The sequence below is a fragment of a genome, unplaced genomic scaffold (genome assembly GCF_019419815.1).
Source record: "Pyrus x bretschneideri cultivar Hongxiangsu unplaced genomic scaffold, Pyrus_bretschneideri_v1 Contig68, whole genome shotgun sequence".
NCBI classification, from domain to species: Eukaryota; Viridiplantae; Streptophyta; class Magnoliopsida; order Rosales; family Rosaceae; genus Pyrus; species Pyrus x bretschneideri.
Window position 1 is genome coordinate 1,954,080 of NW_025999807.1, and position 72,089 is coordinate 2,026,168.

Here is a 72,089-nt window from a genome sequence, read left to right on the forward strand (position 1 = left end):
ACCTCAACTGCCTTACGCCTACCCCCACAAAACAGAGGCGAAAACCCAGCAGCCTTGCCTCCAAGGGTGCCTAGGCACGCCTCGTGGCCAGTTTTTTAAAACACTGCTTTTGAGTGACAAAGAACCTCGAGTTTTTTTTTTTTTTTTTTTTGTTGTTTTTGTTGTTGTCACAAACTCACGAATCTCCCAAATGGTGTTTTTTTTTTATTGCAGGTTTCAACATGCTCAATCTTATGAACACTCAGAAGTTGAATGGGAATAATTTTAAACATAGAAGCAAAAAAATGAAATGCATCTTGGTATGCTGGAATTCAACATTGCATTCTCACAGAGTTAGCTAACTGCCTTAGCTAAGAGTAGCATAGCTGCAGAGAAAGAAGCATTTTCCAAATGGGAGGGGGAATCAAATTTCATTGTTGATTATGCAAAATGAAATGGAAAAGCATATTAGGGGTGGCATCCCAAAATGTGATTTGGCACAACAGTGACCTAAATTGAGAAGTTTAAGAGGTCTGCAGTTAATCAATGCTAAATATGTTGGTGTTGGGAGTATTAGAGATCATCTCCTCAAGCTTGTCAATCTCTCTAACAAACTCAATGCCATGGACATAGCCATAGCTGGTCAGTTCCTTGTTCATTTGGCTTTGTTCTCACTTCCAAGTGATTATGAACAAATTAAGGTCAGCTATAATTCCCAAAAGAAAACATGGAAATCAATGAATTGATGTCCGTTTGCTGCCAATAAAAAGAAAGAATGAACAAGAGTAAGAATGAGACAATGAATCTAGTGCAAGCTGGGAAAGGAAAGGGCAAAGCTTATGTGTCAAACAAGCATGGGACTCACAAAATTAGCAGGACAGCAAGTAAACTCAGTTCGTCTAATTCTGGTTCTAAGAAACATGCCTCCAATTCTGTGATACCTTTTAAGAATGATCTTGCCTCCTCGAGCACTGGTTTTAAAGTTAACAAAAACAATTTCAAATAATGCTTCACTGTGGTTCTTCTGAGCACTTGAGAAAAGAGTGTACTATGTTTAAAGCTTGGCATGTTTAGAAAGGTATTGAAAATATAAATGTTTTTGTTACAGTAGAGTCAAACATGGTTTTTATTCCTCAACACTTATGGTGGTTTGACATTGGCTGTTTTGTGCACATAACTAATTCATTGCAAGGATTTTAAAACCATAAGGGCCACAGTAAGGAGCATTACAATGTCTATGTTGAAAATGGAAATAAAGTTAATGTAGAATATGTTGGTTAAGTCATGTTAAAGCTTTCTTGACACACCCCGACCCCAATAACCACATCGTGAGATGACTTCACAAGCCAACTTAATGACGAAGCCATCGTAAGATATTTATGATGTGCAAGAATTTGCACAAAACGTTCATTAATAATAAATCCAAAGTTGCTACAAGGTTCACTTATCAACCTCTTCACTTGGGGACACAAATTATCTTAGGATTAAATCCCATTATTATCACATCACACCATAGCAGCTAGTGTTTCACACAATAGTAAACACATAAAACTACAGTGTTGTGCATAATCAAAAGTGCGATCATGCAATTGTTACAATAAAGATAAAATTGTAGTAAATGAACCATCACTCTAAATCCAAAGGATGAAAGCCTCACTACCAAGCCCACTTGTCACCACCGATGTTCTCCTTGTTCTCATTACGTCTTGAAGGGGTTGACAAAACAAAATGTGAGTGGACCAATTTTATCACATAAAAAATCATTCAAACATAATAACCTCGTTTTGAAATCATAAATAGTGAAAACTACATACATAGTAATACTGCAATAGTAGTAGTTAGGATCAACTCAATCTTGCTTGTCATATCAAAGAAACTAAATCAATCACAAATAAAGTAATGTATAGTAAGCAGGTGAAGTGGCATCTACCTTATCCGTATCTAGCGTCTACTAGCAAATTCTAGCATATGCTAGAATAAAATGTATCTGCAATAAATCATACGACCGTAGCTAACTATACGATATGTATGATAACCATGTAGTGAAAATAAATCACTAGTGATCTTAAGATAGCATCTAATTATTAATTTCAGTATAAATCTCTTCAAAGACTAACATAAATAATATGCATCTGCATATAAAGGCATAAATATGTGTGTGTGCGCGCGCGCGCGTGCATTAAAAATGTTTAAGTTTTCAAAGGGGTCCACTCAAAGGTAAGCAGAACGTCCCTCGACGATAGGCTCCTTGCCTACACTCTTTTTATCCTCTAATAAACATGTAATAATCATATAAAGCTAAGTTAAGCACTAATCGACATTTTATGGAAATTCGTCCAAAACTACCATTTAGGTAATGAAGTTGCACAAACTGAGGACACTACGTGATTCAGAACATCGAAAAGGCTAGGAATTTACCCATACACATTTTAGGAGGAAGGGAAGTCGAATCCACCTCGGATTCAACAGCTCTTGCTCGGAAAACCCCGCCAGAGTCTGCACAGAAACATAGGGAGCATACATGCATTAAAACAGAGGTTCTCATCATAAAATACACCTCAAAACCCCACAAGTTAACTTAGGAACTCACCCAAGTGCCCTGCAGCAGGGTTTGGAGGCGAATGGACTTCGAACTCGTCGGAGTTTGTCCTCCTTCTCTTGCCGGAAACTGGAAACAGAAAAGTGAATGCATGCATGGATTAGAGTCAGATTAATGAACCCAAAACCCTCACATTTTATCAATGTTGAAATACAGAGATATTACAGGTACTGCAGACTTTTGTCGACTTCGACCCCAACGGCAATTACCGAAATTCGATGCCGGAGATGAACATGCAAGCATAGATGATTCACCGAGGTTAAAATCCTCGAATTTCACCACAAACCAACCCTAGATTAACACCAAACAAGATTTAACCCAAGAATTTAGAGATTAAACGAGAAATCACCTGGTATTAAAAAATGGAGCTCGATGCTCTCTACTTCAATGTTGGATCACCCTACGGTGCTCCGATGATAAATGCAAGTACATATCCAGGTTCTATTAGTCTTAGGGATTCCAAATATTTAGTTTTTATTGAAAGTTAAGAGTGGGTATCTGGAGCTATTGGTTAGGTTGATGATTATGGTGTAGTTGTCACCTTACTTCTAGTTATATCTTGTAAAAATCTTGTATCTTCTTTCCCATACTTCTAGGATGGTTATATCTTTTTAGCCTTTTCCCTTACCTTACTTTCTGCTCCTTATTTTACGAAGCTGCCGTGTAGGAGTGATTCAAGGGTGATTAGTGTGTTGATCACTATTTGCCCTATATATCTTGTATCCTTGTGTTGTTGTTTCCTTATGAAATATAATACAAACAAACACTTAAAACTCAACATGGTATCAGAGCAAGAATAACATGTCTTTGTGATACTTGTTGCTTTGTTCTTCAAGCATCCTTTCATGGCTGACAAAAACCCTATCCTTGAGTCCGAGGCTGATAGCCCACTTGGAGCTAGTTACCAAAATCAATCGAAGATCGATGTAAATCCAAATCAAAGGTTGAGAGTTCTGTGCATCTAAATGAGTTCAACTACTTACCATGGTCAAGGGTAATGTCACTTGCTCTAGGAGGAAGATCAAAGCTAGGGTTCATAAATGGAAGTATTGAAGCTCCTGATGCTTCCTCTTCCACTTATGAATCTTGGCTCAGCAAAGATCAGTTGGTTATGTCCTGGCTCCTCAATTCCATGGAGCGGAAGATAGCTGAGATATTCAGCTACTCTGAGTCATTTTTCCAGCTATGGAAGTCTGAGCAAGAGATGTATAGAAATCAAAATAATGCAACTCATGTGTTTCAGCTTAAAAGAGATATCATGAGCATGCAACAAGATGGGAAATGTTTTGTTCAACTTCTTGGAAGTCTAAAATGTATGTGGAATGAGTTGGAGGTATACCATCCACATACAACGAACTCAAACCTACTTCTTAAAAGAGCTGAAGAAGATAAAATCTTCCAGCTTCTCTTTAGTTTGGGGGGGGGGGTCTGAATATGAGGATCTACATAGCCACATTCTCATGAATCCAGAGCTTCCCACCTTTGCAACTGTTTGTGCAACAATTCAGAGGGAAGAAGAGAGTAAAAAGGTTATGAACGCTGGTACCATGATGACTGCCTCGAAAGCTAGGGCTTACTTTTCCAATGATAAGAAATACTTCTCCAATGATAAGAAGTACAAGGGAAGAAATCTTCATCTCAAATGCAAACATTGTGATGCCATCGGACATGTAAGGGAACATTGCTGAATTCTTCACCCTGAGCTTAAACCATACTTCATGAAAAATGAAAGGTTTATTTAGAACAAGCCTTAGTTCCCCAGTTACAAAGCTAATCATGCCTCATCCCTGTCAACTAGAGGCTCAGAAGATCTTCTGAATTTTACCTCCAATTCCACTACACTTATAAATGAGTTTGATGCGTACCTTCAAATGAAGAAGGAAGTCTCTAGGAGTGATGAAGCTGGTACCTCTGGAAATGGCAACTCAATTGCTTTGCTAGGAAAGTTTGCAAGTTTTCTGGCTGACTCGAAAAAGCTCAATGAGGACAACATGCAAGGTATATTGACAGCTTTCAAAACTGCTCTAAATATAAATCAATTGCATGATTTGTGGGTCATAAATTCCGGTGCCATAGACCACATGACAAACCAATTTTATAAGCTCCATGATTTTAAAAAACTTCCTACACCTTCACATGTTTCAGTCGCTAATAGGGAGGGAGCTAAAGTGTTAAGAATGGGAAAAATACATCTAGTGTATGACAATATAGAGTCTAAAGCCTTGTATGTTCCTTCATTATCTTTTCAACTTCTCTCAGTTGGACAAATCACACATGCCTTAAACTATTCAGTTACTTTCTCCCCTTACACTGTCATTTTTCAGGACTATATCACCAAGAAGAAGATTGGTGAAGGTTTTTTCTTATGGTCTTTATTACCTATCCAAGGACACTTCATTTCTCATGGGATTTCAAGTCAAGTCTAACCTAAGTCAAGACCAAACCTTGTGGCATCAAAGATTAGCTCATCCATCTGAGCCTATTTTGTCAAGATTATTCCCAAATCTGTGTAAAGAAGTGATCTAGTGTCATACTTGTCATTTTTGTAAAGCCACTAGGTTACTTTTTGGTTCATCCTCAAATAAGACCAAACAAGTTTTTGAAGATGTACAGGGGCCATTTTTTGAATCTTTTGATGGGTATAAGTATTTTGTAACTTTCATAGATGATTTCACGAGAGTTACTTGGTTATACCTTTTGAAATCTAGGAGCGAAGTTGTTGAAGCATTCATAGACTTTCATAATCTTTTCAAAAATAATTTCAATTCCCAAATCCAAACTTTGAGATCTGATAATGGCTCGGAATATATGTCACACATCAAGAAACAATATTTAAGCAGTAATGGAATTTTGCATCAAACCAGTTATGTTGGTATTCCACAACAAAATGGCATAGCCAAGAGAAAGAATCATGATCTACTTGAAAAAACAAGAGCTCTAATGTTGCACATGAAGGTACCAAAAAGATTTTGGTCCTAATGGGTCATGACAACTGCATATTTCATAAACATATTACCAAGTCGAGTCTTGGAGTTCAAATCTCCAATGGAAGTGTTAAAAGGAAGGGATGTTAGTCTGTCACATCTTAAAGTCTTTGGATGCACATGCTATGTTCATATTCAATCACAGCATAGGGATAAACTGGACCCTAAGGCTAACAAATGCATGTTTCTTGGTTACTCATCTACTCAAAAAGGTTACAAGTGCTATAGTCCCGAGTTAAAGAGAGTTGTAGTTTCAAGGGATGTATGGTTTGATGAAACTAACTCCTTTTACTACCAGCTGTTTGATGATCAGTCACAGGGGGAGTCATATTTTGAGTTTTTTTCCTTACCAAGGGCTGAGGAACTATCTTTCGAGATACAACCTCTTAATGCTCCTACTGCAGCTGATGCAACTCAAGTTAGTGATCACAATTCTGACCAATAGATGCACAATGAAAAATCTCCTCATGAAAAGCCAGAAAGCTCGACAGAAGAAACACAACAGGTTCAAGGTAAAAGAAATCCAATGTGTGCTAGGCACCTTCCTACAAGGCTTCAAGATTATGTGACTTATTCAGCAAGGCATCTAATCAGTGGTTTCATGTCCAACCAGAAAGTTTCAAAATCTTATGTTGCCTATTTGAACACCATCACCAGTCACTGTGAGCCTCAAACATTTCAAGAAGCAAGCCACCAAGAAGTGTGGAGAAATTCTATGGAAGAAAAGCTTCGTGCTCTCACTAATCACAACACCTAGAGTGTAGTTAGACTTCTACTAGAAAAAATGGCAGTTGGTAGTAAGTGGATCCACAAGATCAAATTCCCTCAGATCGATCGATTGAAAGGCACAAAGCTAGGTTGGTGGCTAGAGGATTCACTCAAACATATGTCATGGACTACAAGGAAACATTCACTCCAGTTGCCAAGATGAACATTGTTACGGTGTTACTGTTTGTTGCTGTGAATAAAGCATGGTCTCTATACTAAACAGATGTGAAAAATGCATTCTTACATGGTGACCTTGAAGAGGAAGTCTACATGAAACTACCACTGGGACATCCTCAATACAATGAGCCTCTGTAGGTTGTATAAATCCATTTCTGGAATAAAACAATCCCCAAGAGCTTGGTATGCCAAAATCAGTTTGGTTTTTGAAGAAGCTGGTTTTCAAAGAAATCATGCAGACTCATCCATGTTTGTTCGAATATGAGTGGTTGGCAAACTTGTAGTGTTGATCTATGTTGATGACTTAATAATCACAGGGGACAATGCTGATGAAATCATAAACCTCAAGGTCTCCCTACAACAAAAGTTCTCCATCAAAGATCTGGATAGAAATGGCCTCATCAAGTAAAGGGTTATTTCTTAACCAAAGGAAATACATCCTCGATCTTCTCACGAAATCAAACATGAAGGATGCCAAGCCAGTTCAAACTCATCTCAACAGCAAGCTTAAGCTTAGCTTGGAAGGCAAACCTCTGCCTAATATTGGTTACTATCAACATCTTGTTGGTAAGTTAATTTATTTAACTATCAAGACCAGGTATTACATTTGCAGTGATCTTAGCTAGTCAATTCATGCATGCACCTACAATAGAACACTTCAACCTCGTTAAGAGAATACTTCGTTATCTCAAAAGATCGATTGGAAAAGGAATTCTCATGAAGTAGAATAATGACACTCAAGTTATTGGTTATTGTGATGCTGACTGGGTAGGAAACAAAATAGATCGAAAGTTTACCACATGTTATTACACGTTTGTGGGAGGAAATTTGGTAACATGGAAGAGTAAAGAGCAAAGTGTCATTGCAAGATCGAGTGCAGAAGTTGAGTATAGATCGATGGCATCCACATTATGTGAATTAATATGGCTTATGGGTTTGTTGAGTGATTTGGGCTTTCAAACAAAGCAACCTATGTCAATGTATTGTGATAATCAAGCTGCAATGCACATAGCGTCCAATCCAATTTTCCACGAATGAACAAAACATATTGAGGTTGATTGCCACTATGTCCGTGCTCAGGTGCAAACTTAAGTTATTCAAACTCTCTACACAAGGAGTGCTGATCAGTTTGTTGACATTTTCACCAAATCATTACCTCTATATCAGTTTAAGCGTCTTCTATCCAAGCTCGATTCCATCAACATTCTGGACCCAGCTTGAGGGGGGGTATTGATAGTCAAGAGTGGGTATCCAGAGTTATTGGTTAGGTTGATGATTAGGGTGTGGTTGTCACCTTACTTCTAGTTATATCTTGTAAAGATCTTGAATCTTCTTTCCCATACTTCTAGGGTTGTTATAGCTTTTTAGCCTTTTCCCTTACCTTACTTTCTACTCCATGTTTTATGGAGCTACCGTGTAGGAGTGATTCAAGGGTGATTAGTGTGTTGATCACTCCTTGCCCTATATATCTTGTATCTTTGTATTGTTGTTTCCTTATGAAATATAATACAAACAAACACTTAAAACTCAACAGTTTTAAGGTTTGATTTGTGAAGGAATTGAAGTGAGAGCAAGGGTGGAAGCTCTTGAAGCTTAGAGAGAGAGTATTCGAGAGTTAGAGAGAGAGAGTGTGTGTGTGTGTCTGTGCGCGCGCGCGCGCATGCGTGCTGAAATAGAAAGAAGAGAGAGGACTAGAGTGAGTTATAATCCCACTTACAATTCTTTTCTAGTGAAATTACAAATTTTCCTCTCCATTATTTATAATTTACAATTAGGTCCTCGCAACTTCAATTCGAATTTCATTTTTGATATTAATCTAATGTACGAGGATAAAGTTATGAAACTTAAGAAAGTTTAAGGATTCTGAACTCAAGTCGAGGCTAAAAAATTGACTAAGACACCCACTTAGGGGTAAAATTGTAACGACACGTCCCCAAATATTACAGTTTTTATAATTTTAAAACGTAAATTTACGAAAATTACCCGAGGTAAAAAATGTTGACTTTTGTTGACCGCCTGGTCGTATCGTGTAAGGCTCTTTTCCATGGCATATCCTTGTAGTACTTGTCATTATGAACGTGTGGGTGCAAGCATAATTGAATTTAGAGCTAGAATGTGAATTTTACGGAATTCGATGCATTAGGGATATTTTGGTAATTTTGCATCCGTGAGATAATTTTGCGTTTCATCTTTTCTTTCCTTGTTTGGTGAGCTTGTGGGGCCCACCCCTGGTTTTTGGTCCCCAGTTCTTTCCCTCCCTTTTTTTTTTTTTTTTTACCCTCTCTTTTCTCTTCTTTTTCTCTTCGGTGAACTCTCTCGAACCCTTTCCCTCATCTCACTTCCCTCAAACTCTCTGTCATCACTCTCTCCCTCCTTTGTAAAATATCTACCCTTCTTTAGCTTATGAGATAGATCCCGAACCTGTGAGTATAAAGTAAAACAAGCTAGCCTTTTCTCTTTTTGGCAGAGGCATAGAGTTGACTCATTGGTTGTAGTTCTACCAATTATCTTTTTTTATTCAATTGAAGAACCACTAGTTTTTTTCACCACTTGCAATCCGTGTAGCAGATCAAAATGTTTAGCTTTACTCTAGTAGTCGCTAGAGTCACTATAGTAGTCCATCCGGCTACTCTTGTTGAAATCATTACTATTCAATCTCCCGTGCTTTAGCAATTGCGCTCCCTATACCACTACCATGTAGTTAGGTAAGGACAATCAATTCATAGTGACAGGAAGTGATTGAATTCGAGTCCTACAGAGCGAGCGTACCATCAAGTATCAAGTAAAGATAGGTTTGAGAAAGAACTCTATATTAAATAATCAGTGGTGCATTGTATCCGCTCTCAAGCTGTAGCTAATTGATGTAGTTGCTAGTAGTTTTCTTTTATTATCAAGATTTTGTTGGTGTTCAGCTCCGTGGGTACAAGATCGAAAAGAATTAAATTTCCAAGTGAGATGCCCAAGATAAAAGGAACGAGGGGAAGAATCGACGAGGACATAAAATCGTGAATGAAAAAGTGATGACATAGTTATTCGATGTTGTACTCCGACTTAAGCCACTATAATGGCAGAAGATTTAAGAAGATCTTTGTAGCATCAAGGGGATTCTGTCTAAGGTCTAAGAAGATTGGATTTATTTGCCATGTTGAGGGCTCAGAAGAATTGCCACTGGTCAAAGAATGGACAAGAGAAGAATCAAGACAAGAGGGGTGGCTAATTTTGGGCATAGGAAATATCCCATACCCTTCTTGGACTATTCAACCTACTCTTCGAAGCAAAGAAGGGAATGAAGATGGCATAGAATGCCTTGTTAGCAAAAAAGCAATGGTAGGGCCAACAAGTACAAATTCTACCCGAGATTTTGAGCGCCAGAGCTAGAAATGGCAACCATTAAGCTGAGAATTTCCATCTATTTGATTTCTCGTTCGCTACCATAGGTCATAATTATGCAATCATCCCAGCTGGAGTTCTTACTATAGCAACAACCTATCTCATATGGGGGATAACCTTCGATCACACTATAAAGTTCATAAGAGAAGAAAGATCATTTCCGGTGGCCTCATATCTCCTACCCAATTTGAAGGTAGGTCATTGGGCATTAAATACGTGATAACACTTGTGGTTTCAGTGAATCATCTTCACTTTTGGGGTTCAGTACCGGCCTTTTGGTGTCCAATACCCAGTGATGGGAGAAGGAGTGAGAGACGAAGAGAGAGAAGGTGGTTGCTTAGCACCAGAGAGAGTGCTTAGGCTTTAAAACTTGACTTGAAGAGTTGAGATAACTAACAGAAGAAAGGACAAAGTTACCAGTAACTAGAAGAGGACATTCTGCTTGCCGAGAGGGAAACACTCTTATTTTAAGTTCTTTCAAAGATTGTTCCTTCTGGACCTACAAGCCCTAGAAATGGGTGTAAATAAGTATCATTCGAAATAGGTTGTTCTGGCTCGTTAGTCCTAAGACAAAAGACGCTACAGACTCATCCACATGGTACTTCATCATGCGAAATCCTAGAATAGCACTTAGTTAGTTACTAAGGCGTCATCCTGTTGAGTCTACCAAACCCATAAGAACAACGTGTAGCAACTGAACTCAATGGCCACCTCTGAGAGTGAGACATTGTATTGTGTCTATGTAGCAATTGGACAAAAACGCTCAACTGTGGCATAATTGGTTCAAATTCTTTCAAAAGTGAATGCTTTGGAATATTCCACTCTTGTAGTAGCCACTGCTTCGGATCCAACTCCTCTGCAATTTCTGGCCCCATATTCTGGATGTGCCAATACTTCTTCTTGAATCTCCGCTATTTGAATATGGAACCTAGAAAACTAGGTGACTCTGTGGAACTAAAACCAAGTCGATGCCCCTAGCCCTTTCTTTTCCCCCATGTCACTTGCTTTCTCTAGTCTTTCTCAACCCTGCAACATCACCATCGCGGCAGAGCCACCTTCTCCGAATGATTTTGTGTCGTCTCAGACCAAGGTAAGTCCTTCTAGAACCCCTGGATCATGTGTTAGTGTATGATTAAGGTAGTGTTAGGTGTTAATCATTTGAGAATGTAGGGAAACCCCTAGGAGAGAGCACTGTGCATTTTCTTGATTAGGGCACCGTGGCCATTTGGCCACTTTCAGACACCTTTTTTGGACAACTTTGGCCGTGCCACGACTTCCAATGGGTATGTATCATTTTCTGGATTTCGGAACCGTGGCCATTTAGGTTCTTAAATCACTGAAATTGGTTAAGAATCAAGCTCGAAATGAGCTTTGGAAGTTGGCCCTTCCACCTGCAAAATTTGTAGGTTTCGTGGAAAAGGCGAGTACGCAAGTACTCGCGGCGCATGGGCTGTTTGTACGATTATGTTTTACGAATTTCTATATTTATGGTTTACGGAGAATTTATGATTGATTTAAATTGTTTTTATGAAATATTTATGGCTTACCCATTTACGGTTGATAAAATGGCATGTTTATAGAAATCACGTTTATGGAATTTCTTATGATTTCGGATGACGAGATTTTAAATGCTAGGCTTACATTCATGAAAAGCATGATTTTATGTTTTATGCATGATTTATGATTTATCAAATTATGTTTTACGAAACGTTATGAATTATTGGATTTACGTGTATGATATATTACAGATTTATGAATATGATTTATTATGGTTTATGAATTGACGCTTTGAGCTTTTAAGCTCTGGTGATTTGACACATTTGAGAATATTTATGTAGACGTCTATGGCCATAGGACACATTTGAGAATATTAATGACATACTCCCAGCTTCACTGGCGAAACTAGTGTTGAACAGCTTCACTAGCCATGGCTAGTGTCGGTGTGTTATGTTATGTACATGTTTCTTCTCTGGCGTAACCCAGAGTGGTACAGCTTCACCTTCGGGTGATTGGACCTACCATATTTCTTCATTGGTGTAACCCAGTGTCGTACAGCTTCACCTTCGGGTGATGGTTATGCCTTCGAGCAACTATGATGCCCTTAGTTGAGTACATCATTGATGTGATTTATGGATGTTTTACGGATTTTCCTTCGAATGACTGTACTACCATTACTGAGCACTGGTTTACACATACATGGTTTACGAATGTTTTTCATGGCATGCTAGAGTTCTCAGAAAACGTACTTTGTAGTACTATATGAGTTTTCAAAATAGGAGGTTAGTATGTTCAGAAAGAAAATGGTTTTCGTATTATTAGTATTATTATTATAAACTTTGGTCCACTCACCCTTTGTTTTGCGCCCCATTCAGGATTTAGAATCGAGGCATACAATCCCAGTGTCAAGGCACTCCCGTATTGGTATCTTCGAGACCCACTTTCTTTGTAATCTCATTTATTTCATAATATGTCTTCCGCACTATTCTTGATTAGTTGTATGCTTTGAACACGCTCCCACATTTACATATTCATTACAGTTAAATTCACGTATTTTATTTACGTTCGTTCTTTCTTCATAACTTACATGCATGTTAAAATGGTTGCGTTACCCTCGGGTGTCGGCCAGCACATGCCCATCTTGGTGTTTGGTGGATATCGGGATCGGGGCGTGTCAAAAATAGCCATTTCACAGGTCTCAGGAATAAGATACAATATTTGAAGTAATCAGTTGTAACATTTCTTCTGGTTATGTTTTAGTGTTGAACAATGTTCTTTATGTACTTTCTAGGAGAAGGAATTTACCTTCCGCAACTAAGTTTGTAAAAGACGGCTTTTCTTTCATTGGCGGTGACAATTGTATTTAGTTTTATTTGTAGAATCAATACGATAATTTACTTGGTTTTACATCACTCAATGGAGATCTTTGGCAAGTCCAATGCACTTATTTTCATGAGTGTTTGGATGTTGATACTTCAGCTCCTAAGAGATTGATCACTAATGATGGTTCTTCTATGTTATGGCATAGAAGATTAGGGCACATCTCAAAACAAAGGATGATGAGACTAATGAAAACTGGAGTGCTGCCAACCTTAGATTTCAATGATTTTGAGACTTGTGTTAGACTGTTTTAAGGGTGAAACAACTATTTCCACTAAAAAGAGCAGTTCAACTAGAAGTAATAATCTTTTGGAAGTAATTCACACTTGTTTATGGTCCATTTCCAAAAAGGACGACCTGTGGCAACTTTTACTTTGTACTCTTCATTGATCACTTCTCTAGATGCACTTACTTTTATTTGATTTCTAAAAAAGCTCAAGTGCTCAATTGTTTTAAAGTTTATGAGTTAGAAGTTGAAAAACAACTAGGGAAACAAATAGAAGTTGTAAGATCAAATAAAGGAGGTGAGTACTTTGGAAAATATACAGAACTACGGCGTCAAAAGAGAGTTTTTGCATTGTACTTACAACAAGAGGGAATCATTGCTCAGTATACAACTCCAAGGACACCATTTCAAAATGGTGTTACAGAAAGAAGGAATAGGAACCTGTAAGACATGGTTCGAAGAATGTTTTCAGAATCACAACTTCTAGATTTCTTATGGGGAGAGGCAATTAAAACAGCAAACTACTTAATTGAGTGCTAAGTAAGGCAGTCTCCTCTAAACCTTTTAAACTTTGGACAGGAAGAAAACCAAGCCTTGCACACCTACATAGTTGGGGATGTAAATGTGAAGCAAGACTATATAATCTACATCAGAAGAAACTAGACATGAGAACAAGCTGTTAATTTGTTGGATATCCAGAGAGATACAAAGGATTTCATTTTTACTGCCCTAATTCTCAAACAAGCTTGGTTGAAAGCAATAATGTCAACTTGCAAATTTGTTGAAGAGTATGAGTCATTATATTCTCATTCAAAGAATAGTTATGTATTTGGAGAAAAGGAAATAAATGCTGACAGCAGTAGTTTTGTCATTGCCTGCACCTGTTATATCCAATAATTCCATTCACACAACCTCAAGTAAAGCGTCCTCAACCTAATGATCAGCATGTTCCCTCACTGAATACTGAACCAGTTTCAATTACTAAGGAACTTTCAGTACAACAAATAGTTTCAAGACCATATGATAATGTAGTACCATCAAATACTGCAGGACCATCCAATATTATAGCACTTACAAAATAAAAAAGAACTAGAAGGTCTGCATTGTCAAGTAACTATGTGACTTATCTCAGTGAGGTTGGTTATGATTTTGGTGATGATGATGATCTAACTAGCTACAAAGAGGCCATGGAAAGTACACAAGCATCACTGTGGTATGCTACCATGCAGGAAGAATTGAACTCAATGGAAAAGAATGGAGTTTGGAGTTTAGTTGAAGGATGCAATGATATGGAGCCTATAAGGAATGAATGGGTTTTCAAAACTAAACCATACTCAAATTGTAATATTAAGAGACACAAGGCTAGATTAATGGCTAAAGGTGTTACACAGGAGGGTTTGGATTACACAAAAACATTTTCTCCATTGTCTACCAATGACTATTTCAGAATCATCATTATCCTTGCAGCTCACTTTGATCTTCAATTACATCAAATGGACGTCAAAAATGCCTTTTTAAATGACAATCTTGATGAAACCATTTACATGAAATCGCCACAAGGATCCATTGAAAAGGAGAAGGAAAGTTTTGTGTGCAAACTTAACAAGCCTATACATGGACTTAAGCAAGCTTCCAGACAATGGTACAAGAAATTTGATGAGGTAGTGAATTCATTTTGCTTCATTGAGAACAAAATCGATAACTATTTGAAGGTGGTAAAATCAGGTTTCATTTTCATGGTACTGTATGTTGGTGACATACTTTTGGCAAGTTCAAATGTTCAAAAGCATGTTGTCAAACAGTTTTGACATGAAGGATTTGGGTGAATTACACTTTGTCTTAGGCATTGAAATTGTAAGAAATAGATCAAAAGGAACCATTGGTCTTTCACAAAATAATAATATTGACAATGTCCTTAAGAGGTTCAACATGGCAGACTGCAGCAATGGTAATGTACCTATTGCAAAGGGTGACAAGCTTTCTCTAGCTCAGTGTCCAGTTACAAATTTTGTAAGTTGAGGCTATGAAGAGTAAACCTTATGCTTCACTTGTGGGAAGTGTGATGTAGGCACAAGTGTGCACTAGACCAAATTTGGCTTTCGCATTAAGTGGCCTTGGGAGATTTCAATCGAATCCTGGTGTGGCACACTGGAATGCAGGAAAGAAATTTCTAAGGTACCTGAAGAAGACCAGAGATTATCTTTTGGGGTTCCATCGAGTAGAAAATCTGGAAGTTGTATGTTATACTGATGCTTGATTAAGGTGGTTGTGTGGATGATAGGATGTCAACAAGTGGCTATGTTTTTATTATGTGTGGATGAGCAATCGCATGGAGGAGTACGAAACAAACTACAAGAACTGTATCCATGATGGAATCAAAATACGTTGGTTGTTTTGAGGCAATGAAACAAAGCAATTGGCTGAGTAACTTAATTAGAGAAATGCAGGTGGTAAAAATCATTGAAAGGCCTTTGAAAATTTATTGTGATAATGCAGCAGCTATTTTCTTTGCCAATAACAACAGAAGATCAGAAGCATCTAGGCTCAAGGACATCAAATATCTTAAAGTTCAGGACAAAGTTAAAAAGAAAGTCATTGAGATAGAATAGACCTTATGGCAAAGGTCATACATGTCACGGCCTTCCAAAGACATGTTACAAGCAATGGTTTGCAGGCATGTGTTGATCATGTTTCAATGTGGGAGTGAGTTAGATATCCATATTCATATTAAATTATGCAGTAATTTTTTTTTTTGGTGTAGCTTCAAAATCATTGTTGATATGTATTTTTGTTATTTCATGATTTTAATGAAATGTTTGCAAATGCAGAAACTATAACGGATGCAGAAATGATTAAAGGAGACCAACTATACGTGGGAGGATTGCTGGTACCACTGAAGCTCCCTACTGAAGTTCCCTAAATTACAATGTCAGCACTTACCTTGATCAGTTTGTAATTCTAGAGTACTTATACAACATTCTATGTATAATGTTTTCTTGAGTTCAACTGATAAGTCTGTGATTGATTGTAAAAGTCATTATGATTAACATGAGGCAGTGATCACCCTTTTGTATCCGGACACATATTTTTTGCAAATGATTTAAATATACTCGTGTGGGAGAATGTAAGATTTTCAAATAATGTGAGTTATAATAAAACATAATTTTCGAATATGTTATGAGAATCAATTGGACTTGTATTAATATTAGAGTTACAAGTGTTTTAATCATGTAAAATACAAAGAAGGGAAAGAACTCAAAATAATGGAATAAGAGTTGGTTACAAACTCTTGAAACTGCAACATAACTGCTGCCACAATAAGTGAAGCAGTTATGATTTTATGTTCATATAAAACTGCAGCATGGTCTCTCTCTATGGACGTGTGTTCATCAAGTACTAGACCTATCGAGAGTGAACAATTTCGAGTTCTAGATAAGAGAAGATCACTGCTAAGATCCCATTTTACGTTCAATAAAGAAGGTTGATTTCTGCAAGCTTATTTGCCGCTAGGGTTCGTGTTTACTACTAGGGTTTCATGTCAAATTTTGCAAGTAAGTTTTCTATCTTATACATTCATCATTTATTAACACATACTGACAATGTAAGAGCATGGTAATGTAGTCTAATGATTTGGCTAATCAACTTCTTTCGAAATACTAAATGTCTACACATTCTCAATGGAATGCCTTTAACATAGTCAAAGATTAAGTACTTAACCACTAGACAACTATATTGCCTCAAGTAAAAGGACCTTGCATTATTGCAGCTTATAAATTCTTAAATTCTTATATGACATGTATATTAGACCTTTATGCTGATCGTTGTTCAGTGTACTTAATACCCTTTCGAGCACCTATGCGTTTGTCTTAGTGTCTAATACTCAATGCATGTTGACAATCCTATGACTATGAACATTTTAGGAATGAACATAAGAGAAATGTCTCGTTGATCTAACTTACTTAGATAATTTACATTCCTTGAACTATTTTGCCCTTTCATTAAACAAATAAGAGTTTGACATGATAAGTATTCCAAAAGCTTACATCAAATGAGTGTCTTTAAGAGCATACTTCCAACAATCTCCCATTTGCACTCAAAGCCACCTTCCCTATATCTAAATACCAAGGCTGGTCTTGAGATTTTTTATGCCCGGGGTGACTCCAAAAAATGTGCCCTAACTTCATATAAGAAAAATTATTTGTTTTCACACGTAAAACTTCATAAAATTATACTTAGAAAAGCACTTCAAACTCAATAATTTAGAAATACAAAAAACTAATTTACTTTGTATTGAGAGAAGGAAACAAAAAAACTCCGGGGTTACAAGTAGGTAGATGACAAGTTTTGTTTCCCATCTGTGTGAACTTTTAAAGTGTTTTTATTTAACTCATGAGGTTATTTTTCTTATTTACTAACCTTGTCAATATGGGACTTAAAAATAATCATATTTTAGAGTTTTTAATTGATATGCATAAGGAATGAATGAGTCCTAAATTAAACCTAGTATTGGTAAAAACATACATAGATTAATTTCTTGAAGGCTAATGCTAGGGATACCAAATTTTTAAACCAAATTTTGTAAGCCATATGATGTGATTGTAGATGATTGGAATATTACTTGAGTGTTAATTAACGTGCTTATTTCCTAATGGTGACACGTAATATGCTTTGAAAATTCGGTCTAAAATTTTGGTTCACATAGTACTCTTTATTGAAGCCTAGACTTGAATTGAAATTAAGTCTAAAAATTGCAACCCACACAGCTAATAGCGAGTAATTAAAAAGAAATTAACAACAGAACAGATTTTCGTAAAAAATTGGAAAGAATAAAAAAACACATAGCATTTCGAACTCATAATGTTTTGTTAATTTTAAACAACATAGACCATTGCTTCAAATCACACTTCTTGATCATCTAACCAAATTTTATAAATTTATACACATATGAAAAGAAATTCATAAAAATTGAATAGTAAAAAAACCGTACATAGCTTTTTGAGGTCAGGACCTCCACATTAATTTTAAACAGCATAAACCACCACGTTTGGTTAAACTTCTTAAATTTGACCAAATTTTGTAAAATTACCCTTAAGAAAAGAAATTCATAAAAATTGGAAAGTAAATACACATAAAGTGTTTCAAACCTAGGAACTTCTTGTTAATTTTAAACAACAAAAACTATTAGTTCTGGTTAAATTTCCTGGTTATTCAACCAAAATCTATAAGTTTATATTTTTATGAAAACATATATGAATATATCACCTTTGTAATTTTGGTGCCCCCAATTTTTTTGGACCCTGAACGGTCACCCAGCCCACACTAGGCCTCAACCGGCCCTGTCTAATACCCATTTTTTCATATGGCGGTCAAGCTAGACTTGAGACATTTGGCTTCGTCAGTGGATTGCAACGTTATCTGAGAAAATGTGAACTGTATATTTGATATGGATATTGATACACAAGGGAATAATTTATACGGAAGCTACGACCCATTTCAAGTAAACATAAGCTACTATCAAGCTAATTCTGTTTACATCTACAATTGCTCTAGCCCAAGAGTTGACTCATCACAAGATTCTAGAATCGCTCACAATCAGATTGTGCGATTTTCTTTCCCTTGACACTCCCCCTTAAGTTGGAGTGTGGATCTCGATGACCCAACTTGCCTAGATGCGAATGGAAAATAGGTGCGCTTAGTAGCTTAGTAAACAAGTCTGCGATTTGTTCCCCTGTTCAAATATGAGAAGTCTTTATTTCTCCCCTTTGGATTCGCTCACGGATAGTGTGGCAATCGATCTAAATTGCTTTGTACACTTGTGGTACACGAGATTTGCAGAAATATATAAGACCGCTTGGTTGTCACAAAATAATCTTGCCGGTATGCTTAACATGTAAATACTTCAACAAGTATTGCAACCAGCTTAATTCACAAGTGGCTACAGCCATGGATCGACACTTTACTTCTGCGGATGAACGAGCTGATGCGACTTGTTTCTTACTCTTCTAGGACACAAGTGATTTGGCAAGGAAGATACAATAACTGGTCACTGATTGATGTGTAACAGGGCAACGAACCCAAGCTGCATCGCAATAACCAGTTAAGTGTAGGTCGCTTTGGAAAGAAAACATCAAACCCTGCAGAAGAGCTTCTTTGAGATATCGAAGAAGTCGATATGCTGCATCAAGATGGTGTCGTTGACGATTCTGCATAAACTAACTTAAGGTGTTGACTATATATGCAATTCATGGCCTCGTGGTCGCCAGATAAATCAATTTCCCAACTAAGCGTTTATATAGCAGGTTCGTGAAGTACTATTTATGGGCGTTAATACCAACTCAGCCTCCATTGGGACCTTCGAGGGCTTAGCACCAAGCAATCCACCCTCCTCCAATACGTCCAGTGTATATTTTCGCTGGCACATTGTGACTCCAGCTTTTGAACATGCGACCTCGACGTCAAGGAAATATTTCAAAGGTCCGAGATCTTTACTTCAAAATCGAAAGCTGAGGAATGCTTTGAGGTTGTTGATTTCGACCTCATTATTTCCTATAATGACCATATCATCGGCGTATGACAATACAAAAGTGAGAGAGGCACCCTTGACTTGAGTGAATAGAGATTAATCTGCCTTAGATTGACAGAAACCAATGTCACTAATTGCGGAAGAGAACTCTCAAAACCAACTTCTTGACGCCTGTTTGAGACCATACAACGATTTGTGGAGTTGACACACGACATTTTTCCCCTGTTGACTGCAACCCGGAGGTGGCTACATGTACACTTCTTCCTAAAGTTTTCCATGGAGAAATGTGTTTTGGACGTCCATTTGGTGTAAAGGCCAATGTCGGACAGCAACCACAGTCAACAAGCATCGCACAGTGATAAGTTTGGCCACCGGTTCAAAAGTCTCTTTGTAGTTGATGCCTTCACGTTGGGTGAATCCCTCGGTAACATGCCGCACTTTGTTGTGCTCAAGAGTGTCATCAAGGTGGTACTTAAGCTTGAAAACCCATTTTCAACTGATGGATCGTTGTCCGGGTTGAAGAGGGACAAAACTCCACGTTTTATTTTCCTCGAGAGCAGTAATTTCAGCCTGCATCATTGCAACCCATTGAGGATCTTAACAAGCTTGTTCATACATGGTTCGCTCCACCGTATGTGAAATTTGGGAAACAAAGTATCGATATCTAGGAGATAAACATGAATAAGAGACATACCGATGCAAGGGATACCATGTGCTAGACATGGATCCAGAAGGAGCCAAAGGCGTGAGCAAGACGGAGTGATGAGCCACATAGTCTTTGAAGTGAACGGGTGGTTTTGTGAGGCGAGTGGAGTGACGGGATGGTGGCCACAGGGGTGAGAAGGTGCGGGAATGCGTTCGATAGAATGTACAAGTTTAATGGATAGCTCGACATCGGCAATTGCAGAGGTTAAATCCGCGGGATTGCTGGAAGTCTAGCTGCGTGTTTACGTAACCGTAATCGGAATCAAACGACGAAGTTAAATTCCGATTACGAGTTACCTTTGTGTTTACTAAATATTAGATAACAAAAAAAATATGGAGTCTACACAAATTTAGGAATTCAATTCCTCCGAAGTGGGGGAATTAGACTCCGTAGATGGAGATAGTATTTCAATTCCAGATGAAGCCCGAAACAGGGAATCAACTTGTCTTGCCCATTATGCCGTTCAATAATTTCTAAAGTTTCAGTTTCCCCGCCCACACCTTCCCGCTACCCACTACCATTCCGTTTTTCAAATTTTATAAATGTTCCAACAAAATCAAGTCTATTAAAAATCAATATTGTCATGGTCTTGATGTCATGTTCTTGGTCATAATAATATAATTAATTTACTTTAAAAAATAATCCAATTAATTTTTTTTTTATATAAATAAGAGCATTATAGTAATCATAGCGGTATTCTTTCAGATTTATGTAAGCTAGTAAATAGCACAAATGAAATCAATACTATTTTTATTCCGATTTCAGAACATTCAAGCAAACATCTTCAACAGGAATCTAATTTTGATTCATCCTCATTCCAACTCATTTTCAATTCAATTCCTCGTATTTCAATTACAGTTATGTAAACGAGTCCTAGGTTAAGGGTGTGGGGAATTCTGGGCGGTGAGGGTCTCGTGTACATTGGTGGGATTTGTAGTGTCAGGTGGGCCATGGTTTGTATTTGGGTTGTTGGTTACAGGTGGGCTGGATGGAGGATGGGGGTAATTGGAAAGTCATTTTGGTCTGCAGGTGGCGAAGAACTACAAGGAAAAATTTGTTCTCGAATGACGACGTCACTGGATGTGAAAATTTTCCATGTGGCTAGATGATATACTTTATAACCCTTTTGGCCAAAAGGGTAACCGAGGAAAACACGTCGTCTAGCACGAATGTCATATTTGTGTGTGGATGTGAGATTGGTGGCGTAACGAAGGCATCCAAAAACACGTAGGTGGTCATAAGTGGGTGGTGTGCCATGTAAATTTTCGGAGGGAGACTTAAGAGAGAGCAAGGGCGTAGTTAGGTGATTTATGAAATAACAAGTAGTTTGGATGCTATCCCCACCCCCCCTAAAAAAAAAAAAATTTTAAAGGTAAGTTGGCCTGAAACTTGAGAGCACGGCCGACTTCTAAAAGGTGTACATGTTTATGTTTGACTACCCTGTTTTGTTGTGGTGTGTAAGGACAAGAATGTTATAGTGCCACATAAGTCTAGGTAAGAACGCATGGAAAGAAATTTGCTACCATTATCCGCACTAAAAGCCTTAATGGCACGGTAGAATTGAGTTTTTACCCAAGAAAAGAATGATTTCAATAATGTTTATGTGTCTGACTTAAAATTCATAAGATATACCCATGTAAAACCAGTGAAATTGTCCACAATAGTAAGGAAATATTGAGATCTAGAATGTGTTTGAATTTTTTTTTTTTTTGGGGGGAGGGGGGTGAGGGGGGGGCCAAATGTTGCGGTGAATTAAATCAAATGGTGTGGTAGATTTAATGCACTAGTAGTAAAAGGTAATCGAATTTGGTTTTCTAAAGGACATATTTCAAAAATGTGTTTGGAATCAAACATTATTTCAACATTATTCTTAGCTAACGAAAGTAAAGGTGCAGATGATGGATGCCTAAGGTGCCGTTGTCAAATACTAGTGTTGTGGTTAATATGGTTGGCAAGGTGAGGATTTTGACTTGGTGTAAGGTAGTATAGCCCATGAAAATGCTTGCCCAGGCCAATTACCGTCTTCGTAGCCATGTCTAGCATAACACAAAAATTGAATAGAATGTCATCATAGATCGCAAAGCTCTTGTCAACTTATTAACGAACAACAAATTGACGTCAAACTTTGGTATATAAAGGACATTATCATGACATAATTCATGAGACAATTTTATGGAGCCAATATTTTTCATTTCTGCTTGATCTTTATTGGGTAAACCAACAAAGTCATGCTGAGTATCAACGATGTTATGTGTTTAGTGGCCAATGAGATATGATCAGTTGCTCCACTATCTACAATCCAATATAAAGTCGAGTGTGGATCCTTTTGTGCTATATTGCATTTAGGTGAGAAAATACCTATCACATTTGCAAATGATTGATCATTCCGTTGCGGAGTATGGCAATGATCTGATTGTATTCCTCGGTAGTGAAAATTGGACGGTAATAAGTGGTTGCCTTGGTGGTCGTAGCAGGTTTGGTGATCTTGGAATCGTTGGCTGTTGGTTTCACATTCTTGCAATGCCACTTATGGCCCACTAGAAACCCAATGATGTAAAAACAACGGTCCACCAAGTGTCCATCTCCATCACAGTAAATGCACTTAAGTGATTTACATGGGGATGGACTTGAAAGACTGGAAAAACCTGTTGTTAGATAATGATGATGTTGAAGGGTGCTAAACCTGCATCGCATGAGAACTCATCCCCAATTTGCAGTGACTTGCCACGTCCATCTGTCGTTCGTGTTGGAGAATTAAGCCATGGACTCGACATGTATCTGAAAGTGGGCTCATCATTAAAATTGAGCCTCATACGGTTGAGGAAGAGCCAATCAATTCCATCTGGAATTGCATAACCCTTTCTTTCTCTTCTCGCTCGTCAAATCCTTTCAAACCCTCCCAAGTGTAAGCAAGTGGATCATGACAGGATGCTAACTCATCCCATAAGGCCTTCATCTTGGTGTAATAGGCAGAAAAAGAGAGCTGCCCTTGGTGGTTCTTGACAATTTCTTGTCGAATTTGATAGATCCTAGAGTCGCTGCTTTTGTGAAAATCTGACTCTGAAATCGTTCCAAACTGCAGCCGCTGTTTCGGTTTACATGATGCTGCTAGCTATGTCTGAGTTTACAATCCACGGTGTGGCCATGTCATTGCATCTCTTCCAGGCTACAATTTCATGTCCAATGGTGGTGGAGCCTTAATGGTCTCATCGATAAACCTAATATTGTTCTTTGCACTGAGAACCCTGCGCATAGCACGACTCTATTGCCTATAATTGTATCCATCAAATGTTTTAGGATGAGTCCCGTAAGATCCGAGTGGTGCAAGGCATATGGGTCTGAGAACTCCATGAAATTCTCAGCTGGTTTGGTTTCGTTGTTAGGATAAGGTTGAGAATTTGACAAAAAAATGACTTTGAGGCACGTTAATATGTTTTCTTTAAGTGATATTTGCCCCCACTCTAATATGAGTTTTCTAACGGGTCTAAAGCAAATCACTTCCAGGATACAACCAAGTTTGGAATTTTAGATTAGCAAGAACTGAAATTCCCTTAAAATCTTCTAAAAAAGGAAGCTGTATGATTCAGTTGGAGAGAAAAAGGATAATAAACTGTTGTTTTTAAATGTATATTCAAATATGCAGCCAACGTGGGCTATATATGGATTATATGGTACCTGTTGAACTTATTTCAAAGTGTGCATAGAAAAGTCACATCCTTCAACTAAAAGTGTGTGAAGATCAAATAGATCTTTCCAGCATCCTTTCATTTCCACCGAATGGATGCAAGCCTGCTGCCTTTTCATATATGTGCCTCTTAAAGGCATAACCTTCTGATTCAATAATCAAGGGACATATCCCTTAGTGTGCTTATAGACATGGCACTTAGGTTTGCTCATAAACTTTGAAACATCTAACAATTCTCCTCTATCTCAAAATATATCAAACTAGAAATATTATAATGAATCCATATTTCTTTCATTAACTTTAATCATGCACATATGTTCATGCATACAAAAAGGTATCTTTCGATTTTAACCTTCAATTAGTGTAAGTATCTCAAGGTTCTTACAAATACAATAGTGGCGTTTCCATACCTTAAATAATGTATTTATCAGTCAAAACCGAAAAATATTACACACATGATCATATTATAGCTTCCTTGGAGAAAACTTTGTCTCTAGTTAGCACTATTATGGCCATGTGCTATATCCTGGTTTCATAAACATTTACAAGAGAAAACCCAAAAAACTCTTCGTAGAAGCAGTACCACTCCTTATGTTTTTATATAGGTGAGGTTACTTGTATATGTTACTGCTATTTGAACATCTTATATTATTATGCCTCATTAAGAATTTAAATTTCATCCTCTCTATCATAGCAGTATGCACTAACATTCTGGAATATAAATAATTCAGTGCTTATTCAAACCACTTATCAGTAACTTGTTATTGCCCATTGAACTTTGGTCTAATGATGTTCTAGGCAATGTTGGGTTATAGTAAAGGGCTTCAGCTCCATTCCACTAGATGTATTTTGTACCATATCTCTTGAGAGTCCCTTGGTAAAATGATCTGCCAAATTTTTATTTGACCTTACATAAGTTATGTTAACAACTCCTTGTGTTACGAACTATTTGACAAATTCATATCTAAAGCTAATATCTAGATTTGCCATTATATACTTTGTTATAAGCTCTAGACAATGTAGTTTCACTATCGCAATACAAAGAAATAGATGGCATTGGTTTTGGCCACAACTTTATGTCGAACAATAAATCTCTCAACCAGTCTGCTTCTTTGCATGTGGTTGCTAATGATATAAACTCATATTCCATGGTGGAGTGTGATATAACAATTTGTTTCTTTGTTACCCAAGAAACAACACCTCCCCCAATAGTGAATATCCATCCTGTTGTGGATTTATTATCGCTTGCACTAGTAATCCAACTAGCATCTGAGTACCCCTTCTAGTACCACTAGAAATCTTGAATAAAATAGACCCAAATTAGTAGTCTTTTTAAGATAACCAAAAACTCTACAAATTGCTTTCCAACGTAAAGTGCTAAGGTTGCTAGTGTATCTTGAAAGTTTACAAATAGCAAATGCTATATCTGGCCTTGTGCTATGCGAAGCATACATCAATCCTCCAATTGCACTAGCATACTCAAGTTGTGCAATTGATCTGCTAGAATTTACTAGCACATTGGTCTTAGAGTCATAAAGGGTGCTTCTTTTATTTGCAAATGATTATGCTTCTGCAATATTTTTTCAATATAGTGTGGCTGGCACAATGCAAAACCCCCATTATATCTCTTTACTTTTATTCCTAAGATAGTATCCACTTCATTTAAATCTTTCATTGAATTTAGATACTTCTTAGTTTCGGATATAGCTTTCATATTGGTCCCAAATATTAGTAAATCATCTACATATAAACATATGACAACATCATATTCATCAGTGAATTTAGAATAAATACACTTATCGGCATTGTTGTGTCTAAAACCATTTGACAAAATGACTAAGTCAAATTTTCATGACATTGTTTTGGCGCTTGTTTTAGACCATATAGTGATTTCCCCAATTTAGAAACCTTCTTTTCATTACTAGGAAGAACAAATCCTTCCGGCTACTCCACAAAGGTGTTTTCATGTCCATTTCATGTACATATAGATTATATATAGATGCCAAAGCAAACAACACTCTAATGGAGGTGATTCTTGCAACTAGTGCATAGGTGTCAAAGTACTCAACTTCCTTTTTCTGTTTAAAACCTTTGACTACCAATCTAGCTTTGAAGGTTTGTAGAGAACCATCAGTATTATATTTCCTTCTAAACACCAACTTACAACCTGTTGGTTTAGATTCATGTGGTAAGTCAACCAAAGTCCATGTTTGGTTGGACAACAATGAGTTCATCTCGTCATCTATAGCTTCTTTCCAGAAAGCAGTATCTTTAGAAGTCATTGGTTCTTTTAAAGTTATAGGATCTCCTTCTACATTTAAATGAAGGGTATTTTATGTAGAACCTTTTCTCTATTTCCTTCCACCAAAAATAATATGGCTTCTGAAGATATAAAATCCGAACCTACATTCTTTTCTTTTCTGACCCTCTGACTTTTCCTACATTCTAGAACCTCTTCCAGTTCCTTTCTCTTTTTTATGCTGGAAACTGAACTGGAATTTTCTTTTGACACTGATTGTTGATTATGTTCTTCAATTGAACTAGGACCAGGGTCATTATAGAACTTGTCCTCAAAGAACTCTACATCTCTTGACTCAACAATGACATTTGATTTCACATCAAGCAATCTGTATGCTTTAGACTTCTGGGCATATCCTACAAAAAGACTTTTTATGCCTCTAAAGCCTAATTTGGATCTTTTAGGGTTGTGAGACCTATAAAAACACAAACACCTCCAAATTTGGTTTTCTGCCCTTCCATACTTCATATGGTGACACATGAGTTTTCTTAGAAGTAATTTTGTTTTGTATATGGCATGCTACAAGAAGAGCTTCACCTTATAAATTTGTAGGAACATTTGCACTTATGATCATTGAATTAATCATATCAATGAGTGTCCTATTCTTTCTTTCTACTAAGCCATTATGTTGTGAAGTGTAAGGTGCAGTTTTCTTATGATCATTGAACAAATACATCATTCTTTGATAGTATAAATTTGTCGGCTTCCAACACTACTTTAATACCATTTTTACATAGTAGATTTGCAGATGAAGATTTTTCTTAATGTCTGGGACATGAAAAGCATTTCTTAGAGTCATTGTTTTTCCATAAGTGAATTGTAGTTCAACAGTCCCTTTTCCAAGAACCTTAGCCCCATTATGATTGCCCATTAGTACTTCTTGACCATCCTCTTCGGTTTTGTAGATCTTGAATTGTACTTTATCATTGCAAACATGTATGGTAGCACCAGAATCAAGCCACCAGTCAGAAGATTTAATTGGTGCAGTCATGTTCAATTCAGTGATCATGCCAATTTGCATTTCAGACACCATAGCAATTATATCTTCAGTATGAGTTCCTTTACCATATTTGCTTTCTTTAATTCGGCGTCCTCATTTTTCTTGAACCTACAATCACAAATAAAGTGGCCTTTCTTTCCACAATGGTGGCAAGTTGCATTTTTCTTGCCACTATTGGTGCCAAAACATGTCTTTTTGAACTTTCCTAGGTTATTCGCTTTCAAGTTCTTTTTTAACTTAATATTGCTCCCTTCAAAATAATTAATCTTAGTGATGTGGTAAATAATAGCACTCAAATTAAACCCTCTTTTTGACAATTCTAGTAAAGATATAAGTAGGGATCGTTCTAAGCTGGGGATTAGAAGGGATTGCTAATTTAATGAAAACTGACTCAAAGATATAAAAATATGCTTAAAAACACTTAAACAAACTCAAAAGACTCTTAACTAAACTTGTATGACTCAAAACAAACTTAAAAGACTCAAAACAACACAAAACAATAAAAAAAGACTCAATCTAGACTCTAGGACTCAATTTGGACGAAAATAGAGTTGGTTTTGACTCAAAATACTCAAAAACACTCAAAGTGACAGATTTGAAACAAGTAAGTAAAGGGGATTGGCTTTTTGACGAATTTAGAATAAAAACAAGTAACTAAAAGACTTAAATAGGATTTGGACGAATTTAGGAAAAAACTATGGATGATTAACTAGCTAGAGGATACTTTTCCACACATGATACATTCAAACACAAATTGATTTCCAGTTGCTTTTTCGATAAACCATGAATGTCAACACCCCAGATTAATCGTGACATCACTAATTAACCCTCAGATTTTCCTTTATGTTATTGGATTGGATGACATCATACAACAACCCAAAGCATTCTTCAAAAGTTCCCTACATGACATCATAATAAAGATACAATCAAAGATCATTACGTTCTATGAAAATCATAAGTATTGACAAAGCACTTGTAACTATGACATCATGATGCTCATGCTAGGAATTTATTTAACATGATTGTGAAAACAACCTTAACTACTTGTGAATATAAGTTTGTATCAATTATGTGAAACTCCCTTAATGTCTCGGTTGGCAAACTTAACAATGATTAAAGGGGGCACTGTTTGGGTTAATATTTAAACATTGGGCTTTGTGATAAGGAGGCCCAAGGATACTAAAGCAAATGGGAACTTGCTCGAAGCCCAGTCGATAAGCCTAAAGCTAAGTGAAGCTGCTTCAGCCGCATCATAGGCTATGTACCTATGATTGAAGTGATGGGTAACAGAGACCAACTCACCACCAGCCAAAAGCACATTTTCAATGGCAAGAAAAGTAAATAAAGCAATGACTCACTGCCCTCTAAGTAATCTAAGTTAAAGGCAAGGCAAGAAGGGTCGGCCCAAATTGCCTATAATAGGAGAAAGAGACACCAGAGATAAGGACACTTAACCAACCAATCAAAAGACATACAAACTCTGGTCTCAAGCCAGTTCGTACCCAAAAAGTTGAAACTTGTCCAGATTAAGTCCTTTTAGCTATAATTCCCTTAGAAAAGCCATCTTTTTTTCTAGTGTAAAAGCTCTGCTACCTTCCCTTAGTGTTGTAGTATCGATTCCCTCATGTAAAACCTATTTACTTTCCATCCATTTCAACATACAATCTTCTGTAAACCTAAAGAGAAGTGGTTGCAAAAAGTTCAACCTTGCTCGACAAGGTGATATCTTGCCCGAGTCTCTTTGTTTGTACTTTCGTTTAGTAGATCTGTTGCTTAATGTACTTTGCAACATGTATTCAAGTTATTTTATACTGTTTTCTACTTAAGAGTCCCATTTGCATTCGAATCTGGTTAAGTTAATAAACCTGGTTTCATTAAAAGCAAATTATGATCATGAAACTAGTTGAAAGGGGCTCGAACTCCCTTTGTTTTGGACATACAAGATTGTGAACTAAAAGTCCTTGTTTACAAGACAAGAAAAGAACTTAATACAAACTTAACCCATCTGTGGAAATCCTTTGATAAACAAGAAGTTGGAGAAACTTGGGGCACAAGTAATCAACTTAACTCACACTTATTCGATAGTCAGTTATACTAAGATAATAGTGGCATGCTCAAATCCTTGTTAGTATTGATTTTGAGCCTCAAGGCCTAAACCAAAGGCCCTACAAAGGCACATTTCAAACTAACTACAAACTCTTCTTGCAGTGCACCAAGCAACAAGAACTCACCCAACAACCAACAAAGTGCCACCTCCTCGGGGAGCTGTGCGAGGGGAAATCTTGCCCAAACAGAAGTATTTGTTTTTGTAAATAAACCTATAGTAGTTCGGCACACGTTGAGAAATCTATATTTTTTCCTAGTACCTGGTTCAAAGATTTGGGGAAATTTTGTTCCAAAGATCCACAATTTGTATGATTGAACATGTAACGTTCTTGAAAGAAGAAAAATGTGTCAATTTTTGAATGGGTTTAAATAAGAAATGATTTCTTACGTGTAAAATGTAAAGAACCAAATATTTTGTATATGTTGTAAGGAATCTTAACTTTTGCGCAAGCGGTTGAAATTCCTAACTCATTTTGCCCTTAGGGTTGCCCGCATGTCAATTTTTTTTCAAGAACAATACTTAATCCCAACTGATTAATTTACCTAAATGTTCTATTTCGTCTAGTGGAATAAAAAAGAGCCAAACATTTTGCCATGTCACCAAAACAACACGAAAAGTGAGTTCTCTAAAACATTAATCATGGATAAGAAATGATTTTTTTTGTCATGAGAAATGACATTTCTAGCTGTTACACTTGAAAAAAATGCGACTAGAGTGATGAGAACGTCCTTTTGTAAATTTTATGTTTTTAAAAACGAGTAGGAGCGCTAACCTCCACCAAAAATATTTATCACTATTAAGGAAAAATAAGAAGTTAATTCACTTAGAAAAAAAACTAAGAAGCATTTTCTTTGTGGCCATGGTACTCATAATAATTACAGGAGGGCAAATCACACCAGAGGTTGAAGTACCACCCACTGCAACTGTTCTTCAAGCGAAGGAGAGGATCGAGGAGTGTTTGAATATCGAAGTTCATAGGCAGAGCCTTTGGGCTGATAACATTGAGCTGCAGAATCATGAGACTGTTGAAAATCACGTTGGCGAACGATATGGTATGCTGAGGCTCAGTGTCACACCCTCTGGTCTGCCAAAATGCAATATTTTGCTCAAGTTTCCAAACCAAAGTATCGGCTATGTACGAATAAATGAAACATGTACTGTGGACGATTTGAGAAGCAAAATCGGTAGGCGCTGGGGGATTGTGACGAGTGATCGCATTACTCTTTTCCATCGTTCTACAGAAATGCTTAGCGACCGTCCTCTTTCTGCATACTATATAACCGATGATTCTGAAGTTGTGGTTAAGATTGAGACTGAAGCTCGTTAGTTGGTTGTTATGACGATAGTTTAAAAAGGAAGTTTGATCATGTATTATCTTGTTTTCGTGATTACACCATCGAGTCTACCCGCCGAGTCTTATTAATTAAGAGTATAATTAAGCTTTTGTTTCCTGATTTGTACGTTTGGGTTATGAATCATCAACTAATAAACTCTACCTAAATAATGGGTGATCATCTAATGGTAGAATATATTCAGTGTTGTCAATTGTAATGGACTTATATGCAACCAAAAAAAAAAATGGAGACTTTATATGAATGACTTTTATTGACACTCCTCACTTAATTCTAGTGTTATGTGATGTACTCAACTTAACTCGAGTCTTTCATGTTTTGGGATTAGAGTCTTTCATGGTGAAGTGAAAAAAAAAGTTTAGGATTCATTTGATAATCATTTCAGTTTTTAATTTTTTTTTTTTAATTGAAAACTAAATCTTAAAGACACAAGCCCATTTGGTAACTACTTTTACTTTTCACTTTGGATGCTTAAGAAATGAGGAAAGTACATGGGAGAAAGATGGTAAAGAAAATTGGTCAAAGAGGAAGAAATAAGGATGAATGAATAATAACAAAATTTTAAAAATAATATTGACGCAACATGAATTAGTATTACAGTCTACCACATCTCTTAGAATTCAAAGTGAGAGATTTTATATTTAACTCTCAAAAATAACAAATTCGATACTAATTTATATTCATGTTCAATGTAAATGTATTGTAGTAATTTTTTTCTTTGCTTTTTGAATTTTAATTTGTACCTATCTAGAAAAAATATTATTAATTTCTACCCGCTAAAATTGACTTCCCTTCTTTCCAAAACCTGAAGACTTAAAACCTCGTCTCTTGTCCTTGTTTGCTGTGACAAACAATGTCTTCTCGTAAAGCCTTCAAAACGTTGAAGAAAGTCTTCCCCGCAGAGCCCACGTTCATATCGAACCAAGAAACCGCCGAGAAGATTGTCAAAACCCTAATCAAATCAGGCATTCAACCCCTCAAATCAACCTCATCATCTCTGCTCTCCAGTCTCAATCCCCACATAACAAACCTTGTCCTCTCAAACCCACTAGTCCTACCACATTCTTGCGTAAAATTATTCAACTTTCTCCAGAAAAATCCATCCCACAAACCCAATCTTAAATCCCACGTTACCCTCCTTTGCAGGCTTTATCAAGCTAGAAAATTTGCCCAGATGAAGATTGTACTGAATGTTATTGTCACGAATGATAATCTTCGATGCCCGGTTTCCGAAATTGCGTCTCTGATTGAGGAGGGGCCTAATGGGATGAAATTTGCTGGGACATTGTGCGATATGCTGTTCCGGGTTTATGCAGAAAACAAAATGGTTGAGGAGGCTATTGGGGTTTTTGATTATGTGGGCAGGAATGGGATTGAGATTAGAGAAAGGTCCTGCATTGTGCTTTTGCTTGCATTGAGGAAATGTGGTCGAGTGGATTCATGTTGGAGGTTCTTCGATCGAATGGTCAAAAACGGTGTTCGAATTACGGTTCTTACATATAACACAATTTTGAAAGCATACATTGGAAGGAAGGATTTTGAGGGCGCTAGTGAGGTTCTGAGGTTGATGGAGAAGGATGGTGTGGGTTATAATGTGGTGACATCCACGCTTTTGATAGATTTGTTTGGTAGTTCTGAGAGGATTGAGGATGCTCAAAAGGTATTTGAGGAAATGCCTGAGAGAGGGATAGAACCAGATTTGTATGTTTATACCTCGATTATTAATTGCTATTGTAAAGCGGGAAATATGGAGAGAGCGTTGTTTCTGCTCGGTGAATGTAATCAAAGGGGGTTCGTACCAAATGAGCATACTTATGGGGCATTGATTAATGGTGCGTGCAAGGCAGGGCAGATGGAGATGGCGGACATCTTGGTGAATGAGATGCAGAGTAAAGGCATTGACGTAAACCAAGTGGTGTTTCATACACTAATGGACGGGTACTGCAAAAAGGGGATGATGGATGAAGCTCTGAAGCTGCAGGATGTCATGGAAAAGAAAGGGATTCAATTTGATGTGTTTACGTACAGCACTATAGCTAGCGGATTGTATAAATTGAATAGAAATGAGGAGGCAAAGGCTTTGTTGTTCACAGTGGAAGAAAGAGGCGTGACTCCAAATGCTGTGTGTTTCACTATTCTGATAGACATATTCTGCAAGGAAGGAAACTTAGAAGAAGCAAAACGAGTATTCAATGATATGAAAAGGAAGGGAGAGAGACCTAACACTGTCACATACAATGCTCTAATTGATGGGTATAGCAAGAACGGTAACATGAACAAAGCTCGTAAGCTAAAGAAGGAGATGGAAGACAAAGGCTTGACGCCTAATACACGTACGTTGAATACACTCATACATGGCGAGTGTGTTGACGGCAAGGTGGATGAGGCACTGAAATTATTTCGTGAAATGCCTCGGAGGAATTTAACTCGCAATGTTGTCACATATACAACTATGATTTCAGGTTTGTCGAAGAATGGGAGAACACACGAAGCTCTTAAATTGTATGATGAGATGGAAAAAGCAGGCCTTACACCCGATAAAAGACTATATCGACTGTACCGTTCGCTTGTGGAGTTAGTTGGCGTGCCGAAAGAGAAGAATTAAGCTGAAGAACACCGTCTTCAATTGTACAAGAACAAAGAGAAATCGAGAGTAGGGTAAGGAAGTAGAGAAATTGTAGATAAATATTAGAAGCACAGCTGATTATACTGTAAGCTGAGAGGAATACGGATAGAGATTTTTTGTGTTGCAGAATACGAGGATTTCAATTTCTATTGCGATGCTTTTGAATTTTTATGTGCTCAGCAATGCTGCAGCCACCCCCAAAGCAGAAACAACCGAAAGTGCCAGCACCACCAACATGGGAGGCACCTATGTCGAGGGGCGGAAGTAATGGTCCCTTCACTAAAAATTCATGACTTGGTCCTTTAACTCATCAAAATGTGCAGTTATGGTGATTTTCGTTAACTCCATCAGAATTCCGTCAAACTGAGTTATGTTGGAAGGACCATTGCTACAATTGGGTTAAAGTTGATAGACCATTACTTCAACTGGGTTAAAGTTGACAGATCATTTCTCCTGTTGGGTTAAAGTTGAGAAACAATTTCTCCAGTTAGGTTAAAGTCGAGGGATAATTGTTACAATTTTTTTCATTTGGTTTTCCATATTTGCCCCTCATTTTGGTTTCATGTGTGTAGCACGTGAATCATTTTAACGGAAATTCTAATGAAATTGAAGAAAATGACCATAGATTGAGATTCTGAAAATTCGAAATGTTCCTAATCCAATCAAAACATTTCGATTTTATTATAGTTATTTACTAAAATGAGGTATTTTGTCATCAAATTTTTATTTTAGCACTGTTATTTTTAGTCTTTTAGATGCATTTTATTCATATATTTTTTTTAATTATACACATATATAAAAAATGATGAACATAATAGTACTGTAAAAGTAATTTGATTTATATTCAAGTAGGGTATCAAGTATTAAGATTAAACAATAAACCGCATGTAAGAAAAAAATTCAAGAATATCTAAAAAATTGTAAAATATACGAACTCTAAATTATGTTTTCGAAAATTCTAAAATAACTTTGATTCCGAAATTTCCGAAAAATTCCGAATGGATCCACATTTATTGGATGGAAATTCGCAATCTTATTTCCCAGCTGATCCTTCCAAAGCATTCAAAGTATATTCATGGGAGCCACTTAGTATTACGGTATATTAGTATTTCTCTTCACTTGTAAGTGAGTACTCTTAGGTTCGATTCTAGATAAAAGTGAATTTGACCCATATTATTGTTAACCTATTGTAAAGCTAAGCCCACTTCCTTTCTCCTTTAATGCAGATAATATCGTTTGTTCCAAAAAAAAAAAAAAAAAAGTATATATTCATCGGGAATTTGGTTGTCCTAATCAAACACATGCAAGTGTTGAACAAACCAAAGTGGTAAGGGTGACATGGATGGTCACGGTAAAATGGTGGCCTTGGTGGCATCGGTAAGATTCTAAAGAACGATACGTGCTAGTCGAGCTGAGCTTCATGCTTAGACGGCTAGGTAGGGGTTTAGGCGGACTAAGTAGATTTAAATAAATTTTATTATATATTGTTTGAATAAGTGTTTATTTATATTAAAAAAATACATAATTGTATTGCAATACATAAAATGCAAAATAAAACAACATATAAAGTATAAAGTATTAGAATATATTGATAACATGAGGAACAAACATATAATGAGTATTGATCCAAATAATCAACAAGTCTCTTACATTTATTGAAATAAATAAAATGCAAAATAAAAATTACCTATTTTATGTTTGGGTGGCTTGGACAGTCTAGGCGTTATTTTTTAATTTTCAAACGTTTATGAACTAATAAAGATGGAGACTAACCGCCTAGCGCCTAGATGAGGCCTAAGCAATGCTAGTCGGGGATTTTTAAAACATGACTGTCGCCTGTCGGTGAACGTGGTAGTGTAGTCCATAAAACAACATACAGAATACACCTGCTTAAGAATAAATACCGTCCAAATATACGAGGATGTTATGTTAGTTTGGTTTTTATTTTTGAATATCAATCTCTACCCGCAAAAATTGACACTACCTAAAACCTCAGCCTAAACTGAGCTTCTCCTCTTCTTTCCTTTGACAAATAAAATGACTCGGAAAACCTTCAAAACCTTGAAGAAATTCTTCCCCACAGACCCCACTTCGATATCACACCAAGAAACTGCCGAGAAAATTGCCAAAGCCCTAATCAAATCAGGCCTCCAACCCCTCAAATCCACCTCCCCGTCTCTTCTCTCCAATCTCAATCCCCACATAACCAACCTTGTCCTTTCAAACCCACTCTTCCCACCTCGTTCGTGCCTGAGCTTATTCAACTTTCTCCAAACAAATCCATCCCACAAACCCAATCTTCAAGCCCATGTAACCCTCATTCGCAGGCTTTACAATGCTAGAAGATTTGCCCAAATAAAGATTGTACTGAATGGTATCCTCACGGACGATGATCTTCGATGCCCGGTTTCCGAAATTGTGTCTCTGATTGAGGATCAGCCTGATGGGGTGAAAATTGTAGGGACATTGTGTGATTTGATGTTCCGGGTTATGCGGATAACAAGATGTTCGAGGAGGCAATTGGGGTTTTTGAGTATGTGGGCAAGAATGGGTTGGAGATTGAAGAAAGATCATGCTTTGCGCTCTTGCTTGCGTTGAAGAAACGCGGTCGGGTGGATTTGTGCTTGAGGTTTTTCGATCAAATGGTTGAAAAGGGTGCTCGAATAACGGTTTATTCGTTGACGCTTGTGTTGAATGAGCTTTGTAAGATGGGAGAGGTTGAAAGGGCCAAGGCTTTGATGGGGGAAATGGCTGGTCGAGGGACTAAGCCTAATGTTTTTACTTTTAACACGCTTTTGAAACCGTACATTGAGAGGAAGGGTTTCGAGGGTGTCAAAGAGGTTTTGAGGTTGATGGAGAAGGATGGTGTGGGTTATAATGTGGCAGCATGCACACTTTTGATTGATTGGTTCGGTAGTTCTGAGAAGATCGAGGATGCGGAGAAGATGTTCGAGGAAATGCGTGAGAGAGGGATAGAACCGGATTTGAATGTTTATACATCAATTATTAATTGGAATTGTAAAGTGGGAAATGTGAAGAGGGCGTTGTTTCTGTTCGACGAATGTACTCAAAGGGGATATGTACCGAATGTTCACACTTACGGGGCATTGATTAACGGAGCGTGCAAGGCAGGGCAGTTGGAGATGGCTGACATTTTGGTGAGTGAGATGCAAGGTCAAGGCATTGACGTAAACCAAGTTGTGTTTAATACGCTGATGGATGGGTACTGCAGAAGAGGGATTATGGGTGAAGCTCTGAAGCTGCAGGATGTCATGGAAAATAAAGGGTTTCAGCTTGATGTGTTTAGTTACAGCATTATAGCTAGTGGGTTGTGTAAATTGAAGAGGAATGAGGAGGCGAAGAGTTTGTTGTTCACAATGGCGGAAAGAGGCGTGGCTCCGAACATAGTGTGTTTCACTACTCTGATTGACATTTTCTGCAAGAAACTTCGTTGAAGCAAAGCGGGTATTTCAAGACATGGAAATGAAGGGAGAGAGACCTAACACTGTAACATACAATGCTCTAATTGATGGGTATATTAAAAAAGGCAAGATGAAGGAAGCTCATAAGCTAAAGAAGGAGATGGAAGACGAGGGGTTCATGCCAGATATATATATACATATTCATCGCTTATAAACAGCGAATGCATTGATGGCATGGTGGACGAGGCACTGAAATTGTTTCACGAAATGTCTCGGAGGGATATAACCCATAATGTTGTGACGTATACAGCAATGATTTCAGGTTTGTCTAAGGATGGGAGAACAGACGAAGCTTTCAAATTGTATGATGAGATGAAAAATGCAGGCCTCACGCCTGACAGCAGGGTATATCGCTCACTTGTAGGCGGCCTTCATATAGTCAAGTATTAGCTCTACGACTAAAAGTACGTTATCTTCTTCATTAGAAAATGGAAATGGATCAATTACTGGAATTTGAAAGAAGGGTTTTGAGTCAATAAACCACTTCATATAAGCTGGTTTCTGTCTGTTTGGTGGATAATTAATATTCGGCTCAATTCAATTAAGGCCCAGGTGTGCAAAAAGCTCCTTGTTTTTGGGCTGGTGAAGGCAGCAACTCAGGGTGGATTTAAATATTTGTTAGGGTCATATTTATTATTTGGCAACTAATAGGCATCAAGCCTATAATGGAAGTGATAAGGAGCAAAGGGCAGCTAACCTTCAGTGAAAAGGTACTTTTCCATGGCAGGGGTAGGTAAATAATGAAAAACAAATGGTGACTCATCCCGTTTCAAAAGCAATCATCGAGAGAGAAGTGCACTAGAAAAGGAAAACTTGGACACTTGGGCTAAGAAGTCTATAAAAGCAGCAAGGAAAGTAAGTAGAAGACTCTCAACACACTCAATACTCTGAACTCAACAACAAAAGACCAAATAGCTCTGTTTTTGTCTACACTCTTTCTAGTTATAATTCGACCATAGAAAAGCTTTCTTTTGTTAGTTTTAGAAGCTTTGCTACATATTCCCTTTTGTAGACCTTTGCTGTTATTCTATTCAAATAGGAGTGCCTGTTTTTGTAAAAACACAAGAACAAGTGGTCTGCGAGGAGACAAACCTTGCCCGCCAAGGTTGTAACCTTGCCTGAATCTCCTTTATTTGCATTTGTGTAAAGTAGATCTAACTTTTATGCATCTTATTTAGTCCCCATGTTTCCATTGCTTACCTTAAGGTTTTTCTATATGTTTAATCCTGTCAAACTAATTACCCTTATTTCCTTGTTGGCAATCCAAGTAGGCCAGTAAGGAAAACGCTTATATGAACAAGAACTTTCCTATAACTGGATGTATGATATTCAACAAAAGTCCTTGCTTACAAGGCAAGAAAAAGAACTTGATACAGACTTCACCTATATGTAAACAATCCGATCGAACTAAGAAGTCTAAGTGACATGTGGTGCAAGTAATCAATATATCTAATAATTAAAAGGACAATCTGTTAAACAAAGTTAATAGTGGCACGCTCAAATCTCTATTAGTCTTGATTGTGAACCTGAAGACCTAACAAAGGCCTCACAAAGGTGCCTTTCAGACTAATTTCAAACTTATGTTGCAGTAAACCAAAGCAGCAAATGTCGCTCTACAGGCAAGACAAGGGGACTTGTGTGAGGGACCAGCTACCCCGAACACTGTCGAAATGTTGAAAAAGAAACAGCCACCCCTCAACTAGGAGTGCTAGCTTTTGAATAAAAGATAAATATACAAGAAGTTACAGTAAAGAGTTTCACCTCTTCTCCAGAAAAAAGCAACGAAGGCCAATATTACGACTTTGAAGCGTTGAAACCTAGCCTGCTCGCACAAGTTTTTGACCCTCGAAGCTAAGTTCATTTCGGACGTTCTCCATATTCCAAGCCACAGCTTGCTGTACATTCACCCCCAAAAGCTGGCAGCTGACAGCTGAACTCCAGATTTCGTTAAAAGATACCAGAAATCTGAGCTGACGGGTTAGATACCATAGCCAGGTGCTGCATTTCTAAACAAGCAAAGGACCATAAGCCCCGAGGCCTTGGGTACCAAGCGACTGCTTGAGCTTCAAGAACGCTCGGCTCTCCAGCTGCCGCACCTGCTCCTGGCACAATCCAAACACGTTGCCAATCTCTGATAATGATCTCTGCTTGCCATCTTCAATGCCGTATCTTAGCCTGATTATCTGCCCCTCTCTTAAGTTGAGGATGTTTAGAAGGTGGCGTACATGTTGCCTCATAAGCTGCCTTTCTACACTCACATGTGGGATCTCAGTCCCAGTGCCAGCAGTAATCTCCTGCAATTATACAAAAAAAGACGTCTGGTTCTTTAACTGTTGGAGGATCCATGCTCAATATAGCCCAACAAATTGCAGCATATTCAAAACTTCAATTGCCTACAGCAATATCATTGAGACAAATGCGAGAAGCAAATCGAGAAAACGAGAATCTTTACCTGGAAAGTGGTGTCTTGGTCTGCCCAGACAGGTTGTTGCATTGAAAGCGGCATTCTTGTAGAAAATAGCAACTTCTGCAACTTTTCAACAGTAATTCCAACCCGTCTCGCAAGTTCTTTGTTTGGGTTGTGATTTCCTTCCTGAATACATGATTTCGTTGTCTCTAGTACTTTGCCGAGGAGGGTGTACACATTTTCCTGTGAATAATTTCTGGCTCACTGTCATACTCAATACAGTCCTTTTTGCTTTGCACACAGTGTGACATTGTTAACTTTTCGGTACTCAGACATGGGCTAATCGGTAGTATATTAACAAGGTAATTCCATGATTTTCATGGAGATAATCTAATTTTTTAGAACAGCATACAAGTAGTTGACGCAAAAGATGATACTTTGAAGAACCTCATGGAAAATTATGAATTAGAGACATGGTAATATTTTCATTACCGGCAAGCGGATAGTCCTGGAATGTTGAAATATCGCCTTCCTAACCGTTTGCCTTATCCACCAATACGCATAAGTAGCAAACCGGCAACCAGCTTGAGGTTTAAACTTTTCGACACTCTTCATTAGTCCCATACTTCCCTCCTACAAAAGCATCGCAGAAAAATAAAAATACGACGACAACCATTAGGTAGAGAATAGGTGTAATATTTTTCGTATTAGAAATTGCTGACAGTGGCAACAAAAATACGATGACAGCCATTAGGATGATCACAAACGATACCAACTTGTAAAATAATCGATCTGTACAGAATACAGATGCACTAAAACATGTTCCAATGAAGTTACCCGCATTAAGTCCTGAAGGCCAAGATCTCGTCCTTGATACTGTTTAGCAATGTGAACAATCATACGTAAGTTAGCATAAATAAGCTTTTCACGGCTGCTAGTACCGGAGCGAAGCTGTGATTTCAACATCTGACAACTAATTCCAATAGCTTCAGCCCATTCAACCGAAGTTGGTCCACGACCAAACTGTGATTGAAGTCTACTCTTCACTTCTTCTAACTTGAACAAATCCGGTTACACAAATTGACACATCAATGCCAATAAGACCCCTCAAAACCAGTAATGCTGAAATTAGCACTTAGCAGACAAAGATGAGTTAGATGCACACCTGAACTCGGGCAGTCAATTCCGCCTCTTCCTTGGCAGTCAAAAGTTGTCTTGTTTCTGGACCCCATAAGAACTTGTAGGACTGTTAGTCTCATGAATTAGAACTTTTGATTTGGAGAACCTCTTCTTTGATTTGGAGAACCTCTTCTTCTTAAGTCGCTTGAGCCGCCTTTCTAGAAATCAGGTTGACCTTACAGTTTTCTCGTCCTCAATTAGCCAGTTGTCCAAACTACAAAACTTTTGGCTTCAGTCGCAAAGCAATTTGATAACAGTAATAAAAATCAAACAAGTAAACAGAACTGACCCCATAGAAAGAGAGTCATCAAAATCATCTCCCATGGATTTGGAGGCTTCAGCAAGTGAGACAGCTTCTTTTGAGGCGGACAAAGCTTTCTTAGCCAGCGCAACTGCATCACAGGGCTCGACGTCCATATGTTTTACTGGAAGCAGTGGTAATAGGCTCCACCGTCAAATGTGTGGACGACTTTACCCCCGTCTGTAAAAATGAAAATTTGCAAAGAAGAGACAACTTAAGGATGCAATTTGGTTGTAAAATTGCGACCACCGAAGAAAAATGATGCAAGTAAAAGAAAAGCAAAGAAGAATTTTGTTCATCTTACACATCTAAAAGACCAGAGCGGTTCAGCAATTCATGCTCGGAGCACTTCACCAACTGGTAAAGCTTGCCGGAGTGCTGCTATGTGCGTGTAGGTTATTCAAGCTTGCATGGTCTTGTGTGCTTTTTGCAGGTAATTTAGCAGGAGAAGCTCAGCTCTTTGCTCTGTGAGACTATTTCACACCTCAAAATTATTTTATTGATTTTTCCGCTAGTGGATCAGGTTGGGCTTTAGATTAAAGGGCTTGACCCAGAATGTTTGACGGACCTTAGCCCAAAGCTGGCTCATTATTCTTTATCTGGCCCGATAATGTTATTCATCATTGCGTCCTCATATCTAATATTTTTGTTGGGTTCAAATTTGTTTAGAATGATTCTGTAGGAATCTATGAATCGATCATGTTCCTTAAACATCTCAAGAGGTCAAGGGCATGTCAGGGGTGCGACGAGATACAAGAAGCCTCTCAAGAAGAGTGAAAGGAATAAAACTACGAAACCAAAAGGCAACTCTAATCCTTTTGGTGTTATTGGGGTAGCTAGGCGACGCAGTGTCATTAGCGCAGGCTCCACTCGATCAAAAGCTCAGGGCAGTTCCTATACCCAGGAGTGTCGTTAGCGCAGGCTCATCAGGCGATGCAGCTGCAGCTAGACTTGTGTCAGCCGATGGGGCTGGACTAGTGTTAAATGGTATCAACCATATAGGTTTTTAGATAGATTAACAGATAAAGATCAAGGCTTTGTGACATAAAAAATGGTAATGAAGGATGAATACAGAGAGTAGAGAAATATGAGTATATGCTCTATATGAAATCGAAGAAGAAGAATACAAGGTTATAACCCCAAAAAACAGGGTTTTTGACCATTGAGATGGTTGACATATTGTCACAGAAAAGAGGAGTTTCCTCAGTTTGCATTTCTCTAAAGTCATCAAGAACAAATCTCAACCAGATGGATTGTGTTGTTGCCTCATATGCACATACTCAGCCTCAACAGTTAATAGTGCAATTGTGCTTTGTTTCATAGATGCCCATGAAAATACTCCATTGCCAAAGTTGAATGCATAACCTGAGGTTCTTCTACAATCATCTTCACTTCTGCCTAATCTACATCACAGAATCCAATGAGGATTGCAGACTTGTCTTTCACGTACTCAATGCCATAATTTAGGGTCCCTTGCACATATCTCAGTACCGTTCTTGCCACTCCCAAATGCTTCTTTGCATGACTATTTATGAACCTTGATAATAGACTTGCAGCATACATTAGGTCAGGCCTAGTTGATGCTAAGTATAACAGGCTTCCCATTATCTTTCTGTAAAGACCTTCATCAACCAATTCACTGCCATTAATCTTCTTAAGCTTTTCACCTGTAAGTAATGGAATGGATACTGGTTTGCAATATTCAAGGCCAAACTTCACAAGTAGTGATTTGGCATACTTAGTTTGATGTATGAACACTCCTTGATTAGTTTGTAGTATCCCCATGCCTAAGAAATGATGTAAAAGACCAAGATCAGACATTTCATATCTCTGCATCATTTCTCTTTTGAACTCATTAAGCATCTTCTCACTGCTGCCAGTGTAGACAATGTCATCTACATATATTGAGACAATTATTAGGCCTCCTTCATTATCTGATCTTGTATGCAATGTGGCTTCACTTGTGCTCCTTTTGAACTTACACAGGGAGATATATGCATTAATCTCAGTATACCAGGCTCTAGGTGCCTGTTTTAGTCCATATAGGGCCCTTCTTAACTTATAGAACTTGTGAGGTGCATTTTTCAACTCAAACTCCTCAGGCTGCTTAACATACACTTCTTCATCAAGCACACCATTTAAAAAAGCTAACTTAACATCTAATTGGAACAATTTCCAACCCTTTTGTGCTGCAAGTGCAATGAGAGTTCGAATTGTGTCTAACCTTGTCACTGGTGCAAAGATTTCATTGTAGTCTATGCCAGTTTTTTGTGCATAGCCTTTTGCCACATGCCTAGCCTTGTGCTTTTGAACAGTTCCATCCAAATTGACTTTAGTTTTGAACACCCATTTCACACCTATAACAGGTTTATCAGTAGGCCTCTCAACAAGATCCCAAATATCAATCTTCTCAATCATTTCCAACTCTGTATTCATAGATTTTTGCCAAGCTATGTCACTTGCTACTTCTTGGTAGTTCTCTGGTTCTATGATACACATGTGGCATCTTGAGTATATGTCTTCCAGAGTCCTCAATTTCACTAAAGTGGAGCTAGGAATGGAACTTTGACTATGACTCCCACTACTGTTCTCAGTGACCTCATTAATATTGGTGTTTGAATGAAAGCCTCCAGCATTGTCAAACTGAGTTACACCAGTTGATTCTTCTCTAGATTCATCTTCTATATCATTTGCTTCAAGATCGAAGGGCATTGAGAGAGTCTCCATGTAACAACCCATCCCGGGATTTTCGTAAGAAAATAGGTATTTTTGTATTTTCACTAAGTTTGGGGGATACCTTTCTTTTAAAAATTGTTTTTGAGCCTTAATTGGTGAGCCCAAGGGGCCCACCCCCTGTTTTTGTTCCCCGGTTCTTCCCCTTCCCTTTCTTTTTTTTCTTTTTTCTTCTTTCCCTTCTTTTGTTTTGTTTGTCTGCACCTTTTTCCTTTCTTTCGAACTCCCCCATTTCTCTCTTCTTCTTCCCCGTGAAAGACACACAAACACACACACACCCACAGCTACACCTACTCGAGGAAATCATCACCATCGTCGCCATTCAACTACATATATATATCTCTCTCTCTCCCTTGCTCACGGCGTCGGGAGGATACGAACACCTCCGGCGAGTTTTGTGATTTTTCCGGTTGGGTAAGCCCTTTTTCTTCTTCTTTTCTTATGTTAGATTTTGCCTAGATGTGGTTTTTGAGTTGGGTTCTTGATTTCCAAGGTTTTGGAGTGTTTTTGGCACGGGTGAGTACACACCCAAATTTCCGGCGAGCACCGTCCCTTTCGAGGCGATTTCCGGCCAAACCACGGCGAGTTGGCCGGCGTGCGAGGTATCAATCTCTTCGTCTCGCTGAGTACTACAACTTTCCTTTTTGTTTCATCTAATTTCATTGAGTATTGAAGAAGTTATACTCATTTGAATCTTACCCAGTTTCCGGCGACCTCAGTGACTTTCGAGGTGTTTTCCAGCCAAACCACAGCGAGTTAGACGTCGTGTGAGGTACCATTCTCTTCGTCTATTCGAGAGCTACGATTTTCATTTTTGAATCACTTGATTTCGTCGAGTATTAACAAAGTTATGGACGTTCAAAGTTTGTCTAAATTCCGGCCGAATTCCGGCCTTCTTCTCCGGCGTGAAACCCAGCCCAAGAAAACACCCAGGCCTTCAGGCCGTTTCCTTCCCCCACGGGCCTTAGGCCCGTTTGGTCTCTGGCCCAAAACCCTAAACCTTTTCCTTTTTATTTTTAGTTTGTTTCATTTTAAAAACCCAAAGGCCTTAGGGCCTTGGGTTGCAGCCCAAAACCCATTTCCCTTTTTCATATTTTAGGCCTTAGGGCCTGTTAGCCCAAAACCCATCACCCTTTCTGTTGTGGGCCTTTGGGCCGTATGGGTTCAAGCCCAACCCAACTCACCTAAAAACCTAAACCCAATTACCTAAACCCAAAACCCTAGGGCCCAAACCCGGATCCAATACCCAAACCCTAAACCTGGTTGACCCGGTTGACTCTGACGGGTTGACCCTGACCCGTTGACCGTTGACCCGGTCAACGGTCAGCGTTGACTTTGACCGGTCAACGGTCAGTGTTTTCCTCTAACGGGTTGACCCTGACCCGTTTTCCTCTGACTGTCTGCTCAGAGACGGGGAGCCGGCACGGGGCCTGAAGTGTATTTTCCTCTGACTGTGTGCTCAGAGACGGGGAGCCGGCATGGGGCCTGAAGAGTTATATCGGACATTCACTAGTGTTTATTAGTTATGCGAATTATGATTTGAGACATTGCACGACATGCTAGGTTTCGGAAAACCTATATTTATCATTATATATGTGTTTTCATAAAACCTGGGGGTTAGTATGTTGATAACTGTTTTATTATATATGTATATATCAACTTGGTCCACTCATGTTTATTTTGCGCCCCCTTCAGGACTTAGAATCGAGGCATACAATCCCGACGTCCAGGCACATTCGCATCGGCATCTTCGAGTCCTCTTGGTGTAGGACCCACTCCTTGGTTTCATTCAATTTTATATTATTTTCTTTTAGTGTTCTAGATTAGTGGTATGCTCTGAACACGGTCCTTAATTGCATATTCATTATTCTTTTATATTTATAAACCTTATTTATCTCTTGTTTTCAGCATTTGCACTCAATAAATGGCTTTCGTCACCCTCGGGTGTCGGCCAACACGTGCCTATCCTGGTATTCGGGGAATATCGGGGTCGGGGCGTGTCACTCCACATGGTTGTTTTCCTAATTCCATGACTTGTCTTCACTGAATATTATAGTCCTTGAGAGTACAATCTTCTTGGATTGCAGATCATATACTTTATAACATTTCTCACAACTTCCATATCCCATGAAGATTCCCTTTATAGTTCTCTCATCAAGTTTCTGCCTCATTGGTGATGAAACATGAACATTACAGATACAACCAAATACTTTGAGATGTTTGATTCAAGGCTTCCTACATGTGAAGGCTTCAAAATGTGTTTTGTCCATCATAGATATTGTAAAACATCCATTCTGCAAATACACAGAAGTACTCACAGATTCTATCAAGAAAACCACAGGAATTCCTTTCTCAGCCATCAGGAACTTGCCATCTCACAAATTGTTCTGTTTCTTCTCTCAACAACTCCATTTTGCTGAGGAGAGTAAGCAACAGTCAATTGCCTCTCCATTCCCATGGTTGCACAGTAATCCAAGAACTCATGTGAGGTGCATTCTCCACCTTTATCACTATTTAGCTTCTTCAAACTGAAACCACTTTGCAATTCAACAAAAGCTTTAGACTTTTTGAACACATTGAAGGTATCATATTTGTTTCTGAGAAAGTATACCCAACACTCTTGAGAAATCGTTAATGAAAGTGATGAAGTACTTATTTCCACCAATAAACTCATTTTGCATTGGTTCACACACATCTGTATGTACCAACTCAAGTAGATAGCTTGCTCTCCACACTTTGTCCTTGTCAAATAGTTCTCAGTGATGTTTCCCAGATACACAACCTTCACACACATCTTTCATTTCTGTCAATTCAGGTAGTCCAAGTACCATCCCCTTCTGTTGCATCTTATTCATACTACTAAAACTCAAATGCCTAAGTTTTCTATACCAAACCCAAGAGTCCTCAATCACAAATGCTTTTCTTGCTGCAAAAGTTATGGATTCTAGTGAAAGAGGAAAACATATGTTTCTTGCCATTTTCACTTTTGCTATAACTTTGTCAAGGCTGCTATCATCAAAGATTACTACCATATTGAAGGAAAATTTGTGAAAAACATGTTCATTTGAGCAACATCAATAGCATGCAATTAACAATTAAAGGCGGAATCATGCTTGTATGCACTTAAAACAAAACATTTACCCATGAAATTCAAAGCCTAGTAGATAGGTGAATCAAGACTCAACTCAAAACAAAGTGAGTTGAGAAATCAATACCTTTGTAGATTCCTCTTTGCATAAGCAAAGGCTAATCACCCAAAGAGAGGGCCTTCATTCCTTGCATCTTAGATCCATGGATTTGGATGGATGAAAAGGTTTCTCCAAGTTCCCAAAATTGAGAACCTCTAAGTCTCCACACCAAGGTATATTGTAGAAGAAATGAGTGACCTAGAGGAAGTAAGATTGCTAGCTATTCCCCTCTAGATTGGCCGGCCTCTTTGAGAGCAAAGGGAGGTTTGTGTTCTCATCTTTACTCCCTTGAAAAACCCTAAGGATGAAATGGCTATAAAGATGTCTTTATACCACCTCACAATGGAGTGGCAAACTTGCAATTAAGCCAAGTTCACTACCCTCCTCTAAATGGCCGGCCTAAGGGGATTTATTGGGCTATTTGGGCCTTTGTGAATCATTATTCATTAAGTTGTCATACAACTTAAGTCAATGGACTTGACGTTCGAAGCCCATTGGGCCTTAAGGTCCAAAACTATCCTGAGGTCTTTTAACGAACTTATTCGTTTGATTAATAATCATATTAATTAATCCTTGCCATAAATAATTAAACCATTTAATTATTCTTACTCATCTCCGTTGAATCTTCAATCTCTACCTTACACGGTGTACGATCCATTAGGTTCCTTTTAGCGAGGCAGTGGGCGATTCAAACTCTTTCAAATCGATTGTGAATTGAAACTTACTTTCAATTCTCCCGTTAGTGATAATACACTTTTAGGGCTTCCACAAACCATGAGTGACACCTAGCAGCATATCATGGTTACCCAAGCTAATCAGAAGAGGTGGAGAACCTATTCAGTTTAGGATTACAAATGCAATACGGTCTTTCTCTAATACAATACTCTTGACCACATTGTTTGGTTTGATAGTTTATTCATGTCTACTATCCAATGTGAATCTTGTACTTATATGATTACCTTGAATGTGATCTGGAACGCATTCCAACATCTCATTCATACTCTGGCCAGAGATTCTAAATCATATCATAGAGTATTCTCCCTCAAACAGTTTGAAGGTTAGAGATCCCTTGTTGCGCATTCACTTGCCTCCATGGCTAAGTGGCTTAACCCCAACGATGCCATGGACACCCTGATAGAGTGACGTTGACATAATCAAAGATTAAGGACCTAACCACAAGACAACTGTGATGCCTTAGGTCAAAAGACTAATTTGCATTATCCCAACCATGAGTTCTCATGTGACATGAATATGAGAACTCTTCGTTGATCGTGTTCAGTGAACTCATTCTCTATTGAGCACCTACGTACTTGTCTTGATGTCACACACACCAATGACTCGAGACTAGTCACTCTCCCTGAGAGAAGACATAGCACGTACTGATCTTAACGGACTGTCAATGCCCAATTGACAATCCTATGATCAGGAACGTTTAGGATGTGTCAACGAAAGAATGGTCTCATGAATCTAACTTCTTTAGATCGCATTCTTCCAATCACATATTCCTTGGACTTATCGTTTAAGCATATAACATTTATATTAGACGACTCAAACAATAATCTTTGCCCTTTACATTTAAACTACATTAGTTTGAAATGAGCTACATTAGTTTGAAATGTCCGTAAAGTATCATCATATGATTGGTTTTAGGGCACATTTCCAACACATATTACCTCCAAATAGCACATAGTATCCATGTTCCATCATTTGACCTACACTCAGTAGATCTTCATCCAAACCTGGAACCAACAATACTTCATTTATATACCTTTTCCCATGTTGAGTTTCAACCACTAGAGTGCTTTTCCCAGTAGCTTGTACAAGATCTCCAATGCTCATTTTTACCTTACATGTCACTGTTTTGTCAAGATTTATCAGAACAGACTCCTGAGAAGTCATATGGTTGCTACATGCATTGTCCACAAACCACACAGATCTATCTTGTGCAACTGAAGTTGAGTGACAAGCATAGAACATGGTTCTTGTGGTTACTTCTTCTTTTGCATAGTTTGCCACTTTTTTATGGTTATCACAGTCCTTTGCAACATGGCCAAAACGATTACAATTTCCACACTTGGCTTTTCCTTTGTACCTGCACACACCAAAATGATACTTTTCACAGACTTGACACTGTGGTTTTACACCACTTTGGCTACTACTCCCTTGCTTGTGTTGAGAGTTGACCCTATTATTCCAGCTTCCTCTATGGTTGTTGTTCCAGTTTGTACCATTGTTATTGTTCCAATTTTCACCTTAAGACCAATTTTTTTCCTTTCTTGTATTGCCTTTGCCACTTCTGGTTTTGTTTATTCTATGCTCCTTTGTAAGCTCCAGTGACACTGTTGTTGCCAACTTTAAGACTGCTAAATGCTCTCTTAGTTCTTGTCATCTTGTCCCTCTCATCATGCAAATCTTCTCTTTTATCATAAACTCTAACGAATGCCATAACCTCTTCAATTCTAATAATGTCAAGGTCTTTAGTTTCCTCTATGATAGTTTCCTCTATGACAGACATAACAGACTTATATCTTTTACTTAAATTCATCAACAATTTTTGTACAATTCTTTTTTCAGGTACATCTGCACCAAGTGACTTTAGGTTATTCACACTTTCAAAAAAACCTAGCCAAGTAATCATCTAGTGTTTCACCTTCTGTCATTCTTAAATACTCAAATTTAGCCTTAACGGCTTGAAGTGTTATAGCTCCTACCTTTTTGTCAACTCTATACTCTTTTCTCAGAATGTCCCAGGCCCCCTTTGCAGTCTTCCCATTTCTGATGTGAGGAAATAGCTCATCTGCTATTGCTCTTTGAATGAGACTTAGTGCCTTGGCATTTTTTATTCTGTCTTCTTTTGAAATTGTGGGTGCTTCAATTGGACTTGTTCTGTCTCACTTTCTTCATCCTCAGCATCTTCTTCTTCTTTGAGAATATGTTATGGTTGTATTCTAAGTTCTACCACATCCCATAAATCGTGTGCTATGAGGATGGTCTCCATCTTGACTGTCCAAAAATTGTAGTTTGTGCCATTGAACAGTGGAGTTAGTAAATCTCCACCGAAAGAACTCAATCCCACCATTTTTAAGTGATTATCAGCGAACCAACACAAAAGGAACCACCTTGATCTCTTCTGGGAATTTTAGGAAGAACCGCACTCACAGTTTATACCCCTTATTCTTTGAATTAGACCTAAGGCTCTGATACTATGTTAAATGGTATCGGCCGTATGGGTTTTTAGGTTGATTAACAGATAAAGATCAAGGCTTTATGACAGAAAAAATGGTAATAAAGGAAGAACATAGAGAGTAGAAAAATCTAAGTATATACTCTATATGAAATCGAAGAAGAAGAATACAAGCTAATAACCCCAGAAAACAGTCAAATGCTCAGATCCTACATTTTAGGGAGTAATGACACATTTCCAACCATTCAGACCATCGAAGGCTATGATCCTTCCACTTGGGAGAGTATCGAATGGCACAGTACAATTCGAAAAGATAAGAATAACAACTATGCTACTTACTAAAAATAGAAACTAAAACTAGCCGTTACAAATTTGAGTCTAACGGCTATTTCTAAAATAGCAAGCTCTTCATTCCTTCGATTTCTTCATTCTCTTCAATTCCAAATGCAGGATTGTCATCTGCAGATTAGATTTAAGCTAGTATGTAGCTTAATTCTCAACATATAGTGCCGGGTACCGGCACATGCTATTCACGTCGTAGTTGATGTTGCAAACAAGGGCGAGTGAGGTGGAGGAGAGGCAGCTAGAGGAGGAGGTTCTGGGAGTTGGAATTAGGAATGATTGGTAGATAACGACTGTGGGTGTGTGGAGTAGGTGCGGTGAGTGTATGTCAAAAGCAAAGAGTATAGGAAATAGAGTGGGTACGATGTGTAATTAGAGATGGGCAAAACCCACAGGTATGGGTAACCACAGTTACTCGCCTGTTTAAAACTCACGGTTGTAGTTATAGGTAATCGTTTACATAAATAAACGGTTATGAGTATAATTGTTTATCTGTGAAATTTAAATTGGCGGTTATGAGTATTATCCGCGGTTATAAATGGGTACTCATTTAACCATTAATTTTAATAAACATAAGATTAAAAAAAACATTAATTTCTAACTAAGTTTAGTATCTCAAGACATAATTGGTTATAAACAGGCCACATATATATATATATAGTTGATATAAATGGCGCTACGTTTAATATATGTGATTGAATGTGCTAAAACATTAGAGTGTTCGAAAGTTTTATTTTTTAGTATTTTGGAGCTTTGAATCATCTAATATTCAAGATAATGATTACCTTGAGCCTTTAAAAGCATGTTATTGCCTGCTAATGCGTACTTATATATATGGGTAAAGTACAAAAAATTACCTTAACTATTGGGATCACGACAATTTCATACCTCATCTTTTAAAATTGACAATGTCATACCCCATCTTACGAATTTGTGACAATGTCATACCTCCGTTAATTTTTCTATTAGTTTTTCTGTTAAGTGCTGACGTGGCAAGAGATGGGGACCACTTTCTATTAAAATATTATTAAAAACTAAAAAAATTTTAATATTTTTTAAATATTAAAATAATAAATAAAAGTAGAAAAAAAAAAAAAAAAACCTTAGTCGTCCCTTCCCTCCCCCCCCCCTTCTCTCTCTCTCTCTCTTTCTCTCTCTCTCCCCATCTTCATTTGCTTAATCTTTAACCCAAAAAAAAAAATATATATATATATATATATATATATATATATAGACACCCAGAAGAAGGAAGAAGAAGGAGGAAGAAGGAGAAGAACAAAAAAAATTGAAATTGGTGTGGTTTCCATTTTTTTTTTTTTCCTCCTTCTTCTTCGGTTCTTCCTCCTTCTCCTGCGGGAGGGGGGCGGGTGGGGTTGGGTTTTCAATTTTTTTTTTTTCCTCCTCCTCTTCTTCCTTCTTCTTCTTCTTCTTCTTCTTCTTCTGTTCTTCCTCCTTCTCCTGGGGGAGGGGGGGTTGGGTTTTCAAATTTTTTTTTTTTTTTTTGTGTGTTAAAGATTAAGCAGATGAAGATGGGGAGAGAGAGAGGGGGAGGGAAGGGACGACTAAGGGTTTTTTTTTTTTTTTTTTTTTACTTTTATTTATTATTTTAATATTAAAAAATATTAAAAAATATTTAGTTTTAATAATATTTAAATAGAAAGTGGTCCCCATCTCTTGCCACGTTAGCACTTAACAGAAAATTTGACGGAGGTATGACATTGTCACAAATTCATAAGATGCGGTATGACATTATCAATTTTAAAAGATGACGTATGAAACTGTTGTGACCTCAATAGTTGAGGTAGTTTTTTGTATTTTACCTAAAAAAAAATGAAAATTGCAACCCAAAAAAAAAAAAAAATGGAAACCGCACCAATTTCAATTTTTTTAGTTCTTCTCCTTCTTCCTTCTTCTTCTTCCTTCTTCTGGGTTTTTTTTTTTCTTGGTTAAAGATTAAGCAGATGAAGATGGGGAGAGAGAGAGAGAGGGGGAGGGAAGAGATGACTAAGGTTTTTGTTTTTTTTTTTTTTTACTTTTATTTATTATTTTAATATTTAAAAAATATTAATAAAAAATTTTAGTTTTTAATAATGTTTTAATAAAAAGTGGTCCCCATCTCTTGCCACGCCAGCACTTAACAGAAAAATTGACAGAGGTATGACATTGTCACAAATTCGTAAGATGCGGTATGACATTGTCAATTTTAAAAGATGAGGTATGAAACTGTCGTGACCCTAATAGTTGAGGTAGTTTTTTGTACTTTACCCTATATATATTAATTTAATTGGCCCTGAGTTTTCAATAAATATTTGACCTGGATTGATTTACATATTTTTCTAAATAAAAATCCATATATTTATCAAGTTAGCTTATTACCAAACTAATGCACAGTTATATATATAGATGCATATTAATTAACCTACAACCATGCATGATTCTTGTAATAGATTGACTTTCAAATAATTGGGAGACATCACATATATTCATAAATAATATCACTGTTAATACGAAAATGCATGTTAAATGCACTTATAACGGAGTTTAATTGTTAGAAAAAAGAAAATTATGACAAATTTCTTTTTTAATTTTCAAGTTGTTAAAAAAAAAAAAAAATAGGTAAACGGGTAAAAAAAAGAGAGTAAACGGGTAAAAAAAGAGAGTAAACGGGTAAACGAGTAACGGTTATGGTTAAATGGGTATGCGATTATGGTTAAATGAGTATGCGGTTATGGGTATGATTAAACATTTATAAATGGTTGTAGATATGAGTATACCCGTTTATGCAAATACCCAACAGTTAAACGGTTATGCGGACAAGAACTTAAACGGTTATAAGTAAATAAGCGTGGTTACCTGCCCGGCATAACCATTGCCCATCCCTATGTATAATGGAGGTGGTGGGGAGAGACAATTTAGCCGATATGGGTGTGTGTAGGTGTGGAGGGGGGTTGTGTTAGTGTTTTTTGGGGTTTAGATAAGTCTCTTTTTTTTTTTTTTTTTTTTTTTTTTTTGGTATTTAATTTATGTTGTTGTTCATGAATGGTTGTGCACTTAATTAGAAATTTAGTAGTAATCTATATATTAAACTGTACATGTTCAACTAAAAAGGAATAAAATGAGCCAGAGGATCCTATCGGATTCTCTTTATGGGGATCCTTACCAGATCCTTAGGTCGTATATGTTTATTGTATATCGTGCGGTCAGTTTTCATCAAGTACTATTCATATTTAATTTAAAATAAAAGTATTTAAAATGATTTATGACCGCACGATGTATGATGAACGGACATGATGTGAGGATCCTCATTGAGAATGAGGGAAATGGATCATCTCCAAATCCCTTCCACCTAATCCTCCTCATCAAACAATCCGGACCCTTGAAATTTGATCCAATGACTAAAAACACAGACTCACTCTAAAAGTTATAATAACTTTAGCTATTGGATCAAATTTCAATGGTCCGGATTGTTTGATGAGGAAGATTAGGTGGAAGGGATCTAGAGAGAATCTCTTTCCGTGAATGAGGATGTCTTTTGGATTAAATATTGGGTAAATATTCAATTGGATTGAATTTAATGTACTTTGACTACTTCGAGTTCGGATCTGCTGTGCCTAGATTACCTTTGCCCAGCATGTGACATCCTTCTCCTTTTGACACATGTCCTTAAGCTTAACACCTAAGACGCAGCCACATGATCACCGGTTATCGTCTTCCCTGCATAGGCAAAGCTCACTTATCTCTCTCTCTCTCTCTCTCTCTCCAATTTCTCATCGACCGTCTCAAACACATAATACCTTTGAATCTCAAATTTCAATTTCCAAAATCCAACACAAAAATCCATAAGAATCACGCAGTCGCATCGCATATGATAACGAGGATCAAATATCTGCATCCCAAATGAGAAAGGCTTTTCTATAACCGTAGTTATAAACGGACACATACTAAGTTTTGTAATAAACCTAATTGGACCAAACTAAATTGTACAAGGAGGAAATGCAGTTGCCAATTGTACAAACTGGTGGAGTTGTAAACGTGTAAAACTGCTTCCTATAATCGAAGGAATATGTGGTGATTGTGATCAGGAACAACTTGCAATCTGAAACTGCAAATAACTGTAATGAACCAACGCTCCACGATAGATGGAAGTTGGCCAAGGTTATACTTATAAAGAGGCTCCCTGCTCACAAAGAAAAGGTTTTAAGTTAAGGGTTCTATCACCATCTGAGTGAGTAGAAGACTTGATAATGACTGCTCCAAGAAAGTCTCTTTACTTCTGTATTGATAGTGATCTAGATGGCATGCTAACATGATTTGGGTTGAGTCTTACAAGTTTCTGATAATAAATTAAGAAAAATTAAGTTTATTAATATGATAACGGGATTGCTCCTCCGAGCCAGCATCATCCGCTGCGTCCTCATCGCGGTCCTAGCCATCCACAACATCCCCGAAATTTGGTTCATGAAACACCAAAGCCACCCCCCATCAACTTCAAATCCCAATCTGGTGCAGGGTCACGGCTGGCAGAGTAGGTAGAGCGGCCGATGAAGTTGGGGTGGGTGGTGGAGCTGTAATCCGACAAGTCTTTCTGTTATAGCAAGAAGCGGAATCAAAGGGGTTGGTTGAAAGCTGCTGCGTTTTTTGCTTTTCTAGTACTTATTAGCACGTGATTTCTTTTTCAACTTCTATAAAATTAACGGCGTTATGTTAGTTATTAACCACAAGGACAGGTATCAAAACGAGAAGGAACTCGGGCAGAGGTAATCTGGCCACGGCAGCTCTGGACACTCGACTACTTATGGAGGAGGGTCCATGGTCGGAGTTGGATCCTCCGATCCTATTGTCATCTTCAATCTCAAGAAAATTGTGTTCACCAACCGTTCTGTTCGATCAAATCATTTCAATGACGAAACAAAACATATTGAAACGAAAAGCAGAAAAACAAAAGTTCATATTCTTCTGATGTTGCTAATACTACTGCATCATTACTCATGGAAATGTATAAATACTTCAATATGACTAAGAAACAATGATACCCATGATTAAGTGTCGCCGTCTGCCAAAGAACAAGAAGCAAAGAGTCGATATATCTTCTAAGCTTGTGTTTCTAACTACTAATCTGCACCAGAAGCAAACTCTGCATTCAATCTTATGTTTGACCAATAGCAAAGAAGCACATAAATTGAGTACTCACGAAAAAATGACCTAAACAATGGCGGAGTTGTCCATTTTAGTTGAAAAACTCACCGGCTGCATAGTTTGTCATATCGACGCAGATACTGGCCAGAACTTTTTCCTTTTCAGTTGGAACTTGGAACCCACCTGCTGCAAATTCGTCATATTCGTGCAAATACACGCGCTTATACAACACCTTGCATGAAACTGCAACCCGTGAAGGTAAGAACTAAACACATACATTTGTTGCAATTCATTAAAGATTGTCGCATTAATCTTACGTTCAAAAACAGGGAAACTAAGTGGTGAAACAGTATAAAAACAGTATGATTATGAATAAGCAGTCTCAGTATACAAAATATCGTAAACCTGACATTGGCAATAGACTGAATTCCAATAAATCCCACTTCTGCTATGGTAAGAAAAACATTCAGAAAATAATCCATACAAAGAAAAGTTATTCATCAACCAGTTTCACGGGTATAACATAAAACAGATCAACGGTACAAGATAAATGACTGAAGCTTATCAAAACCTTATTTCCCACCACAATGTCCAACAAAAATCCTGAACTTAACCATCTTCTAGATACTCAAGTAACTCCTCTCCATCTCTCTATATGTCTATAGACAGCATCGCATTTTTCCGCAATATAATCCTGCTTTCCATTTCATGATACCTGCCAATTATGCACGATTATTGCATATGCCGTGAAGCGTACATTTTACTTGTGTTCATTTAAAGCACAGAATATTTTCCTTGACACTGACATTCATTTCGAGTATCTTTTATTCTTTTCCTTTTCCAGAGATAATTTATTTCAGGTATTTAACATATCATTGTACACTCCAAATCTAACGGACCAACCAAGTTGCTGGTGAAGAAAACAATAAGCAAAAAGCTCACAAAGATTCAACAAAACCATTTTAAATTTGTTTTCCGAAATGTATAAATTCATTATTGTATTGTAACTGGTTTGCCCCAAAAATATTGTACGGTACTAGCATGCGACAACAAAAATCACACAAGCAAGCAACCATAATTATAGTAAATTTGGAAAAGGAAAAAAAAATGGGCAAAGAAACTAACTTGCTCTTACAATGAGATAATTCAGCCTGGATGGACATTGGAAGAGCAAAAATATAAGTATGTGAGGTCCTGAACCAAGGACTACAGGATTTAAACAGCAGCAGCATCAACAATATGAGGGAGACATGTGCTGAATGCCATAAATGCCATCCAAACATTCCTAATGTTTATTCCCAAATATCCACCATTTTTTCTTTTTTCTGTTCTCATATGAGGTTGTGCCTGAAATAAAACCAAAACTGTAAGTCATGCATTACTTTTACAGAGATATGTAAAACCCAAGGCATGCATGCAGGCACTACTGTCAGACAACCAAAGAGCCTTTTTGGACAGATAAAGAGCTATTACCGCGTTGTGTTTTAATTTCTCACTCCCCATCGCACAGTTGGTATTATACACACAGATCCCAAAAGAAAAAGAGACTAAGTATTATCATTCAAAAACTGTTGGGTAATGATGCAACATTATTGCTCGAACTGGTTGCATTCGGCTGAACGAGTTATCCCAATGCCAGGTTTTGTTTTACTCCATAACACTTTGTACTCTACATATGAGCATAAGAGAGAAAAAGTTACCTCCTTGAGGATAAATTGAGTTGTAATGCACCTCTGCCCAGAAACTCAAATAAATAACTGCACAAGACATAATAGCATCTGTAAAGCTTAATGGAGGACGACAAACTAATATTTAGGATATCACAACTAATAGCTTAACCATTAAGCAAAGTTCTATGAAATCTATTTTTAATTAGTACAATGATGAGACTAACATTGAACCAGGAGATTGTAATAGAAGAAAATATAATTAGGTGATAAATTTGTTCATCATAAGAGAAGTGAAATGAAAGAAAAGGACAGCAACATGTAGAATATGGAAACTGTAGTCAAATTTCAGCATACAGATAATTAAATACTTAAAACAATCGATTGTCTCTACCCACAACAAAAACCAAGAGCTTAACAAGCTTACCTTGTTTTGAAGTTTGAATATTAGGAAGAATCTCTATGCAACAGTTATCCTTATAAGAAGTCAGGACAAAAATTTTCACTCCGTACTGCAACAAATTATTCACACAAGTATCAGCTACTATATAAATTACTGTCCAAATGTTGGAAAAATCCAGATGTGCAGCTTCAATGTAAAAGATCTTTCATACCAAATCAGCAGCTGCCTGTAATGAGACATGGTCACCCCACTCACCATCCCTGGTTTCATTCAGATTGATAAGTATTAATTAAGGCCAAAATTAATTGACAGGAAAACAAGAAAAACTATGAGTTTGAGTCATACTTGGACATCTTCTCCAAATAGTCTTCATATGCCATAGGAACATATCCCTCGTAAATCTCCGGATGAGACTTAAGCTGATGGTAGTAAACCATCAGAAGGATAAACCAGAATCCATGGAAGATAGTTGATAATACACAAAACTTCATGGTGATAAAGTTCAGTATAACAAATAGGTATTTCCAGGAGAGCAAACCTGATTTACAACTTGCTTTCTCACATACTCGTGGCTGTCAGGTGATTGATACAATTGGTCTGATAAAGCATGGAACTGGAAAAATAAAGCAAAGCATGAGATTAACATGTCTAATTTGAAAAATTCTACTATCAATATCCAGTCATAAATAGAAAACTGATACATCAATATCTAGTCATCAACAACAGAAACAAGACATAGCTACAAAAGGACTAACCTGGCAGTTGCCATCTCCTGCTACCTTATGTTCAACGAAGCCATATAATTGAAGCCTAAATGAAAAAGGTAAGAAATACTTTTACAAACCCAAATCCAATATCAGACCCCAAGTCAAAAAACACGTAAAGATGGAGTCAGCTAGCTAGGCAAATTATTGAATTACAGACTGATGTTACTTCACTCCTAGAAAGGAAATGGGCAGGTCGTACCTGTCAACTAGCCTTTGATGGTCTGAAGTCGCTTCATCTATTGAAGGAATTTCTCCATTGATTCTAGGAATGTGCTAGACCATATAAAGGGAACAAAGTTAATGCCTGACAATGCAAATCATGTCATGTGTAGCAATCCAAATACAAATACACTAGTCACAAATTTGTAAACTGTGGATTTTAAATTATTTTAAGAGGGGGGAGGGTGGGAATTCACATGAATAATCAAAATCCCATTGACAACTCTATTTGAGTTTCCAATCTACATTCCTAGTCTCAACATCAGATTATTACCTAATGTGTATTATACAATGTGCTAATAAATTTTCAAAAGTCAATTATGACAACTCCTTCACACTGTTTAATAACAAAAACATGACAAAACATTTGAGGTTGCAACATGGTGAAAACACTAAACAATGTGAGAAATGAACTTTGAACAACATAAACTTACAGGAACAGGATTCCAGCCCCAGCCTACTTCCCCATCAAGAGAACATTCATCAGTTAGCTCCAAATGATCATCAGGGCTATAACATAAGCTAGAAGGCACCACAATAGCAGCTTCTTCCTGCCTGTAATCATGGTCTGCATGGTGCACAAAAAATGCCTATCAAGATAATTAAATGATATAGGTTAATTTAACTTCTATAAAAAGAAGGTGCAAACAGCAAATTTTCAGATGCCTGAGCAAAAATTTCTTGTAGATTGACCATGCCACACATCTGCATGAAACGAAGCTTGTGGCTGTGCTTCTTCTGCATGCGAGTATTCATAGGCTTCTGTTACAGATAGTCGTGCAAATTCTTCTTGAAGAGTATGTGCAATGATTTCATCATTTTCTACATTGTTTGATTCTGTATCATAATGACTCCTGATATACTCATCATGGTAGATATCATTAGCATCTTGTTGTATCATGTCACTGCCGTAGTAGTATGAAGAATTATAAACTGGATCCCCATCAAGAAGACGAAGACCCCACTGAACAATATCTGAATCATACTCACTGGAAGCCATCTCCTTAAAAATGCATATGTGGAATTAGAATGCTCAAGATGCTTCCAAGAGCAATGATGGAATCCCTCAGAAGTTCAGGGAATAGTAATACCTGCGAAAAAGCAACTAATAAAGTTTAAAAAAACCTTCAAAGCTTTGACATGCTTTAACCCCGACTATAATTTGCACGAGAATGTTCAGCTGCCAAAACTAAACTGAATCCCAGCATGAAATAGTTTCCCTAAATTAAGTATAGCACTCCCGATTGCAAGGCAAAGCTAAGGATTTTTAACTCAAATCCTTAATATAATAAAGCAGTTGACTTTTTTACAGAACTGGACAATATATAGTAGAGGGTATGCACAATTGATTAGATATCTAAGCATATAATAAATTAGAATAAGAAAACTTATGAAAATGATGCATGCCCCAAGTAATCATAATTTAAGACTTTGCTAAGGTCAAGTATGTTTATTGTTAACTATGTTAAAATTAAAATTGTGGTGATATCAGCAAGGCCTGCAGACTTTAATTATCCTAACAACATTATGAAGTGACAAACCTGTTAACCAAACAACGTGTGCTTACGCATTCCCAGTATGTCTAAATAAAATATCACGAAGACGATAACGACCTTAAACCAGCCCGCCTGCTTTTGCAATTTTAAACTAGATCATTGCTAATAAACAAGTAACTCCTATAAAAAAATTGAAGGATCAACAATAACGTGGAGAGCTAAATATTCTTAACAGTTAAACCTTTTACCTCACATGCCTAGGGAAAAAATCCAAGAAATTAAGTAAACTTAACCCAAAAAAGTTAATCTTCACTATAACAAATCAAAATTTCATATGACCTTTACTATACATACCAAAGATAATGAATCAGTTCGAACTCACATCCCCCTTAGATTAAAGTAGTTTAGAATATCGTCTTGTCAAAAGAAAAACAACACAACTGCTACATGCATATCCATGATCAAACCAATAAACTACCAACAATCAAACAGAACCCAGAAAAGCTTAAGATTTTGCAATAACATCTCAATCAGCAGTAAAATCTCAACAATAATACAAACAAAAAACAAACCCAAATTTCTTCAGCAATCAATAGAGCAAACCAACAAAGTAAACAGATTTAAAACCGTAGAAATCAAGAGATTAAGAACTCACCCAATCAGCTTCTCCTCAGAGCCAATAGAAAAACAAAAGCTTTGAAAGCTATCGTTTTCGCAAGAGGAAAACTTAGGGTGAAAGTTAGAGAGAGAGAGAGAGAGAGAGAGTTGGGAGCAAAACACTGTGTGTGTTGTAATACGACGATACGAATTGCGTTGGATGACGATCGAAGCACTGAAAAAATTGACCAGAAAATGCAACAAATTGGGGTCCACTTTCACCCCCATTATATACGATTTGCCTGGGACCTTAAAGGTCGAGCAAGTTATACATCGTACGGACCCAATGGACGGTTGAGATTTATTTGTCATTCCTTGAACGGCTTCTTATTCAATATTTCAATTAATTAATTAATTGACTAGTTTATGATTTTATATTTTTATTCCTTCTAGTAGTTTTATTTTTTAATTTTCTAATAAAATGCAATATTATTATTTTAAGCTTCATTATATAAAGGATTGAATATGAACAATTGAAGAAGAAATCTTAATTATCAAGTCAATCCACCATTGCAATCTTATTTCATAATTTATATTTGTAGCTTAACAATTTTTCCAAATAGTATAATTTCATTAAATTTTATTAACCTAATAAGCAAATGAGAGGTATGTGTGTCAGTGTGTGTACATTGAGTTTTAGATGTGTAAATGACTCTCACTTGGTGCTAATCCTGTCAAAAAAATTTGGTAACGTTAGCTGAAGGTACTGAAATTGTAACAAGTGGTAAACTATAAAGGTTGATTATATATCGATCCTTAAATTTATCGGTTTTTAAATATATTCGAAGCATAGTATACACTAGAATTAAAAATTATGAAAAAAGTTTACCTAATAAAAAAATATGTGTCACTGTTTAAAAAATCTCTGCCTAGCGTTACTTACGCTCCGATTAGTTCATACACGTTTGAAAATTAAAAAGTGCGCCTAGACCAGCTTAAGCATCCGTGTAGCCCTCTTGAAACCATCTAGACCACCTAGGTTGCAACTCTCACTTAGATAAAAAATCGATAACTTTCATTTTTGCGTTTTAATTTTTCAATAAAATGTAAGAAATTTGTTGATACTTGGATGAACACTAGTTGTTCCCCATATTTTCAGTATGTCCTAAACTTTATAATTTATACATCATTTTATTTTGCAATTTATGCATCACAATATAATTATGTGGTTTATTTTGCAATTTATGCATCACAATATAATTATGTGGTTTTTTTTAAAGTATAAATATGCACTTATTTTTACAATATATGATAAATTTACTTAAATACGCATGGGCCCCTGCCTAGACGCTAGTCTGCAGCTCACAGCCTGATTAGCGTTTAACGTCTTGTAGAACCTTTATACACCTTATATACTCTCACAAAATTATAACTGGGCCAACTTTTGGCATGGATTTGAAGGAATCCCTTCCCAAGAGGGATCCCCATTTAAAATATATATATATAAATATGGGGATCCCCTCTTGACCGTTAGATTTGGCTTTAATGAAATTCTGTGGTTGAGATTCTATGGCCTATGATTTAATCTCAACCACAGAATTTCATTAAAGTCAAATCTAACGATCAAGAGGATATTCCCATTTTTTTTTAAATGGGGATCCCTCTTGGGAAGGGGCCCGTGGATTTGAAAGAGATTGATAGGAACGAAGATCTAACGGTGTAGGTAGGTTCTGATGAGAATATGAGAAATGGAAGGTTGAGATTGGTTTGAACTGAGGTTTGGGGAATCGAACAGCTGTTAATGAAGAGATTTGGTACCTTTTTTTTTTATTTTTATTTTATTTTTTTTTTTTTTGAAACAGATTTGGTACCTATGGCTAATGCCGTCTGAAAGCTAAAAAAAGTCCAATGCAAGGCTTTCTATTAAAGGAGGCTTTTTTTTATTAATTTGAATTGAGCAGAAAGTTTAAGTTTCAATTAACGGGTCAACACGTGAGGCCGGTGGGACGTGTCACTCACTTGTAAATCCTACTATTTTATAATGGATAACATTTGGATACTTAATAGAGAGTATCTAAGGTCATCTTCAATAGAATGAGGGCCAGATGGCTCTCTTTAGCTTTATAGCTCTCCAATAAATTAATATTTCAATGAACAATATCATGCCATATTTCTTATCATCTCCAACCAAGGGGCTAAAGGGCCATAGGCCAAACATAGCCTTGTGACAAAAAATCATCTTCAACTGAGGGGCCAAAGGGTCATAGTTCAAACATAATTTATTATTTTAATTGAATTAAGATGGTTACTTAAATTAAACTTCCTCTATAAGTTTTCGATATGTAATCTCAATAATTTTTCGAATAGGATTTCGAATGACACGTGTCGATATGTGAGTAACTTGGCAGATTTCTTGTCGATATGGAATCTCTATAATTTTACGTCTCGGATTTCGAGTGCCACATGTTGATATGTGTCCAACTTTGCAGATTTATTGTCGATATGGAATTTCAATAATTTTACGTCTCGGATTTCGAGTGACACGTGTCGATATGTGAGTAACTCTTCAAATTTCTTGTTGATATGTAATCTCAATAATTTTTCGAATAGGATTTCGAGTGCCATATGTCGAGATGTAATTGGTTGTGGGAATTTTAGATAGGATTTTTATCTGTGTAGCACTTCTTATCTTCAACTTCCAATGTCCATAAATAGGGTGGATATTGGGCTATAATTCACACACATTCTGCTTTGCCCTCTCCAATATCTCTTTCAATTCATGTTTGCAATGAATTCCAACTTTGGATCCTCTTTGGACTCTAACTGGGGGTCCTCATCCAATTCCGAATTGGAAGAAAAATGGGCGCATATGAGACGAGAAGATGATGAGTCCGATGAAAAAAATGAAGCATGGCGCAACATATCATATATGGCAACCATGGATGGGGTCATGGCGTGTGGGCCAACTGAAGAACAACCTCAATGGGGTGGCTGTGTTGCTGGTCACTCTTACAATCCATGAAATAGAGAGATGGCGCATGAGAATCTGAGGAACAACTACATCAACCCCAACTCAGTGTACACAGAAGAGGATTTCAGACGTCGCTTCTGAATGAGGCGTCATGTCTTTAAGCATTTACTTCATGATGTCCAACATGTCAATCCATACTTTCGACAGAAGCTGGATAGAGCAGCCCGCCCTGGTTTCTCAGCTTATCAGAATGTTACTATTGCACTCCGAATGCTGGCCTATGCCTTTCCAGCTGATGCGGGATGATACATATGGTATGTCTGAGTCTACATGCCTTCATAATCTTGCTGAATTCTATCACACAATTGTTTAGCTTTACAAAGAAGAGTACCTCCGTGAACCAAATCAAGCAAATCTAGATCAGCTCATTCTCAAAGCTGAAGACTGTGGCTTTCCGAGCATGATAAGGTCATTAGATTGCTTTCTTTGGAGTCCCAGGATTCCAAAATGACATTACAGTTGTTGGGTGTTCACCCTTCTTCAATAACCTGATGGAGGGTCAATCACCACAACTTGACTACTACATCAACAACCGTCAGTACAATATGAGGTATTACTTGGCAAATGGCATTTACCTAAAGTGGGCGACACTTGTCCAAGCAAGTCCAAACCCTGTGGTTGACACCCAAAGGTGGTTTACCTTACACCAAAAGGCATACCCGAAAAATGTTGAGAGAGTTTTCGGTATTCTACAAGCATAGTGGAAGATCATCAAAAAACCGACAAGAAGGTAGAGTCGAGTAAATTGAACGCCATCATGATGTCATGCATCATATTACACAATATGATTGTGGAGGATGAGCGCGATGGCTATATTGATGGAGAATCTGATGACGACCAAGATAATCCAAATAGGTTAAGGAAGGCTCGTGCAAAAATATATGATGGACCTAATTTGCCATTCTATCCAAGAACTGGTAATATTTCGTTAAATGAGTACATGAGGTGTAATAGGATGATACGTTTACGTGCCATAAACAAGTACCTACAACAGGATCTTGTTGCACATCTTTGGGCCAAAAGAAGCTTGGAGTAGGCGTTTAAGTTTTATGTTGTTAAATGTCTTTTTTAATGTTGTTTAAGTTTGTGTTCTTTAATGTTGTTTAAGTTTGTGTTCTTTAATATTGTTTAAGTTTAATGTTATTTAATGTTGTTTAATATTGTTTAATGTTATTTAATGTTGTTTAATGGTTTAGGTAGTTATAGAAGGAAAAAAATTAAACTTTTTATTTTTTTTAAAAAATTGTAAAAAAAAATAAAAAATTCAAATCCAACGGCTACCTGGCGTCAGCTAGCCATTGCTAGCTGGCATCATGCTGACGCCAGGTAGCCACTGGGCTTGAATTGCTGGACCAGCCAGGGGCTGGCTGGTTCGAGCCAATCGGTTGGCCCAATTGTACAATTGTGGCCTGATAGGGCCCATGAGCCATTTGGCCTAGCCTTCGGTCCTATGGCCCTCTGGCCGAATCGGTTTAAGATGGCCTAAGTTTCTAACCATCTAATGTGGACCTTTGAATTTAAAACAACTGTCAAATAAAACTCTCCCCAAACTCCTACTATCTTTCTAACCAAACACACGATTTTTTTTCTCTTTTACTAGTTTCCAAACATCTCTCACTAAGAACATAGCTGCCATACCTCTACCAACCGCCTCTCTCCTCTTTATCCCGAAGCCATGGCAGCTCTACTCCAAAAGTTTCACCACCCCATTATAGAACATATCCATCTTACTAATATTATGAAGGAAATTTCACCCAGGAGAAAAATTACGAAGGAGGTTGTTATTTAGGGTAATGCTAAGGAGACTAAATTTGCAAACTATCACTAATAGGAATGAGCACATTTATCAACGCTTAAGTAATAAACCGATAATCAACTTTCATGTCCTTTAGTTTCCAACATTTAGCTTACAAATTTAGTCTTTATAGCATTACCCTTTTATTTGGGGAACTTTGGGCTTTTGTATTGCCATGAATTCCATGACAGAGAAGTTCGACGACAATGGAATGCTGTCATGGCTTCCACGATAAAGAACAAGAGGATTTTGGGGCGGGGTAGACAAAGAAAGGTTGGAGGATAAGTGATTGGCACTGATGGAGGGAACGAGGTTACCATAAACGTTGGGGAGGACAAGGTTTCCGGCTCTGAGACCATCACAGAAGCAAGGAGGAGTGAGGCTGGAAGAGGGAAGCGTTGAGGAAGAAAAGGGATGTTTGGATGTGAGGTTAGTATTGTGTTTGGTTACGGGTTTATAAATTAAAGTTGTAACATGTGTTTTGTTCTTATTGGGCCACTTCATGTGGTTAGTATTCTGGGTATTGACTGTTTAGTACCCAAGTATTGTCCTTTTATAATTGCATTCTCATGACTGCAAACACATATCATACTCTTGCAAATAACGTATTTACACTATACAAATGTATAATCAAAACTATTCAACTTCTTAATATCAATTGAAGACCATCCTTATAGAAAATCATCCCAATTGAAAATTGCTTAGTCCTCTAAATGCATCAAATAAAATGAACATATCATCTTGGAGTGTCACTTTGTACTCACATTGTCTATTTGTTTAATGCATTTAAATAATTTTTTATTTGAATGATTTTTTTGTAGGAATAACATCCAAATGAAGATTAAAGAATTAAATTGTTCTTTTATTAGATTTATATGTTGAAGATATGTTATGTGTAACAAAGTGAAATATATGCATTGTTCATGCAAGGATGCAAGTATCATGCTGTACATTATGAGTTTAGAGATTTAGACTAAGTCGCGCAATAACAAGCCATTGTGTCTAACTTACTTTTTATGAAAGTCAAACTTAAAGCCTCTCATTTATAAAAGGACAAAACGTCGCTTGACAACAACGAGCATAAATACGTTAATATTATCAAAATCCATGTAATACTAGTGAAAAGGATAACAATGACACGTCCATTGCACAAAGGATTCTCTCATTTAATTGTTGAACAAATTTGCCAAGCTACTATTCCTTCCTCATGCATGTGCAAGCTCCAAGTAATTTTATATAATAAGGGATCCGATTAATTTAAAGAATGATGTCATTGAAAGTAAAATTTGGCTAAATTTAAGATCAATTAACTTATATTAAGCATTCAACAATTAAAGAGTAGAAGCTAGTACATATGCGCTTAAAACAAATTTTAACCAAGAAATTTAAAGCTAGTATTGTAGTGAACCAAGACTTAATTCAAATCACGAGTAAGAGTTAAGAATTCATTATACCTTTGTAGATTTCTCTTTGCTTGGGAAAAGGTCACCTAAGAAACGGCCTTCATTCATTTGCTTCTTTCTCCATGAATTCTTTGACTTCTTAGGTTTGATGGATGAATAGAAGTCTCCAAAGCTTCTAATAAGTCTCCACACCAAGGTAGGATGGTTGAAGAGAGGATGAGTGACCAAGAGAGAGGAAAATGCTAGTGTTCTTCTCCCTTGGTAGCTGGCCTCCAAGAAAGAAAAGAAAGAGTTGTTCTCTCATTTTCCCTCATAAAAGCCCTAAATGAGGATGAAGTTATAATGCCTCTTTTAGTCTCTCAAGTGAATGACTTAAAGAAAACCCTGACTCATCCTTTCTATATGTATAGTTGGCCTCTTAAAGTCATTGGGATTTTGAGCCCTTTAATTTTTAAGTTGTCATACAACTTAAGTTAATGGGTTTGATGGTTCGAAGCTCATTAGGCCTTGAGGCCCAATACTAACTCAAGGTCTAACATGAATTTATTCATTTGAATAATCAATCCTAGTTATAAATAGTTAAACTATTTAATTGTCCTTATTAATCTTCAATCTTATCTTACATGGTGTATGATCCATTAGGTTCTAGTTAGCATGACAGTGGGCAATTAGAACTCTTACTAATCAATTGTGAATTGAAACTATCTTTCAATTATCCCTTTTATGAAGATTAGTGATTGCAAACTTTCAAGGCTTTCCCAAGCTATGAGTGACACCTAGTAATATGTCATGACTACCCAAGCTAAGTTAAAGATGTGGAGAACCTATACCTATATTAATACTCTTGATCACATGGTTTGGTTCATAGTTTATTCATGTCTACCATTCAATGTGACTCTCTTGTCTAAATGATTATTGTGAATGTGATATGAAACGTACTTCCTAAATCACATCCATGTGCTCTGGCAAGAGGCTCTTAAATCATATTATAGAGTATTTTCCTTCAACGGTTCGAAGGTTAGAGATCCTTTAGTGTACACTCACATGCCTCCGTGGATAAATTAGCGATCCCAACAATACACAGAGCAATCAATGAGGTTAACGCATCGTCAAATGATCAAAAACATATTCACAAGACAATTGCATTATCCCGACTAGTGAGTTCTCAAATGTCATAAGTACGAGAACTTATGTTTAGTCGCGTTCAATGAACTCACTATCACGCCTCAATCCCGAGATATGCTCAGAATCGAACCTGACGATAGGACAGTAGCAGTACAACATATAATATATAGAGTCATTAAGACTCATCCATATAATATACATCAGAGCTTTAGTGGAAACAGTTTATAATAAAGAGTAACAATCCCTACTCTCGAGTGCACTGCACACATCAGCTACACCTATACCACTTGAAATTCTCTTATCTAACCGTTACCTATTACTCTGCAAAACAATCCTGCGTCGTGGGAATGGCATACCAGGCAAAGCCAAACCTGGGTAAGATATGAAGCTCGTATAAGTAATAGTAATACGACATATGGAACTATAAGTAAAATCATAGTTTTAAAACACAATTACGTTTTTCCCAACACCTTTTTCATAAAGTATAAAGTATAATATAAAAGGCCAATTATGTCTACACAAGGTTTTTCTTTGAATACTTGCTCAATCTGTTGATCTGATCAGCATCATTATCATTCCATCATTCTTCTTCGGATTGTGACCCACCACTTGCTTTTCATCTTCAATCAGTTCAGTTTTTTGTCAAAATCGAAACCAAACCTAATTTTCAATTTGGTTCAAAATTTTTTGCTTTTTGTTTGGTTCGGTTTAATTTCAGTTTGATTTTTTTTTGGTCCAGTTTCAATTCGGTTTCGATTTTTTGTTTTCAACAATACAAATCCTTTAAATTTTATGTCCATAGGTTCATGTAGAAAACCTGCATGCTCACTGGACATGTAACATCCCACATCGCCCAGGGGAGTGGATCATGTAAGCCTTATATGTATATTCCCATCTCTACCTAGCACGAGGCATTTTGGGAGCTCATTGGCTTCGGAGTTCATCGGAACTCTGAAGTTAAGTGAGTTCGCGCGAGAGCACTCCCAAGATGAGTGACCCACTAGGAAGTTCTACTCGCGTAAGTTCCCAGAAACAAAACCGTGAGGGCGTGGTCGGGGCCCAAAGTGGACAATATCGTGTTACGGTGGAGTCAAGCCCGGGATGTGGTGGGGACCCCGGCCAGGATGTGATAATTTGGTATCAAAGCCAATCCCTGGGCAGAAGTGAGCCAACGAGGACGTCGAGCCCCTAAGGAGGGTGGATTGTAACATCCCACATCGCCCAGGAGAATGGATCCTGTAAGCCTTATATGTATATTCCCATCTCTACCTAGCACAAGGCCCTTTGGGAGCTTACTGGCTTAGAACTCCAAAGTTAAGTGAGTTTGCGCGAGAACACTCCCAGAATGGGTGACCCACTGGGAAGTTCTGCTAGCGTGAGTTCCCAGAAACAAAACCGTGAGGGCGTGGTCAGGGCCCATAGCGGACAATATTGTGCTACAATGGAGTCGAGCCTGGGATGTGGTGGGGGTCCGGGTTGGGATGTGACAGGACACCCATCATTGCAGTTTAGCAGATAAAAGCAACTTAAAAGCTTTACTACACAGTGAACTTAAGTTGGCTTATAATATCCCTTAGTATATACATAGAGGAATTGTCTCTCTATTCTAGATATTTTGAATCTCACAACGTCTTTCGGGATAACAAATAATCATCACACAACTCAATGTTGTGTAGGAATGACACGTTATCTATATTACATTCACGTGCAGGAATGAGATCGGTATCTATTTCATCATTGCATCTTTTTTGTATCAAGTAGGAATGATTCACATCCGAATCTATTCACTTTAGATACAATGTCATGTATACTATTTGATTCAATCGTTTCTTTTTAGATTGAGTCACATAAGCTTTCAATCTCTTTTTTTACACATAATAGGGCTATAAATAGACACAGTTCGTCCAAAGACTATAATAGGTAACCGAATAGGAAGTGGAAGTGGTCCCCCTACGCGAATTAACTAGGTAGAACCACTTTTAAAAATATTGGTAGATAGTAATCGCCCATTGCGGATTAACCAAGTATGTTTACCCCTAAAGTACGTATACCCATACCTAAGTAATAAGGTTGCCCATAACGTATTAACCAAGCACGATCCCATAGTTGCACAATGCGGATTAAGCAAGCACAACTTTTTAATAGTATGGTCCATCAATGCATATTAACCGAGCAGAACCATCCGTGCACCACACTGCTACACAGTGGCAACTCGATGCCACGCGATCCCATGACATTAGTTAGCAGTCTTCTATTAGCCATCTGATTACACAATCATTTGAAACATAAAATAGGTATATAGTAGCACAAATTTCTATAAAATCATTTGTAAATGCATTTTGTATCTACACAGTATATAGCACAGTTGTTTTCATGGGTAATAACCGTATCACATAATGTTGAAGTCATGCACTATAGTCGTACTCTTTTAGATTCACAAACACTGCTCTTAGGAACCTAATACATTACACAATACCCCTCTTAGGAACTTAGTAAGGCCGACATGCAAAACAAGATCAAAGGCCACTTGCATGTGAATCGAGTGCATGCCAGCCAAAATGATGCATTCATAAAGACAAGTTCACTACACTTCTCCAATCGCAATATATGACAAATTTACAATGGTCCAACGATCGGATCTCTGCCAATCATACAAGTGAGTGACGGTTTAATTTGATCACCATACCAAACAATTGAATCTTGAGAAACTGAGCTAGACACAGGTTCACAAGATCACTAGAAGGTCTTTGGTACTTAGGAAAACTCATGATTGACTGCACACACCTTCAGTGGCAGCTGTGGTTGTGGGTTTTAAGAAACCCAAATTTCAACCTTATCCAAATGAGCTCAAATTCATGGGGTAGCTAAAGCTTAACAAGGGAAACACTTTTCATCGCTAGGCCGATGACTAGTTGTAACCAGAAATTGGCCAAATTATCAGAGAAAATCAGATTTCTAGGGTTCTAAACACTTAACTTTCAAATAATTACCAATATACGAATAAACCATACCAACTTGAAGATTATGAAGAGTAGATGAAGTTTTATACCTTATTCGATGTAAATGGTTGTTGAAATCAATGCAAAAAAAAAGGAGAAAACTGCCAAAAAACCCTTGGGACTTTGAGTTCGTTAAAAGCATTCCATAGACACTAAGATCCCCTCAAACGGAGGTAGGATGGAGGAGAAATGACATGGTCAAATAAAATGGGCCGAGGGTCGAAATTGTCCCCAAAATAAGTCTGAAACCAAACTTTCCTATTTCGGAAAGTTTTTAGAATTTTCTGAAAGTTCACCTCTATATAGATTTTTGGAAAATTACAAAAATATCGCTAATTTTACTTTTCTCAAAATCGGAGAATTTAAAGAACCAACATCAAATAAAATCTCCACAATATCAGCGTCCGCTGAAATGCAAAGGTACATAGGCCATTGCTCTGATACCACTAAAAGTTGTGCAACCCAATCTAGGATACGCCTCGAATCGACACCTAATAGTAGGACTGTAGTAGTACAACATATTTAATACATCGAGTCATTGAGACTTGTACATACAATATACACCAGAGCTTTAACGAAAACAATGTCCAATAAAGGGTAACAATCTATATTTTTGAGTGCACTACCCACATCATCGACACCACTTGAAATTCTTTTCTCTAATCGCTACCTGTTATTCTGCAAAACAATTGTGCACTATAGGAGTGGCACACCGGACAAAGGAAAATCTAGACAAGGTGTGAAGCTCATATGACTGACAATAATACGACATATGTGGTTATAAGTAAAATCACAAATATTCCAACACCTTTATAACAAGGATAAAGTATAATATAAAAGTACTAGTTGTGCTCACACAAGGCTTTTCTTTGAATACTTTGTCAATCTATTGATCCAATCACCATCATTATCATTCAATCATCATTCTGCAAGTTGTGACCCACCATTCACCTTTCATCTCTTCCAAATGATCACAAAGATCTTGTTGTTACTTATTTATATTACTTAACCACTATAAGCCTCCGTAAATACATATAGGAATGGCTCCTCTATTCTAGATATCCTAAAACTCACCACACGTCTTTTGAAAAAATAATCAGTCATCACAAAAGTCAAAGTTGTATAGGAATAACGCGCCATCAATATTACATCCACGTGTAAGAATGAGATCAGCATCTTTTTCATCATTGCATCTCTTTTTGTATCGAGTAGAAATGAGTCACATCTGAATACATACACTTTAGATACACTATCATGTAAACCATTTAATTCAATCATCTCTTTCTATATTGACCCACACATGCCTTCAATATGTTCTTTATATCTGTAACAACATA

General features: G+C 37.3%; 3 protein-coding genes, 1 long non-coding RNA gene and 1 pseudogene across 10 annotated transcripts; 3 read left to right on the forward strand and 2 right to left on the reverse strand.

Annotated features, from left to right (window-relative positions):
* Positions 1-31,487: 31,487 nt before the first annotated feature.
* LOC125472252 (pentatricopeptide repeat-containing protein At2g32630-like) lies at positions 31,488-33,908 on the forward strand. Its single transcript, XM_048573461.1, has one exon. The coding sequence runs from the start codon at positions 31,526-31,528 to the stop codon at positions 33,275-33,277; it is 1,752 nt and encodes a 583-aa protein (XP_048429418.1). The 5' UTR covers positions 31,488-31,525; the 3' UTR covers positions 33,278-33,908.
* A 1,291-nt stretch (positions 33,909-35,199) lies between these two features.
* LOC125472248 (pentatricopeptide repeat-containing protein At2g32630-like) lies at positions 35,200-37,964 on the forward strand. The gene is given in 4 exon segments (XM_048573457.1): positions 35,200-35,786; positions 35,789-36,740; positions 36,742-36,907; positions 36,910-37,964. Coding segments are annotated over 4 exon segments (1,830 nt in total). The 5' UTR covers positions 35,200-35,335; the 3' UTR covers positions 37,171-37,964.
* Positions 37,965-38,197: 233 nt separating this feature from the next.
* Positions 38,198-43,406, reverse strand: LOC125472241 (annotated as a pseudogene).
* A 204-nt stretch (positions 43,407-43,610) lies between these two features.
* On the forward strand, positions 43,611-44,470 carry LOC125472224. The gene is made up of 3 exons (XR_007254156.1): positions 43,611-43,814; positions 43,894-44,002; positions 44,104-44,470. It is a non-coding gene; the product is annotated as an uncharacterized LOC125472224 (long non-coding RNA).
* Positions 44,471-54,966: 10,496 nt separating this feature from the next.
* LOC125472246 (OVARIAN TUMOR DOMAIN-containing deubiquitinating enzyme 12-like) lies at positions 54,967-60,630 on the reverse strand. Of its 7 annotated transcripts, none has more exons than XM_048573449.1 (14): positions 60,458-60,630; positions 58,973-59,397; positions 58,741-58,874; positions 58,287-58,360; positions 58,076-58,130; positions 57,859-57,933; positions 57,666-57,739; positions 57,532-57,580; positions 57,345-57,429; positions 56,951-57,007; positions 56,386-56,597; positions 55,822-55,965; positions 55,359-55,493; positions 54,967-55,230 (listed from the first exon to the last, which is right to left on the reverse strand). In XM_048573449.1, the coding sequence occupies exons 2-11, from the start codon at positions 59,304-59,306 to the stop codon at positions 56,536-56,538; spliced, it is 999 nt and encodes a 332-aa protein (XP_048429406.1). In that variant the 5' UTR covers positions 59,307-59,397; positions 60,458-60,630; the 3' UTR covers positions 54,967-55,230; positions 55,359-55,493; positions 55,822-55,965; positions 56,386-56,535. The 7 variants fall into 7 exon arrangements, with proteins under 7 accessions (XP_048429406.1, XP_048429405.1, XP_048429409.1 ...); XM_048573448.1 differs by having other exon boundaries at positions 56,376-56,597; XM_048573452.1 differs by lacking the exon at positions 60,458-60,630 and adding an exon at positions 59,848-60,430 and having other exon boundaries at positions 56,376-56,597.
* Between the last annotated feature and the right edge of the window lie 11,459 nt (positions 60,631-72,089).

Bases quoted from the DNA above. Each gene is read 5' to 3' on its own strand.
- LOC125472252 (XM_048573461.1), top strand. From the start codon at position 31,526: ATGTCTTCTCGTAAAGCCTTCAAAACGTTGAAGAAAGTCTTCCCCGCA.
- LOC125472246 (XM_048573454.1), bottom strand. From the start codon at position 59,306: ATGGCTTCCAGTGAGTATGATTCAGATATTGTTCAGTGGGGTCTTCGT. The intron at 58,875-58,972 runs GCATCTGAAAAT...TGCACCATGCAG, and splicing joins TACAAGAAATTTTTGCTCAG to ACCATGATTACAGGCAGGAA. The intron at 57,934-58,075 runs GTTAGTCCTTTT...TTATTTTTCCAG, and splicing joins CAGGAGATGGCAACTGCCAG to TTCCATGCTTTATCAGACCA.